The following is a 72089-nucleotide window of genomic DNA, read 5'->3' as shown; positions in this document are numbered from 1 at the left end:
TTTACTGCCTTTAGGTAGAACCAAAAGTGCCCTAAGTGATCCACTTCTGGCTTTGGATTTTGACTCCATACCTGGACTGCAAACTGTAAAGCACAGAAAGCCCCCACTTTTAGTCCTCAGTTTCCCCCACCTCCTCTGCCAGGCTCTTTCTCTGCAGCCCCCAAGCCACGCCGCATTACGGCCCCGCGTAATCCCGCCCCTTGGGTTCCACCTCCTGAGCGTCCTCCCCCAGAAGCCCTCATCCACGTCCATCTCCGTCAGTGCAGCCCACCAATCACGCCTGCTCGCCTGGAAGCCTCTTTCTGCAGGGGATCCAAATCCCCACCCCTCGAGCTCCGGGCCTCCCCTCCGCCCAACCGCCCCAGTGATTGACAGGCAGGCCGGGCGGAAGCTGTGGCGCAGGCGCCCTGGCTCCACAGAGCTCCCCTCTGGCTGGGTTGAGGAGTTCCCAGCAGACACCGCGCCGCGGCTGCGCAGTAGAAGGGAGGCTTTTAATTCCATTGTGGAGAGGACGGCGTTATTTTTATTAACTGGAGGCGACGGCGGCTGCGGCGGCGGCGGTACCCGTAAGTGTTGCCGGTGGGCCGGAGAGGGAGAGGGCGAGGCCTAGGGAAGAGTCACAGGACCATGCGTACCGGTGCCGGAGGCAGCCGGGCTGGGAATTAGTGCTGGGCGCGTTGCGGTCTGGGCGGCGGCGCGGCGGGGTCCTGGGCGCTGCGGTGGTCCCGGCCCGGGGCCCGGTTCCACCCCCTTTCCTCCCTCTTCCCTCTTCCTCCTCCTCTCCTCAGCCAGGCCTCCTCCGGGGTATGAAAATCGGCAGTGGGTTCCTGAGTGGCGGCGGTGGTACCGGCAGTAGCGGTGGTAGCGGCTCCGGCGGCGGCGGTAGTGGCGGCGGCGGCAGCGGCAGCAGCAGCAGGAGGGCAGAGATGGAACCCACCTTTCCCCAGGGTATGGTTATGTTCAACCACCGGCTTCCCCCGGTCACCAGCTTCACCCGGCCGGCGGGGTCGGCCGCCCCTCCCCCGCAGTGCGTGTTATCCTCCTCTACCTCCGCAGCCCCGGCCGCTGAGCCCCCCCCTCCGCCAGCCCCGGACATGACTTTCAAGAAGGAGCCGGCGGCGTCAGCCGCGGCCTTCCCCTCGCAGAGGACCTCCTGGGGATTCTTGCAGTCTTTGGTCAGCATCAAACAGGAGAAACCCGCAGATCCTGAGGAGCAGCAGTCCCACCACCACCATCACCACCACCACTATGGGGGGCTGTTCGCTGGGGCTGAAGAGAGATCTCCAGGCCTAGGAGGTGGGGATGGGGGGAGCCACGGCGTCATCCAGGACCTCAGTATTCTCCACCAGCATGCCCAGCAGCAACCAGCCCAGCACCACCGCGACGTATTGCTCAGCAGCAGTAGCAGGACTGATGACCACCATGGCAATGAGGAGCCAAAGCAGGACACTAATGTCAAAAAGGCAAAGAGGCCAAAGCCAGAATCTCAGGGAATCAAAGCCAAGAGGAAGCCAAGTGCATCTTCCAAACCTTCTTTGGTTGGAGATGGAGAAGGTGCCATCCTCTCCCCAAGTCAGAAACCTCATATCTGTGATCACTGTAGCGCTGCTTTCAGAAGCTCCTATCATTTGCGGAGACATGTCCTCATTCATACTGGAGAAAGACCTTTCCAGTGCAGCCAGTGTAGTATGGGTTTCATTCAGAAATACCTACTGCAGAGACATGAGAAAATTCATAGTAGAGAGAAGCCATTTGGATGTGATCAGTGCAGCATGAAGTTTATTCAGAAGTACCATATGGAGAGACACAAGAGGACGCATAGTGGAGAAAAGCCATATAAATGTGACACTTGCCAACAGTATTTTTCAAGGACTGATAGACTGTTGAAGCACAGGCGCACGTGTGGTGAAGCCATAGCTAAAGGAGCCGCTAGTGCAGAACCTGGGTCATCAACCCATAACAATATGGGTAATCTGGCTGTGTTGTCTCAGGGAAATACAAGTTCTTCAAGGAGAAAAACGAAGTCAAAAAGCATAGCTGTTGAAAATAAGGAACATAAAACTGGTAAAACAAATGAATCACAAATTTCAAATAATATAAACATGCAGAGTTACTCGGTAGAAATGCCTACTGTGTCTTCCAGTGGAGGCATAATTGGCACTGGTATTGATGAACTGCAGAAAAGGGTGCCAAAATTGATCTTTAAAAAAGGAAGCAGAAAGAATACAGATAAAAACTACCTTAATTTTGTGTCACCATTACCAGACATAGTTGGACAGAAGTCCTTGTCTGGGAAACCAAGTGGCTCACTTGGCATAGTATCGAATAATAGTGTGGAGACCATTAGTCTTCTCCAAAGTACGAGTGGCAAACAAGGTCAAATAAGTAGTAATTATGATGATGCCATGCAGTTTTCAAAGAAAAGAAGATATTTACCAACTGCCAGCAGCAACAGTGCCTTTTCTATAAACGTGGGACACATGGTCTCCCAACAGTCCGTCATTCAGTCTGCAGGTGTCAGTGTTTTGGACAATGAGACCCCATTGTCCCTTATTGACTCCTCAGCTCTTAATGCTGAAATTAAGTCTTGTCATGACAAGTCTGGAATTCCTGATGAGGTTTTACAAAGTATTTTGGATCAATACTCCAACAAATCAGAAAGCCAGAAAGAGGATCCTTTCAATATAACGGAACCGCGAGTGGATTTACACACCTCAGGAGAACACTCAGAATTGGTTCAAGAAGAAAATTTGAGCCCAGGCACCCAAACACCTTCGAATGATAAGGCAAGCATGTTGCAAGAATACTCCAAATACCTCCAACAGGCTTTTGAAAAATCCACTAATGCAGGTTTTACTCTTGGACACGGTTTCCAGTTTGTCAGTTTGTCTTCACCTCTCCACAACCACACTTTATTTCCAGAAAAACAGATATACACTACATCTCCTTTGGAGTGTGGTTTCGGCCAATCTGTTACCTCAGTGTTGCCATCTTCATTGCCAAAGCCTCCTTTTGGGATGTTGTTTGGATCTCAACCAGGTCTTTATTTATCTGCTTTGGATGCTACACATCAGCAGTTGACACCTTCCCAGGAGCTGGATGATCTGATAGATTCTCAGAAGAATTTAGACACTTCATCAGCCTTCCAGTCCTCATCTCAGAAATTGACTAGCCAGAAGGAACAACAGAAAAATTTAGAGTCCTCAACAAGCTTTCAGATTCCATCTCAGGAGTTAGCTAGCCAGATAGATCCTCAGAAAGACATAGAGCCTAGAACAACGTACCAGATTGAGAACTTTGCACAAGCGTTTGGTTCTCAGTTTAAGTCGGGCAGCAGGGTGCCAATGACCTTCATCACTAACTCTAATGGAGAAGTGGACCATAGAGTAAGGACTTCAGTGTCAGATTTCTCAGGGTATACAAATATGATGTCTGATGTAAGTGAGCCATGTAGTACAAGAGTAAAGACACCCACCAGCCAAAGTTACAGGTAAGGTCCCAAAAGTGACCAGGCTGGAGGTCTAATGTAATTTTGTTTTATTTTGAGAACACTGCCATTGGAATGTTTCTACACGATCCTATTAAGAATAATGTAATGCCCTTTCAATGCAACTTTTCATATTTAGTTTATTTTGTTAGCGTGATTTTAGCTCTGTTTGTATTATGATTTTTAATCAAAATCAATAGATTAAAAATAGTTTGACATTCAAAGTGACAATGTTTAGCAATCAAATTTACATGTATAGATCGTCAGGGAATAGCCCAAAAGTTTTAAATGCAAAAAAAAAAAAAAAAAAAAACAACAAAAAACAAAAAAACCCCAAAAAACAAAAAAACTTTACAAAAAAAAAACAAAACAAAAAATACACAAAAAAAACTTTGTTGCTAGGATTAAGGTTATTCTAATTGCTTTACTCTCAGGAAAGTGTAATAACGCATGGGAATTCTGTACGTTATCACTGTAATGGAATATCCAATTTACAGATAGTATGATATACATTTCATCATTTAAGTAAGGGATCGAAAACATTTCAAATTGCTCTATCTGGGCTGATAAACATTTCATCATTTTTAAGTAAGGGATCGAAAACATTTCAAATTGCTGTCTCCATCTAGGCTGATCCAAAATTCTGAGATGTTGGCTACCTATATTTTGTTGCAGCTTTTAAATGTACTCTGAACTTCCAAACCGTTCATTCCAGCCTGGTAGAACAAATATTCTTGGATCTTTGATCAAAGCCTGGAATGATAGCTTTAATAAAAGAAGAAAAAAAAAATAGCACCCTCTCATCCCAACTGTAACAAGGCTGTAGTTCCAGTAGAAGTTAATGATATCTGGCAGTGTTGATGACTGAGTGGTTCATTGGTACCAGTATTAGAACCCAAGTTGGAATTACATAATTCTTTGAAATTTGGGGTATGCGTTATTTATTATACATGGCTTAAAACATTGTTCTCTTGTCTGTGTTATTACATGTCACCCACACTTCTGTTTTTTGTTCTTGTTCTTGACCTACCCTCTTTCTTAGAGTTCTGAGCCTGCCTTGTTTCCTCTTCTATCTGGACAGTTTCAATTTTAGAATGATTTACATTCCATTAGGTAATTCATTAGGCATTTTATATGCCTTATGGCATTCAAATACTAAACACTGGGATAAATAACCCCCACGTACCTTTTTAAAAAAATAAAACGCATACAGATTTCCATGTATAATAAAGCCCCACATACTCTGAGCTATAGATATTACTAAGGTTGTAATTCCAACCGGTGACTTTTTTTCTAATGTGAGGGATAAGAGTGTCTGCATTTAGTAATGACATCAGAACCTCTTTGTGTAATTGCAGCCTTTAATGTACATTTTAAAAGGGTGCATTAGTCAGTATTGTACAGGGGTCTTGTAAAGTCATCAAAACTTGCTATGAACGCTAATTGCCATTTGAAGCTACTGATAAGACAGTAGCTCTGCTCTAAACCACTTTTTAGCAATTGTATTTTTTTCCTGATTATATTTTTTAATGTACTTTGATGTTTATGCTGATGAGTTTTTTATGTACTTTCGGTGATGTTTCAGTCTTATGTACTCTTCTGACGTCAGAAAAGTACCACTGGTTGTTTGCAGTCTTATTGTGTAATCAGCCTACCACAGGCTTCCATGTATAATAAAGTAATTAATATTGTGCAAGTGTAAAACACTTCTGTTATGAAAGCAGTGTTTGGAAAATAAGAAATTATTAAAAATGGTTACAAAATATTAGTTAATTTCCTTTCCCCACTTTCCTCCCTTAAGTCTGCTTACCAGCTAAAGGGTCACCTATTTGTCATTGCAAGTTTCTTAGAAAATGTGTTTAATCCTTTTAAATACACTCAATACTAAAAAGTCTGTATTTCTTATTTTGGTAAGTGCGGTAAGTTCTATTGGGTACAGAGTACAAGCTGTAATCAAAGGATGGAGAGGACCTTTACCACTGTATCTCTTAAGCTGTATGATTTTTCTCCAGTGTTTGTTTTATACAGGTTTTGAATTTCTTTAACTTTTATTGTGTGTACTGAATACTGCATATGTATTATTCTGATTGTTTGCTCTAGTTTACTACCAATAAAAGACCTGTTAATCACAAAATGAAGAAAGGAGATATCACTTAATATCCAGTAACATTTTTCAGGTTTTTTTTTTTTTATTAACTACATTTTCTAAAATAATTCACATTGGTGTTACGAAACTGAATTTTAGGGACTTGTATTTTTATTGTGGGGTGTTTTTCTTTTTTTTGAACTCAAGTATTTTCATATTTCTAGGTTTATTTTATGTGAAAACTGGGTGAGTATTTTCTGTGTTTGAGGTGCACTATATATATATGGAAGTGTAGAAATTGAATATTATGTAAATCAGAACATGTTTTGTTGAAATGGGTTTACCTATTCTAAATATTATACCAGAGAGAGTATTTATTGAGACCTCATTTAAAATCAGATTCCAGTATCTTTTGGTTCTAGATGGATCCTTTTTGTCTCAAGAAGGTTGTAATAAGATAACAGTATGACACAAAAAAATGGCCTTGAGCATTTTTAGTAGGAATTAAAAAGTATTAGTCATAGTTTAACCATGTTTTAAAAGGTTGAAAGTATAGATAGTGGAAGGAGAGAAGTAAGACATATAAATATTAGAGATGCAGAAGAGATGTTTGGAAGTGTCTTTTAATTGTAAGTGGCTATGTAAAATCAGAAAATTGTGCTTTGAAATTCAGTGGCTATAAATGTTGAATTAAGGAGTAAAAATATTAGTGGGTGGAATAGGTCTTTGAAACTTTGCTTTTTTTTTTTGGCATATGATACTATTGTAGGGAAATGGTAAATTATATTAAGCATAAACATGGATTTTTCTGTAGAGAAATATCTACTCCTGGGCCCACAGGATTATGAAAAGTAAATTAGTTCTTTCTTTGCCAAGGTCATTTCCTAGATTTGGTCATTTTCTTGAACAAGACTGCCAAGCAGAATCTCACTGAGTCTGCTTTCAAGTCCAAGTCTTGATTTCTCTGCACAGTTGACTTCTCCATTCTAGCTAACTTTTTTTTTTTTTTTTTACCCACCTACCCCCCCCCCCCTTAGTTTCTATCCATGGAATGTCCTTATCTGAATATGATCTTTGTTAAATTAAGGTTTTTACTTTTAAAATATTTGGGCATGAAACAGGAAACTATTGTGTTGTTGTACATTCAGGATGAAGTCTGCCATAATTTTAGTAGTTGCTAGTCTCTAATTTGTGTGGTAATTCAAAAATGAGAGCAGAAATACGTGGAAGAAAATCTGTACTTAAAACAATTTTTTTTTTTAGTAGGCTCTACACCTAACTTGGGGCTTGAACTCAATCCCTAGATCAAGTAGTCCGCCAAGCACTCCTGTATCTAAAATTTTTAATATTTTAAAATTGTGAACAATGATACAAATATTTCTACCTCACATTTAGTTTTATGTATTGCACTAATCAAGTAAGAAGGGCAAAACTTTGTTCCTTCCTGCTATGTGGAGTTTTGTAGTTTACTTGTAATTAGTAGCATTTAAACCTGAATTGGGTGAACTGGGTGACTTTGAGCAATATGACCTCATGAGGGCATATACAATCCTTAATTTCCAGATTCATAGGTCTTGTTAAACTGAAGAACTTCCGTTAGAAAAAAGGTTCTGAACTTGAGAGAGAGATTTTTAGAGTAAACTACATCTGAATATTATCATTTTTTGAGTTTTGTGGTATTCATGTTTTTCTAACCCATAATGACTAGATTTTGATTTTTAAAATGTGCTGCAAGATTGTTAGTGCTATGTGACCCATGCATGGTGTTGTGTGAGGCTGGCGCACTCTGTGGATATTCTTGTTATGGGATCCCTTACCACAGAAGAGGATCTGTGGTGGTTTGCTAATCTTCTTGTAGTTCCTCATGGGTTTTGAGGGAAAAAATTGTGTTATTTCTACTTGTTATGTTATTTACATTCTTAATAATTGATTACTTGAACATTAGCATGAAAACAGCACCGGGAATTCTGTTGTCTTACCTTTGATCAAAAAACTCTGAGATAAATCCTTTGAGATTACAGGGAGTTTAAAAAGAGATTAAGCTATAGAGGACATACACTTTTTAAATTATTTCCTTCTGTGTACCTGTTCTGCTTTTTGAAAAAAGTATTGACTGCTTGTGAATGACTAACTTGAGTAGATTCTATTTAAATTTTCGATAAGCCTTGGGCTCACTCTGGCGATAACGTTTTTAGGGTTACAGATTCCTTGGGGAGCAGATGACAGAATTGGTATCATCCCACTCCCATTCATTAGAAATACATTTGCATGTGAAAATATAGGCGCTTTTCTGTACGCTCACAAGGACCACACCCCTCCCAAAAGAAACCTCCCAATTAAAAATTCTTAACCTGTGTAACTTAGGTTAAGAATCCCTGCCTTGGGGCCCCTGGCCAGCTCAGCGGGAATAGCATGCAATTCTTAATCTCAGGATCATGAGTTTGAGCCCCATATTGGGTATGCAGAGATTACTAAAAAAAAATAAACTTAAAAAAAAAAAATCCCTGCCTTAGAATACTGCCTAAATACTGAAATTTTATTTTACAAATAGTGGATACCTAAACTAAAAAAGCATCAGATATTAAGAGTAGTTAAAAGTTTCTTTATATGCAGTTTAATTACTTAGAATTTATAGAACACATTTAGGTTACATAAGGCCGTAAAGTTTTATGGTAAGCTACTCAAATCATGAGTTGAGTCTAATTATGTGCAGTTTCTCATCTGATAATAAGTGCCATAGAGATGCTAGACCTGACAATAGTTCAGTATTTTCCATCAACAAAGAAATGTGTTAACAGTGTATCATACTACAGTCAACCACTGTGCTGCTTCAGCTGCACAGGAATGGCTTCCCACATAAGCATGAATATTGGCAAAAATGAAAGCCCACAACCAAGCCATACCTTTTTGCCTAGAAAGAAGAATAATTGAGTTCCTAATAACATGAAAACTCTGCTTCATATAGCCTGAGTGTGACTAGCTAGGTTGAAATACACTGTGCAAGATAAGCCTTGAAAAGTATGTTGTTACATGTTGAGATAGGTATCTCTTGGGAAATGTAGATAAACAGCTGGAGAAAAATGTAATGATTTGGATCTTACACTCCACGGGGAAAATTTTGTTTCCTGTGTTTGTAGGGAGTAAAAGAATAATGGGCAGACGTAGTGTGTTAAGGGAGGTAAGGACTATGTTAAAATAGGGGAAGGAAAGGAATAGGTTTGCAGGAAAATAGGGAATATAAATTTACTCCAACATTGACAGGGGTCCTGAAGAATTTAAGTAACTAGAAGGGTAAAGGAGAGCTTTGAAAAACTTCTCATTCTGTCATTCTTCCAGTTCAGACGTCTTTAGGTACTTTGGTTTGGTATGAACTTTAGTACTATTGTGGAACAATTAATAAATAACTTAACAGACCACTGTGGTGAACTTCTGTTTACATTCCCAATCTAGGAAAAAGATGGCTAATCTTTGTGTTTGTATATTAAATCTTTTCTTTAGTAACTCATAAAATCAGACAGCTTCCATTGGTTGGTGAGAATTGTAAATAACTTATCAAAGCAGTTGTAGTCAAAATTATTGTCATATGTGGTGAAGTGAATATGCACAGAATGTAGGAATCAAGACAAAATTAATTTAGGAATTAAGACAAAATCTCTGAATCTACATCCCCAACTCACCAAAGGAGAAGGAACAAGTACTCAGTATAAAGGCATATGGTGTTATGATAAAGGAAAAGTGTGAGTGATTGTAACAAGTTGGAAACTCCCTAATTAATTATTATTTCTTGGGTTTTGATTTTGAAAAGGGTTGTTTAATTTTAACTTGTGACTGGCTCATTTGTTCATTCTACTTTCTATAAGATCTTGTTTTTAAAAGCATTATTGGAAACATGAAAGGAGCTAAAGTTTTAATCTTGAGTTTTGAGATAGATACAGCTTTTTAAGTCTGAAAGTGACATTTTTAGATTAGTTTTTTAAGAGTGCATTGCAAAATTAAATGACAAGATCAGCAATGTAACTATTTTATGTTTGGTTGCACATAAACTAGGCTCTTCCTACAAGGAAGCCAAGTATAAACATTTGAAAGAGAGTTCCTTCTTTTTGGAAGATAATGAGAACTGTAAATGGGTATCATTGTGGGTCTCCATGAATAGACAACCCATGACCTTGATCAGTTTAGTAGTGGAACTGGAACTACTCTCCCAGGCTGCAGTTTGTTAGTGGCCCGGAATAACAAAAGTGCTAAGTAGAGATTAGAAAGCAGACTGAAGTGGGACCTGGAGTTTTCATCTTGCAAATGGATCAAGAAATGAAAGTTATTATGAAAATGTATTTAATAGACCCAGCATGTAAATTTTACTCAGTCATAACCACAACATTAGAAAACTGAGTAAGGTTCATGGCACTGCATATGTGCATTAAAATATTTTTAAAAATTGGTCTTCTATGATCCACTTTTGTTTAAGTAGCCTTTCAATGAACATCTTAAAGTTGTGTTAATAGTGTGAAAGGTTATGTTGTTTCTAAGGTAAGTTACTGTGGGGTTTCATTTTTTTGAATTTGGGAGACAGTGGTGCAGAAGTTCCAAACATTTAATTACTTTTAAGTGCAGTCCACTAATAGTGGACTAGTAGACTAGTGGACTACTATAGAAACATAGTATATATGTTTCTATACTCAATCACATTTGGAATGGTCAGCTATATATTTTTTTACGAGTGTTAATATTAGTGATTTGGCTATCTCTTAAAAGCTTGGCTAAGGGGACGCCTGGGTGGCTCAGCTGGTTAAGCGGCTGCCTTCGGCTCACGTCATGATCCCAGCGTCCTGAGATCGAGTCCCGCATCGGGCTCCTTGCTCGGCCAGGAGCCTGCTTCTCCCTCTGCCTCTGCCTACCACTCTGTCTGCTTGTGCTCACTCTCGCTCCTCTCTCTTTCTGACAAATAAATAAATAAAATCTTTAAAAAAAAAATAAAAGCTTGGCTAAGAAAATTTATAAAAGAGTAATCTGAAACCATTACAGTCTTTTTAATGGCCTCATTTTTAGTAAAGAAAAAATTTGTGATGAGACTTAACATAGTTCAGGATTTATTTGAATATAAAATATCTAAGAATGCTGGACATAGCATAAAAAGAAAGTATTCAAACTGTTGTGACAGACTTGTCTTTGAAGGGGAAGGAAGGACTGTTGTGTAAAGGAAAAGTGTAAAGGGATGTAAGATTAATATTAATGGACATGTTTACCACAGTCATATAGTAAAAGATCTTAAAGATTTGAATGAGCCATTTTAGAGACTGGTAGTAGTTGTAATCTGATATGGTTTACTGCTGGTGAATCATAGTAATGTATTATGGAGGGAAAATTAAAATGCAGTTTGGGGAGATTTCTAGAGAAGATTGGAGAAAATGAATAGAAAACTAGTGTTTCAGTTGTTTAATCTTTGATTTTATTAAACTTCTAAAGCAAATTGACATTTGACAAAGAAAAGGTATATTAATGAATGATACTATGTTATTTTTGCTGATAATGCTAGTATGTAGGACCTATGAAAAGAAAAGGTATTTAGGAAAAGATGGGAGAAAAGGGGGCATCTTGCATAATCATATATTTGTAATACTATTTAAAATCTCCTGTCTTGTAACTTAGATTTTGAATTACTATAATTTATTATGGTTGAACATCTCAATTTGTTAAAAAATGCTATCACAAACAACTAATAGGTTAATATAAGGTAAAGAACACTTTGATTCTTAGCTAAAAATTTAGTAGCAAAGAATTGTAAGAGGGAACTTTTTGCTTTTAAATCCTATTGATTTCATCAATGTATGTAATTGAAATCTTATATAATATGCAAGTAAAATTTTATAGGATTGGATACATAGTTACAAAGTAATTTCAAGGCTCTCCATGGCATTTGATGATAGAAATTATTTTTCTGATTTCCAAATCCAAAATAATATGCATTTTATAATTTAATAAGAAATCATTCTGGATTATACTCATTCACCCAACTAAACCAATACTCCATCTGGAGCTAAAATATAAAAACATTTTGAACGGACTGAAAGTACTGCTTGTTAAAATTGTTCATTACTGAAATATCAGTTGGAATTTTGGCAGCTGAATAGGAAAGCAGAAATTCAAAATATTTGTAGAATTGGCTTTCATAATTCAGTTAGTGATTTTGTTTATAAGCTATGTATAAATAATTATTTAGCTGATCAAGTTTATTCTCACTAATGCCCCCTTCTCATGTACTTACTTTAAAATAAAATACTCAGAACACAAATTACTGGGGCTGAATATGTTAAGAGAGAATTATATTTTCAGATGGAATACTAGCAGGAGCAGATGGTAGTAGGGGCATTGCTCGGCAATAAATAAGATTAATGTGTTTAGAGCTATTAAGAGTGTAAAGAGAAAGGAAAAAAGTTTAGCCTGTCAATAGGAAGCAAACCGCTGCCTAAACCAGACTTGACTTGGTTTGAAAAAGTTCATTTCTCATAAACAGTGGCTAGAGAATTGAGCTTCACAGAACAGATAATATTTTTGAAATCTTTGTTCATATACATCTTAAAGTAGATCCAGTGTCTTCAAATCTTTTTGGAAGTTTTCAAATGTTGGAGAGCAGCAGTTCTGGTTTATTATAAAATGTGAGTCAAAGATCTTTTTTTGAAGGAAGCTGAAATTTTTCACACAGTAAAATTAAGATGCACTTCCAGAAATGTCTGTTGAAAGGTAAAATGAAATACTTTAGTATTTACATTGTGAACATGCAAAATGAATTATTCTCTTAAAATGGTCACTACAGTGTTTTAAACAGACTAGAACAAAGAAATCATAAATTTAGTTTATATTTTGGAAATGGATGTCTTCAAAATTCTCTTACTCTTCTCTGGCATTTGTTCAATGAAACCTTTACGTTGGTTGAAGCCTATTAACTAATTTATAAATAAGTTTTAGACCTTTTTTTCCCCTCAAATACAGCATCATTGGATTTTAAATTAGGAGTTAGATAAAAAGAAATGTTATGATAATTTTACAGTTGTGCTTTGCTGATTTGATTTAAAACTGTCTTTGTAATAAAAATAAATTGAGCATTTTACTGTGACCAGAGGCTCTCATAAGTAAACATAATTTTTAAGTCGGAAACTGTGGTGCTGAGTGCTCTTCTTGATTTTGATCCCAATTATGTTGTTACCCAAATTGAAACCGGAGGGACAACTGCTTGGTCTTGAATTTGGAATGTATTCTGCTTCTCTATTTAGCTCATTTCTAATCTCATAATTTTTAATCACATAATCTCTCAACTGCTAATAACCTACCAACTACAAAATTCAGAGAGCATACTATGTGTTGGATTAAGCATTAAGTAATGTCGAAGCAAAATGTGGAGAAGAAGGCTTTTGCTAATCAGTGAAGTCAGATATATTAGTCATTAGGATTTTGCATTATATGTAATCAGAAATTAAGCTAAATATGTTTTTGAATATCATACATTTCAGCATATTGCATGTAGATATTCATTACATCATGAAAACGATGCCATAGAAATATGAGATTATTTGGTACTGAGATTTGCAGATTTTTCATTCCATAAAGTATTTGATGCATCTGTTTCATCCATCTTAGAAACTGAAAAGAAGGCAATACAGAGTAGTATGGCATGTACTTTTCGTTAGCAAATAACTCATCTGCTTAGTCTTCTACAGTCCTGATTCTTGTCTCAGTGAAGTTTTTTTTAGAATGTTTAAAACATTCATCAGTGGTCCAGCACCTTCTCTTCGGCTTTCCTTTCTCATCTCTAATCAAAGTCCATCATTTCCACAGGTCCTTAATTCCAGTTTTCTGGTTTCATTTTTGCATTATTTTGTTTACTTTTATTATTGCAGTTTTATTGAAATGTAACATTATATTAGTTTTAGGTGTACAACATGATGATTTGATACATGTGTGTATTGTGAAATGATTGCCACACTGAATTTACTTAACATCCATAACCACACATAGTTACCATCTTTGGTTTAGGGATTGTGTTTTTTTTAAGATTTTGTTTTATTTTATTTTGTTTTTAAGTTGTATTTATTCAGGTAATCTGTATACCCAACATGGAGCTCAAACTCACCACCTCACGATCAAGAATCACACGCTCCTCCAACTGAACCAGCTGGGCACCCCTAAAAGATTTATTTTTAAGTAATCTCTCCACCCAACATAGGGCTCGAATTTTTTTTTTTCAGTGTTCCAAGATTCATTGTTTATCTACCACACCCAGTGCTCCATGCTACATGTCCTCCTTAATACCCACCACCAGACTCACTCATCCCCCCATCCCATCTCCTCCAAACTCTCCCAGTTTGTTTCTCATAGTCCACAGTCTCTCATGCTTTGTCTCCCCAACCGAGTTACCCTTCACTTTTCCTTTCCTTCTCCTAATGTCCTCCACGTTATTCCTTAATGCTCCATAAGTAAGTGAAACCATATGATAATTGACTTTCTCTGCTTGACTTACTTTACTCAGCATAATCTCCTCCAGTCCTGTCCATGTTGATAGAAAAGTTGGGTATTCATCCTTTCTAATGGCTGCATAATATTCCATTGTATATATGGACCATATCTTCTTTATCTGTTCATCTGTTGAAGGGCATCTTGGTTCTTTCCACAGTGTGGCAACTGTGGCCACTGCTGCTATGAACATTGGGGTGCATGTGGCCCTTCTTTTCACTCCATCTGTATCTTTGGGGTAAATACCCAGTAGTGCAGTTACAGGGTCATAGGGAAGCTCTATTTTTAATTTCTTATGGAATCGCCACACTGTTTTTCAAAGTGCCTGCCCCAACTTGCATTCCCATCAACACTTTCTTCACATTCTCTCCAACACTTGTTATTCCCTGTCCTGTTGATTTTGGCCATTCTAACTGGCGTAAGGTGGTTTCTCAATGTGGTTTTGATTTGTATTTCCCTGGTGGCTAATGATAATGAATATTTTTTCATGTGTCTCTTAGCCATTTGTATGTCTTCTTTGGAGAAGTGACTGTTCATGTCTTCTGATAGGACTCAAATTTAACAACTCCAAGGTCAGGGATTACACACTCTGGCAGCAGAGCCAGCCAGGTACCCCACAATCTTTGGTTTTTAAAAATCCACTGAGCAAACAGCTGGGTGCCCACTACAAGCCAGGTACTATTCTAGGTGAGCAGAGGTGAAAAGAGAACAGTTAAGTGTCCTTAAAGTCTAGTGGAGGAGCTGGGTGAGCAAAAGCTTCCTGTGGGGTGGGGAGGGTAAGTGCTAGGAAGAAAAATAAAGGGACCAGAAAGTGAAAGTGAGTAGGGTGCTCTTCCAGATAGGGAAGTCCTGGAAGGGGTAACGTTGGAACAAAAACTCAAAGGAGGTGGGAATGTGAATCTGGGGAAGAGATTTTAGGGTGCTAATAGCCAATCATGAAGATAAAAAACAAATCATTGATAATTATGCTTGTATGCCATAGTCCATAGGGTACTTGTGTGTTATAGGTGGGAGTATTTCCCCCAACTTACTGCTTCTTAAAATCACTGATGGAGGGATGCCTGGGTGGTTCTTTCCGTGGAGCATCCAGCTCGGCTTCAGCTCAGGTCATGATATCAGGGCTGTGAGATTGAGCCCCGCCGCATCAGGTTCCATGGTTAATGGGGAGTCTGTTGGAAATTCTCTCCCTCTGCCTCCCGACCCCTCTAAAAATAAATAAACTTTAAAAAAAAAATCACTGATGAAATATTAGAGGCATCTGTATGCTTTACTCAAAGCTCTAATAATTCTTGTGTATTCTGGATAATTTCTGGGTCACTGTAATGGTAGATTTAGGATTATTACATGGAATTTAGAGTTTAAGATTAGCCTAATTTCTTTAATGAGAATAAATCTATTTGAACTTAACTAAAATGCCCTCTTTTTATATTTTCATATTTATATAAGTATGAAAATATAAAAAGAGGGCATTTTAGTTAAGTTCAAATAGATTTATTCTATCTAACATTTAAAAAATAAATTAGTCAGGGAAGAGATACCTAATCCTTCTTTCATTCCAGGACTCCTTTAAAAAGAAATCTCCTTAAAGACAGGTCTTATTCTCTATGCATGTTCTGAATACCTTTACGCAGCATGCAGCTGTGGCAGAGGGACGGAGTAGCAGTTAGTGCTTCAGATCAGTAGCCGCTAGGGCCACAGATGAAGGAAGGAGCAATGAAAAGTGGCTTATACATGACTTGAGACTCTAGTCCATCAGTTGGAATATCTGATTTGGGCGCTGAGTAAACCAAAAGAACCCCCTGACTGTTGTGTGCCCTGCCATACTGGAGTCGAGTGCACTAGTATACAGAGTATACATCCTGAAGAACCCAATGTTGCTCATGGAAGTTGGCACAGCCCGTTGTGGCTCTTGGGTATTCACGTTTGTTAACATCTACTTTATGGCTGGAGACCTTGCATACTTTACCTCATTTAGGTCTCCTGATGAGCCTGAAAGACAAGATACTATTCGTTCCATTTTACAGATGAACAAACTTGCGTCAGGACACTTCCAACAGAGAAACACTAGAAACAGTGGGGCAAGAATGCAAACGTAGACTTAGCTTAACATCCCTGACACTTTCCTATGTGCTCCCTGTCCAGCCTGGCACCAACTTTCCGTAGAAGTGGGTAGAGATCAAGCCTACAAGTCCAGAGGCTCGAGTTCTTGAAGCAAGTCCCAGCTCCAGAACTTTTAAGCTGTATGTTTCAGGGAAACTGCTAAACCTTTCTAGATTACTTCTTCCTGTAAATATAGAAATACTTGCCTGCCTGTTTCTCAGGACTGTGACTATCACAGCAGAGAACAGAGACTGTGCTGTGATAGTCACAGTCCTGAGAAACAGGAAATTACTCTGCAATTAGTAAGGCCTTAGGGCCCAAGGAATCCTACCCTGCCTGAGTTACATAAAAGAGGTTGATTGGCAGAACTGGGCTAACAATGTGTAGGAATGAAGGGTTTCTATTTTTATTCATTCTTTTTTACAGAATCTTTCCATGTCCTATTTGTGATTCCCCGGTTAGGCACTGTCTGTTCTATTGTGCTCGGCAGTTTGTTTGCAATTTTTAATGGGTGTAGTTGATAGGACTGATATTTGGAATTTGCACAGTGGGAAAGTCTTTTTGAGGGAAGCAAATTTTGTAACATGAAAAAGATTATTTTCGATCTCTATGATTTTCAGATTATTTTTATAGTTTCCACTGGAAAGATGAATATAAAGGAAATTTAGTATAAATATTAGCCACCTTCCTCATTTTGTTTCCCCAAAATGTAACACTTTATAAATACACTTGACTCTTCTTGTTAACCTGTCATAACATTCTTGCTTAATAAATATTAATAAGTAGATAAAAGGAAATATAATTTTCTCCCAAATAGAAATTATATAATGATGTCAGTGTTGTTTATATACTGTGTATATAAACATGTGATTTGTTTTCAGACTATCTACTTTAGAAGAAAAATAGAAAATAAGATGATATATTCAAGAGTAAAAACTAGTGTTATTTAACTGCATTTTGTGAATTATAGTCTACTGAGGAATTTTTGCTGAAGAAGTTTAATATAAGACTTGCTTAGAAAATGAACTGAGAAATTGAAGATAATTTGAGAAAATGTTAAAGTTTCTTAAATCAAAAGTGCCACGTGGTTTTCTACTGCTTGTGTTTATTATCTGATGATAGTTTTTTCTGAGAGTCTTTGTTGTTTAGCCAATTGGCCATTTAATTTTTTCCAGGAAAACAAAATTTGTTGCTGTATTTGGGATTTGACTTCAATATTCTAAGTACATGAATGTCAACCATAAAAGATATAATTTAGGAGAGCATAGGCACTTCTAAATGCAAACCAGTATTTTGTTATTGTCATCTCATTGAGATGCAACTCATACTTTTTCATTTTTAAGGATTTATCTTGACTAATAAACTTGGTGATTTTTAGCAAAAAAAATGTTTTAAAAGATACTTACGTTAAGATTAATAATATCATAATTATCTGTAACAGATTTTCTTCATTGTTGAGTTCTCACATTTGAACATGCTGACATACACTAACCAGTCTTTTCCAGTGGTTATATATTTAATTTTTATTTTTAAAAGATTTTATTTATTTATGTGACAGAGAGAATGAACACAAGCAGGGTGAGTGGGAGAGGGAGAAGCAGGCTACCCACTGAGCAGGAAGCTTGATGTGGGGCTCCATCCCAGGGCCCTGGGATCATGACCTTAGCCGAAGGCCAACGCTTAACCAACTGAGCCACCCAGGTGCCCCAATGACATAAAATTTTTAAAAGGTGATTTTCGGGGGCACCTGGCTGGCTCAGTTGGAAGAGCATGTAACACTTCATCTCTGGGTTGTGAGTTCGAGCCCCATGTTAGGTGTAGAGAGTACTTAAAAATAAAGTAACCAAAAATAAATAAAAGGTGACTTTCACTACTAGCTTTCTGCAACCAAAAATTGCCAAAAAGGAATAAATACATGAACATTTAAAATGGTCTGTGTTTCAGGGGGTGCCTAGTTGGCTCAGTCTGTTAAGCATCCACCTCTTGATTTCAGCATATGTCACGTGGTGGAACCCTGGATCAGGCTCTGTGCTTAGTGGGATACTGTCTTCCTTTCCTTCTCCCTCTGCCCCTCCCCCACCATGCTCACCCACCCTCCCTCTCTCTCTCTCTCTCTCAAATAATAAATAAATCTTAAAATGGTCCACGTTTCATATATCCCATGTCACTCAGTAGATCCCCAGGTAAGCCAGATAAGTTGCATCTTCATGTCATTGGTCACAAGGGAGATCAGAAGGGCTAATCAATGTAAAATCAATCCGTGCTGGTGGTAAGCCAATTTTATATCACTTTCCTAGTGGGACAGTCTTTACATGCAAAGAATAACAAACAAGGCAAGTTTGGTGAAAGATCTAATGTTATGGTTTCACTTTTCAACTAAAAAATTACTCTACTTTTAATGTTTCCGTTTTAAAATATGATATTACCCAATAACAGTATTAATTGCATGCCAAGCACGACGAGCTGCTGGCACTAAAGTTGAGAATCAGAGTTCTTCCTCTCGAGCTTAATTAAGGCCTAGTGAATTTTTTAAAAGGGGGAGGGCCGCCTGGGTGGCTCAGTGGGTTAAAGCCTCTGCCTTCTGCTCAGGTCATGATCTCAGAGTTCTAGGATCGAGCCCTGCATCGGGCTCTCTGCTCAGCAGGGAGCCTGCTTCCTCCACTCTCTCTGCCTGCCTCTCTGCCTACTTACGATCTCTGTCAAATAAATAAATAAAATCTTTAAAAAAAAAATGTGGGGGGAGAGCTGAAGCAGAATAGAATGAGAGAAAGAGGTGAGGAGCTATAGCTGTGGATAGTTGGGAATTTACCCTAGTTTAGGAATCATGGAGACGTCAAAGATGAGAAGGAGTTAGCCTAAGAGTAAGTGTAGAGAAAACAAGTGCCAAATTTCAGAAGGACCCTGACAGTACAGCACGTGGTAGCAGGTGGAACGGACAGGCCTAGATTTGCCAGGGCAACGACTGGAAATGGAGGTTTCGAATGGGGTAGAATCCAAGCTGGATAGAGGGGGACAGGGAGATGGGCAAAGGGAAGAGCCCTCAGAAGTTTAGAAAACAGCTGTGGTGGTATTAGATGAGGAAGACTGAAGGCGAAGAGGTCCCAGTCAGAGTGGGATGCCAGAATTTATTTCAGAGAGAGCAGGTCTGGACCCAACAAAGTCCCGGGTGCAACTGTGAGAGACGTGATTGAGTTGAGGGAGGCAGAATTATGATGGTGATAAGGGTGGTCGAGAACAAGAGGGGGACAGTAATGGATGGCTGGTTCCCTTGGATCTTGAAGATACTCCGAGAGAGGACTTGGGGAGGAGAGGGGCCCATTTCCAAAGAGACCCTCTAGGACAAGTCTAAGTAGTTAATAGATGTCCGCTAAGAGAGAGTGGACAGGGATATAGCCAAATGCCATGAGGTTCAAAGAACTAGCTTTGCAGACAAACAAAACTTTTAGAAAGTTTTTAGGAAGGAGGTGTGTGGGAAAGGAGGACACTGACCCCACCTACCCCCAAACCCTAGTCTTCCTTAATTCTCCCCATTTCAGTCTACTGGTATAGTCTACTGGTTGACCTCCAGAATGTGTTTTCAATCAGTTCTCTTTATTTCCATGTCACTCTTCAGGTTCAAGCCACCAGCATCTCTCATGCAAGTGGTTTCAACTGCCTACCTCTCCTCTCTATTCATTTTTGCCACCACACAATCCATTTCCTCTAGATCTACTCAGATCGTGCCATTCCCCCCACCCTAAATGCTTTAGTGGCTTCCTACAGCTCTTCAACTGCAATCCAGACTTTCTGCAGGGCCACTCTGCTGTTGGCTCTACTCTCCTGACACATGGGTTTCCTCTGTCCCTGCAGGAAGGCGAGCCCAGTGCCAACGACCCCATTCATGGTGCTGTGCACATTGTGACTCTTGGAACGTACTCGATATTTGTTAAACAGGTGAAAGAACAGTATCCTCTTCAGAGGACTGTGCGAGAGAGTGGTTTAGATGAATGCCAGGAGGTTAAGGCTGGAGAAGGGTTTCATTATGGAATGTGCTCCAGAGGAATCAAAGGAAGGCCTTAGTGACTAGTTAAGTGGAAGCACAGGGAATTTTGAGGTTTGTGGTACTAGCAGACTGTACAATTAGGGTATAACAGGTAAACTAAGTATTAAGAAATAGATCAGGATTTAAGGTGGCCAACCTGCCAACACTTTTCATATGGTTTGGGGCAACATAAAACTTCTGAAATTTTAAGATTTGGGTTAGGGCATAACTATAGAACCCTCTGTGTCAAGTAATTTTTTTCACACTTTCTAGGAATACTTGGGGATTTGATTTTTTTATTAGGGCGAGGAACAGTAGTTTGTGGATGATTTCATTGTTTCTCTATTACATTAGACTAGAAGCTCTCAAACTTTTTTTCATGGGAGCCTGGGTTGCTCAGTGGGTTAAGCCTCTGCCTTAGGCTCAGGTCATGACCTCAGGGTCCTGGGATTGAGGCCTGCATTGGGCTCTCTGCTCATCAGGGAGCTTGCTTCTCCCCGCCCCCCTGTCTGCCTGTCTCTATGCTTACTTGTGATCTCTCTCTGTCAAATAAATGAATACAATCTTAAAAAAAAAAAAAAAATCTTTTTTTTATGACCCCAGAGTCAAAAATACACCTGTTACACAGACCATATAAAAGATACAAGGTTTTTACACAAAATAATATCTTTCTTATTGTCCTCTCATAGATTTTTTTTTTTTAAAGATTTTATTTATTTATTTGACAGAGCGGTCACAAGTGGAGGGGGGGGAAGCAGGCTCCCCGCTGAGCAGAGAGCCCGATGCAGGGCTCGATCCTAGGACCCTGAGATCATGATCTGTGCCGAAGGGAGAGGCTTAACCCACTGAGCCACCGAGGCGCCCTGGTCCTCTCACAGATTTTATTCCATTTTATTCTTTTGCAGTTTCACTGAGACACAATTGACATATGTCACTGTGTCAGTGTAAAGTGTCCAGAGCGATGGTCCCATGCACATATACTGTGAAATGATGACTACAGTGTGTTCATCTAGCTCTTTTTTTTTTTTTTAAAGATTATTTATTTGAGGGAGAGAGAGTGCATGCGAGCAGGGGGAGAGGCAGAAAGAGAGGGAGACAAGCAGACTCCCAACTGAGCGTGGAGCTCCATGCGTGTCTCAATGCAGGGCTCAGTCTCAGCACCCTGAGATCATGACCTGATCCGAAATCAGGAACGGGCTGCTTCACTGATTGAGCCACTCAGATACCCCTATTTCATTTTTTTAAAAAGTGCTAGATGGGGCCCACTAAAAACTAATCTGTAACTTGAAAAACATTATTCTAGAAGATGAAGAGTATCATTACTCTGAACGATAGAGTGGCTTATACATCTGTTTTGATTTTGTCCCTTCTAGAGGGAGTGGGGAGAGATAGAAAGGGGAGAAAAAGGGCTTTTGGGGTGCCTGGCTGGCTCAGTGGGAAGAGCATGAAACTCTTGATCTCAGGGCTGTGAGTTCGAATCCCACATTGGGTGTAGAGATTTTTATATCAATAAAGATGACAGGTTCATAATATTTTTGGGCAAATAACAAATAATTCAAAAGGCCTCTGTCCCATTGTCTTTTTCTTGCTGTGTTTGCAAATGCCCCTTGCACAGGCCAGTGAAATGGGGAGTGAGTAACTAATTCTTTTCTTTAGGTCTACTTTCTGTCTCTCTTAATTGTTTTTATTAATGTGAAACTTCTTTTATTGCCACACATGTCATAGGTAGGCCTTGAACTGCAAAGTTACTGGGCTGTTAAAAGCTCATATAAATTATCCCAAAGAAAGTCAAATTTGAAACACTTTCACGAACTCTCTAGAAATTATATAACAGCATTTAGAAGCGAAAGTATTTTAAGTTATAGTCCTTTAAATGAACAGTGTCCATTAACTGTAAGCTAAAATGCCAAAGATAAAACCTCAGGACTCTCAGAGGACTTGTAGCATTATTACTGAAACAAATGAAGCTCGACGATGACATAGGTTTTACGATTCTTTTATTTTATTCTGATATCATGATGATGTTTATTTTACAAAGTTGGAGGATTAAAAAAAAGATGCTTAAGTGAACTTTTGTTATATTTTCTTCCAAGTTTTCCCTATGAAATGTAGTTTTTTTTTGTTGTTGTTGCTTTATTTTTAAGGAAACTCTATACCCAGCGAGGGACTTGAACCCACAACTCCAAGATCAAGAGTGGTATGCTCCACCAACTGAGCCAGCCAGGAGCCCCATGAAATGGAGCTTTTAAATCCTACTTGAGTTCATCAGTATCTAATTACTGGTCATTGGTGATTTTTCACTGTTATGATGAAATATATGATACTTGTATATATTTATTTATACCTGTCTCTGGATTATTTTGGTGTGATAAAGTCCATAAGTAGACTACACTAGGTTAAAGGGTTTGAAAATTCTTAAGGCTTTGATATTGCTAAATTGGGCTCCAAAAAGTTTGTGTCTATTTGCTTACTTACCGGCAGTGTGTGAAAGTGCCCATCTCATGCTCTTTTCCTCTTGCCAACTCTAGATATTTCTAAGAAATATTGCCATTTTCTTAGAGGAAAAATGTAATCATTTTAATTTGCATCTTTGTAATTATTTTGAAAGTTGTTTTCTTATGTTTATTGGCCATTTTTCTTTGTTCATTGATACTGCTTACATCTAAGACATTTAAGTTAAACACACTGTTAATATAACATCCCTTTAAAGTGACTAAACTTTCCATTTTGTAGTTTATATTAGGACTGCTTTCTTGGAGGTTAGTTTATATCAAAAGACTTAAAATATGGGGTGCCTGGGTGGCTCAGTGGGTTAAAGCCTCTGCCTTCAGCTCAGGTTGTGATCCAAGGGTCCTGGGATCGAGCCCCACATTGGGCTCTCTGCCCATCGGGGAGCCTGCTTCTCCCTCTCTCTCTGCCTGCCTCTCTGCCTACTTGTGATCTCTCTCTGTCAAGTAAATAAATAAATAAAATAAAATCTTTAAAAAAAAAAAAAGACTTAAAATATGCATAGAGCATTTGAGGCACCAATTACCATTCTAGGGACATTTTCTATGGGACTATTGTGGGATGTGTACCAAAGATGAGCAAAGATGTTCATTCCAGCACTGTTTATAGCAGTGAAAAATTGAAGCATTCTAAATGTCCAGGCAAGTTAACTAACTTATTATATTTCTATAGAGTGCAATCATTAAAAATGATTTTGTAAAACAAAAAAAAAGATTTTGTAAAAATGGAAAGATATTCAATATTTATTCAGTCTAAAAAAGAAGTTGTAAAAAAGAGGATGATAAGTTTTCTTCTCTTTGTAAGAATGTGTACATAAGAATCAGCCTAGAAGTATTAACAAAGTATTATGTCTGGGTGATGGGATTGTGGTTTTTTTGTTTTTCTTAAGTCTTTGCTTATTTGTATATCCTATTTGTCTACAGTGATACTTGTATGTGTACAAAGTAAAGCTCTAAAAAAATCAACATAAAAGAGGGACCTAAATTTCATAAAGTATCAATATCTTTGGAAGCAAAAAGCATACTTGATATGAAGTTGTAGACTGTATAAATACATGGTTATTTATTTGCAATATTATATTTTAAGGGAAGCTACAGTAAAGTATCTTTAAACTCATCATTTCATCAGAATATCATTTGCTCCACTTTAAGTTAATGTGAGATTTAAATTCACTTTTTTGATTATTGATAGATCCCTTTTTAATATGCTAATGTGAAAAGTTCTCACCCCAGCTTGACTCACAGGGCCAGACATCTGAGATCTTCCCTTCCTATGCAGAGAAGAAACATTAATGGGGATTATTAGAGTGTGGTCAGAGTTTTTCTGAACTCTTAGAATGGTTGCAGGATGGGTCCACGTTTGGTAACAAATCCCCTATCTTTTTTCTTTCTGACGGACAATTAATTTTTAAAAGGAGACTGAATTGGGTTGTCTCTTTAGTCACATGAATATTAAAAAATGTGATAGAAATTCATTTTAGTCATATATCACCTGTGTCCTTAATAGATTTGAGCACTGTTAACATTCTTTAAATGAGCTCTACCCCTTCACGATGATTGTTTCTTTGTAGCTACATCATTGTAGCTTTGAAGGACCAACATATCTGGAATTTTACTCTAGTTTTTGTCATTGTGGAAGCCACAGTATCACATTTATTTATTTTTGATGCAGTTATTTGCGTTCCTTAGTTACCAAAAGCCACACGTGAATGTTGCATACATAGAGAATGATGCGTGGCTCAAGAAAAGGCATCTGGGACTCGGTGACATGTGAGTGGGTAGACATCTCTATGAAACTGGGGAAAGTGTAAAGTTTGCTGAGATCTTTAAGAACTCTTTTGTTAGACATCTTTCTAGAAAGTCTCACTGCGCTTTCTAAGGATGGTTTATGTTGAGGAGAATGAGGATTTGAATGCAAGCTTGCCCGCAGGGGCTCACTAATGTACTTCTGTTACCTTCCTTCTGTGAAATGGGTTCTAACGAAGAGATTTGTAGATTGCAAAGTAAATTAAGATTTTATGAGTGGGGAGGGCGGGGAATGAAGCCCCAACTGATACCTACGTAGTGAGTTCATTTCATCTTCTTAGCATTCATTACATGGATTTATTCAATAAATAATACCTAATACAGTACCCCCACATACCACATGAACGTTTATTTTATGTCACTTCGCTTTTACAGGCTTCTCTGCCTACCTGTGATCTCTGTCAAATAAATAAAATCTTTTAAAAAAAAGAAAAGAAAAAGAAAAAAAGCATCTTAAAAAAAAAAAAAAGAATTTATTTCTTTGAGGGGCGCCTGGGTGGCTCAGTGAGTTAAAGCCTCTGCCTTGGGCTCAGGTCATGATCTCAGGGTCCTGGAATTGAGTCCCGCAATGGGCTTCTCTGCTCATCAGGGAACCTGCTTCCCTTCCTGCCTCTCTTGCCTACTTGTGATCTCTGTCTGTCAAATGAATAAATAAAATCTTAAAAAAAAAATTATTTCTTTGAGAGAGAGAGAGTTGAGTGCACAAGCAGGGGGAGAACAGCAGGCAGAGAGAGAAGCAGATTTTCCACTGAGCAGTGAGCCTGATGTGGACTGGATTCCCCAGCCCCGGGATCATAACCTGAGCCAAAGGGAGACACTTAACTGACTGAGCCGCCCAGGTGCCGTAGCTAGTATCTTTAAAGCTGTTTTCTGAGTAGGATGTGCATTTAAATAATTTCTGAGTAGGATGTGTATTTAAATGATTTAATTTAATTTAAATAAATTTCATGAACTCCAAAGTGGTGCTAAAGAAAATCAAGATGTTGTAGGGGCACATCTTGTAAACTGTCTCAGGGGACCACAACTTCCCATAAATTCCTGGGCTGGATGGACTAGTCATGGGATAGGACTTCTTTCCCACTTTTCCAGTGCTTCACTTGATATAAACAATTTAACAAAGCCCATCGTATTTTAACATTCATCATATACTTCATGAAACACCCATATTACTCATAATTCTGAGAATAAACTTTTAAATCTGGGTTGAAATGTAATCAAGACGTGAAAATGTTCATATTCTTTGACTTGGAAATCCCAACCCGCGAATTTGTTTTAGACTCTAATAAGATGTATCTGTAGTGTTGTTTTTGATGGTGTCCCCAAAACAAAGAGAAATGCCTAATATCCCACAGAAGGAGCATTAAAAAAAAAATCACAGAATTTTAAGAGGTGGTATATTTAACCACTGAAAATTATAAGTAAGAAGTGTCTGGCAACATGGAGATATATAAAGCAAAAAGGACAAAATTCTAACTAGCATGTGTACTATGAATGTAATTTAAAACCATGTTCATGTAGGGGCACCTGGTTGGCTCAGTGAGAGGAGGGTGTGACTCTTGATCTTGGGGTCATGAGTTTGAGTCCCCCATTGGGTGTAGAGATAACCTAAATAAAACTTAAAAGAATAAAGTTGTGTTCATGGATTGATAAGGAACGGAGTATTTGATGTGGTGCAATGGTGGTATTATGCCATGAATCCTTTTTTCCTTCGTACTGATTTCCGTTAATGCTGCTACAATATTTGTACAAATGTAAAACGGCTGAGTTAATAACATCCATGCTATACCTGGTCTGGGAATGATTACTGATGCAGGCAAAAACTGTGTTATATTGAACCCAATGTATGGGGAGGTGGTGAAAACAAGGAAAACCGCTGAAAGTCCATGCTTGCTTAATTTTTAGCTAGGCTTTGATTAGTAACTACCATGATGATGCCATGAAATACCAGTCTATCATGTCTCAAGAAGGTGAATCCTAGTGCCTGTTTGTCTAGGTTGTTAGAGTCGCGTATTCAACAAATGTGTGGATTGATAACAGTATAATCTTTTAACCCTAAGATTACTCAAAGTAGAGCTTGAACCATACACACGATGTACCCAAGGAACCAAACTATATTGTAAAACCATGGAATAATTCAGGGAATGCAAAATAAATGCACTGCAGTTAGTTAAACCAGAATTGAACCCCAGTAAAGTTAGAGAGGTCTAGATTCAATTTCATACTTACTGCTGATAAGAAAGGTCCCCTTAAGTAAAATATTTTCCTAAGAATCCAGATATAATGAAAACTAGAGTATCATAAAATTACAAGTTAAGGCCAAGTGAAGAAATTAAAATGTCTTTGATAGAGCATCTACAAATTCACTGTTGAATTAGTATATTGAGTATTTTTACTATACCACTGAAAATTAAGCATGGCAGGAAATTTCTAGTTGCTTGTTAAATTGAATGGGCTTGCGGTGTTGTAGCTGGAATCTTGTAGTTTTTAATACCTTGATTCTTAAAAAATTACTCTTGGGAATACAAGCCTCTCCTTAAATTTGGGAGTGGTTTGAACTTTGAACTGTCTAGATCTTTCTTAGAATCTGTCTGGAATGGGAAGACATAGATAATATGCCAATTACTCAGAAAGCCTTTTTACCAAATCTCACTTAAAAATAGAATTCCATGTTGTCACATAGCAGCCTAGCAGAGCGGGCTGAGAACACTCTTACATATGCCTCCCTGTAGCCAGTGATAAGCTGTTGACTTCACCCTTCAGTCTAGTATTCATCTCGTCACCCTTTCATTCATTCTGAAGAATTTGAGTATCTGCTAGGTACCAGGCACGGTGTCAGGTGCTGGAATACACTGATAAACTAAGAAAGCCAAGGGTCTCGCTCTCCTGGGAGTAGCATTCTACTGAAGTAGGCAGAGAATAGCAAACAAGATAAGTGGATTGTGATAAGTGCCACCAAGGAAGGACCCAGGACAGTGTGCTAGAGCAGAACACGGTGGGGTGCCCTCTAGACTGTATTCCTGGGAAGAGTTAAGATGAATCTTGGACTGTGTTTCATTTCCTAACACTCCTCGGAACAGCCTCTGAGCCCATTAAGTCAATTTGAAACTTCTGAAACTCCAAACTGATCAAGTCTACAGAGACCGTCTCTAGAATAGTTCCAGTGCAGTTCTATTAATTCTTACAGCCATGGTTTTACCTGTAGGATTATGTTTAAATTTTAACACCCAGTTTTTAAATATGGTATGTAGCACACACATTCACTTTTAAGCAGGATCCCTTTAATGACTTAAGGCAAGTATGCATGCCTCTATAATTTCACATTACAAATTATATTTTGATTTTGATGAGCTTTGTTCCTTTATTTGTGCACTCACTCAATTATGCATTCATTCATTTATGCAACTGGTACTGAGAACCTCCCAGGTCCTGGAGATGCTGGAGTAGACAACACGAGTAGTGATATCGGCTCTCATTTAGTTATGGGGTCTGGTTCTGCTGCTTGATTCCTTTTATTTTTCTTTCTGACTTTAATATACTGTTAATATCACATCTTCACATAAGACCACACTTGGAAGACAATCTTTATGTGATGTAAATAGATCTATTTCGTGTTCTGCTGTTCTTCACACTTAAATGTTATTATTATCAGTGATTTTTATTCTTTGGGATGTGGGTAATTTAACTTTTATTAAGGTAACTTTGCTATGTTAGATACTCAACTCTTTTGGCCATTAGAGTGCTTTTCTTTGTTTAGGAGCATATAACTACTTGTCCCTGACTGATTGTGCAGTCAGGACATAGCTAGAGCCGAGATCCAACTTTAAACACTGTGAGATAAATCATTTCCACATTCTTGCTTAAGTGGCCATTTTAGTGTAGAGAAGCACATTTTCTGTTGAAAGCCAACGCGAGTGTCTCCTTGACCCAAGGTCTCAACAATTTTTGAGCAACATAGGTATGATGGTTTAGAAAGAGCTTGATAGATAAAAACAAATCCTGTAAAATTTGAATTTTTCCCTTCAAAGAATTACTGATAGAAGCATTCATTCGAAACGGTATGTGTATATATATATATATATATATATATATATATTCTCAAAAATGAAAATGGGGTCTGTTTTCATTTCTTATTATTTACTGACATACCAAATTACTGTGTCTGATTTTATAAGCATTAGTTTAACAATAGCTATACTCCTCTAGACAGATTTCTGAGTTTGTATGAACATTTTGACTCAAGACAGTGAAAATCTGTAGAATTTAGTGGTTTTTTTTCCCTTTTTAATGCTTTACATAACAAGCAAAAACTCTGTCTTCTTTCCTGTGTGAACATTAATGACCAGTATCTGCGTGAATGCAGAGCTCAAGTGAGCAAAGTTAAGGCTCATTCCCCCCCATGACTTGCGGGGTGATGAACTCCTTTGTTAGCAGACCAGTAACAAGAGGAGAGCCCCCACCTCTCCATTTAACTGTGAAGAGCGGTAGGTATGTCCAGGTTTACTGGGTGTAAAAAATCTGATTTAGAGGAATAAACATGACAACAAAGTCCTCACAGCGGTGTGCTTTTCTACATTTGGGTCTAGGATCCAAAGTCCAGTCTAGAAAGGGTTTACTTGCCTCCCAGAGCACAGGGGTAGTTGCAAAGGGATGGACCTAGAGGTTTTCACAAACCGGGTCCTCTGTAGAAGAGGTGGGAGCTTGGGAAGCAGAACTCTACAACCGATTTCTTTGAGAGGGAGTTGCCCAGGGCTGGTCAGTTTGACTGTGTCCTGGACTCCGGTGAATCTGGGTTGACTTTGGAAAGTTTAGGGGGTTGAGAAAATTCTGATGTGAGGGTTCTGTTGGCTGTTCAATGTTGGACACGCACTCTGCCCCCAATTTTTAAAGGACAAATACTTGAAATGAGCTGTGTGTGTGTGTGTGTGTGTATTTAAGATTTTATTTATTTGACAGAGAGACACAGCAAGACAGGGAACGCAAGCAGGGGGAGTGGGAAAGGAAGAAGCAGGCTTCCCGCCGAGCAGGGAGTCCGATGCAGGGCTCAATCCAAGGACCCTAGGATCATGACCTGAGCTGAAAGCAGATGCCTAACGACTAAGCCACCCAGGTGCCCCTCTCTCTATATATTTTTTAAAGTATTTGCATGCTGATTTTTATTTATGTAAAGCAGACTGTGAAGCATTGTACCTAACCGTTTTTTCTTCTGAAATTTGTTAAAACGGTAAATCAACATTACCAAAAAGTTAGGGGGGAAAAGGGATAAAAAATAACACATAATTCTGCCTTCTGTTTTTCCTATGTGAAAATAGATTTGAACATGGTCTCAATCATAATGCACATATAATTTGTACTCTACTTTTTAACAATGTTCTCAGTGTTTTTCCAGATTGTGATGGCTTCAGAATTCATTTTTTTTTTAAAGATTTCATTTATTTATTTGACAGAGAGAGAGATCACAAGTAGGCAGAGCAGGAGGCAGAGAGAGAGGGGGAAGCAGGCTCCCTGCCAAGCACAGAGCCTGATGTGGGGCTCGATCCCAGGACCCTGAGATCATGACCTCCTGAGCTGAAGGCAGAGGCTTAACCCACTGAGCCACTCAGGCGCCCCAGAATTCATTTTTAATGACTATGTAATAGTTCATTAGGAAGATGTCCCATAATTATGATTTTCCTATTATTGGGTATTTAGGTTGATTCAGATTTTGTAGGGAACATCTTTTGGGGGTGGAAGACGTTTTTAATTTTTATTTATTTATTTTTTAAAGATTTTTATTTATTTATTTGACAGACAGAGATCACAAGTAGGCAGAGAGGCAGGCAGAGAGAGAAGGAGGGGAAGCAGGCTCCCCGCCAAGCAGAGAGCCCGATGCGAGGCTTGATCCCAGGACTCTGGGATCATGACCTAAGCAGAAGGCAGAGGCTTTAACCCTCTGAGCCACCCAGGCGCCCCTGGAAGACATTTTTTAAGATTAGTTCCTGCAATAAGATTACTGTGTCTAAGGGAATAGACATTTTTATGACTCCTGATACACATTGTTAAAGTGCTTTACAAAAGGTTTGACCTTCTTCTTTGCACAACTTCAAAGGTGAATCATCAGCCATGAACCAGTGCTTGCATTTTTGGACAGTTAATTATTATTTCCATATTAGGCAGAGAGAGTTCTGTGTACATCTGAACTTCTTCTAATTGCTTTCATTACATAGAGCTGACTTGCTGAGAAAAATGTCCCGGCCGTGAGACATTCCAGACAACAGAGCCATCACTTTGGAGAAGTTTGGAGCAATCTCAGTTTTGTCATCAGTTCCCAGGGTTGTTCGTATTTCTTTTGGCAGAGATGTCTGTCGCTGTGGTCAAGGGCGGCTGAATGGTTAAAGTCACGGTGTGAGCCAATCAAGGTGCCTATTTTAGGGTTTGTTTGGCAGTCGGTGACCAGGTGTCTGGGTATTTTGAGAGAAGTAATTTTGAAAAGTAATTTGCAATTCATAACCATGAATAGCCTCAGAAGAGTCATATGCAGGTCTTCTGTGGAAATTCTCCCCCTCCCCTTCCCTACACAGTGACTAGAGAATGATCACTGGGTTTTGGTGGGGACACATACACGCATGCTTTAGTCAGGTTTCGTTCCTGCCTCACACCTCATGGTGCCTGTGCTCTGTGAGGACTACTTGACCCGGGTTTCCCCCACTCTGACAAGCAAGAATGTTGGAAGCAGGAGTCCCAAAGTCCCTAAAATGTTTTAGGTTGTCTGTCAAGCGGATAACTCCTACTCTTTCTTCACTTTCGTGGCCAAAGATGTAATTTCCCTATTCACTGGTGCTTCTGTCAGACAACAATGGGAAAGAACAGGATGTGAAACACAAACCAATGTTGATATTTTGACATTTCCACTAAAAAGATTCCATGGCATATATAATCAGAACTAATGACTGTAACTATTTTAACTACCTCTGACTTGAAATGACTTAGACCATCCCTGTTCCTCATTAATATGTTAAACATAAAACCAGGAAAAAACAGTAACACTCCTGTCCGGCAGGTTAAGGGGAAGCTGGTCTTGAATCTACTGACCATTACTTTATTTGCTGACTGTAAAAACTCTAGCATAAGAAATAGCATTCTCAGCAGCAACATTTTCAAACACGAAGGCCAACAATATTTTATTTAGCATAGCATTTTTAGAATCTAAAGACAATTTGATAAGAAAACTTTGGCCCTTTGGGGAGGAATAAAGGATGTGGTCACTTTCCTGTTAGCTCCACTGAATTATTTTTTGTTTAGTCTCTTGTAATAGTTTATTATTCTCATTTTCTCCCAGGAAGGCACAGAGTCAGAAGAGAGATTTAATCATGAAGCTTGGTGATCACTTTAATGTAGCTGCTCTTAGAAGGCTTTTCCGTGGACTATGGAAACTCCATGATGAGAAGCAAGGTGAAGGTCACTCTCACTGAGCCTGAGCAGTTTACTTAACCTTTCTGTTTCTGTACTAGTAAAATAGCTGTTTGTAGATTCAAGCTAATATAGTAAAAGCACGGAGCTGTTCTCTTGCATGTGAGGATACTATATTTAGAGAGGAACCCAATTCTCAACTCCTCCCTGGGGGGGAAAAACTGCAGGAGAGCTCCGGATCTCAGGCTGAAGGGTTGCTACTGTTGGAAGTAGCTTTTAGCATCATAAAGCCATCCACATTCTTTCATCAAATTTCTGCATTTTTTTTTCAATGCCTTTTATGAACCAGGTACAGTTTCAAGTATTAGAGGTTCTGCTGTGAACAAAACAGAAAGAGGCCTTGCCCTGCTCGGGCAGACACACAATAAATAAGTAAACAAACAGGATTCATCAGATGGAGATAAAAGCTATTTAAAAAAAAAAAAAAAAGAAAGAGAAAAGCAGAGTTTGGAGATAAGATAGAGAGCGATAGGGTAGGAGAGATGCTGTTTTGGGTAGGGCTTTCAGGTCAAATAAGATCATCAGAAGACACTGGAGCACTGTTCTGAAAGAAAGAAGGGAGCTCTGAGCTTTTGATATGAATCCTGGTCTAAAGATGTCCCAGAGAGAACAGTCTGAGCAAAGGCCCTGAGGCAGCAGCATGCTTTGTATGTCCACTAAAGAGGCCAGTGTTGAGGGTAGAGTGGTGGGAACAGAGAAGAGAATGAGATTAGGAATTAAGAGCACAGAGCCGATAGGGTGGCCAGATCATATAAGGCCTTGTAAATTAAAATAAGGGCATTCTTTGGCTTTTATTTTGAGTAAAATGGGAAGACATAGAGATTTTTGAGCAGAGAAGTGACATCACCTGAGAGTTATTATAGTGTGATGCCGAGTCAGGAAACAGGACATAGTGTGGATGGGGACGGAGCACATAGAACTGTGCTGTCCAATACGTAGCCACTAGCCGCAGGTGGCTATTTTCATGTAAATCAGTTAAAATTCTTTTAAAAATACAAATTCACGTTCTTTTTTTTTTTTTTTTTTTTTTTTTTTTTTTTTTTTTTTTTTAAAGATTTTATTTATTTATTTGACAGACAGAGATCACGAGTAGGCAGAGAGGCAGGCAGAGATAGAGAGAGGAGGAAGCAGGCTCCCTGCTGAGCAGAGAGCCCGACGCGGGACTCGATCCCAGGACCCTGAGATCATGACCCGAGCCGAAGGCAGTGGCCTAACCCACTGAGCCACCCAGGCGCCCCAAATTCACGTTCTTAATCGCACCACCCACACTTCAGGTGCTCAATAGTCACCTGTAACGAGTGATTACTGTATTAGTGAGATAAAAATAATTTCCATCATCTCAGAAAGGTCTGTTGGAGAGTGTTAATGGAATCTTAGGCCTTTGTAGGGTCTTTGGCTTTGACTCTGGGTAAATGGAAAGCTATTGGAAGGTTTTAAGCAGAGGCGAATGTGCTCTGAGTTATGATTTCAAAAGATCACTAGGGTTGCTGTGTTGAGAATAGACTAAAGGGGCAGTGGTGAAAACTGGGAGACTATTACTTGCCTCGTTGAGAGATGATTGTGTCTCTGTTGAAGCGGTAGCAGTGGTGATTGTGAGAAGTGGCTGGATTTGGAATACAGCTTGAAGGCAGAATCAATAGACTTTTCCAAAGGAACTGATGTGGGATTTGAGAAGAAAGTGATGAAAGTGTGTGGGTGATGATGTTGGGAGTAGAAGGTAAGGCACAGGCGGAAAGACTGAACACATAGAGGAACAGTCCCACTCAGCACGAACCCGGGACGACGCAGGGCTGTGGCTGGAGGACAGAGGTCTAGAGAGCGCTCATCTTCATCTAGCAGAGGAAGAGGTCAAGGGGCAGACTGGTGTGCTGGGAGTGTAAGGATGGCGGAGAAGATTTCAAATAGTTGTTGGAAAGGGGCCATTTGAAGTCGGTGATCATGAAACCGTCTACCCCTTTGATTTCCTCCAGCAGCGTTTGCTCCCATGCAAGGAAAGGGAAAGAGGTGACTAGGACAACATCATTCGGGGCTGATGTTTTCCTGGATGGATTTACAGAGGGGAATATAGAGTATTTACAGAGTAGGAAATACAGAGGGGAAGGGAACATTGACTGGGGTGTTATAACATGGCATCTAAATTGATAAATAGGAACGGGAAAAAAGCAGAGGGCGGGAGAATTCGGAGGAAGAGGAGGAATCGATAAACTAGAGGCGCTAACACTTCTAAGAACGGCTGCAGGCACAGACCAAGCAAGCTGAAAGGAGAGATGCTTATCCCAGCAGTGGATGCTGGAGTCAGTAATTTTGCAGCTGGAGCTGTTTTGGGTGATGACATGGTCAGGCCTTTGGCATCTATGCAGCTGTATCTTCATTCTGGGCTGAGTTGCTAAGTCCCAGAATTTTATAAAAGATGATCTCACCGTGCATCCCATGTTAAGTAGGTTTGGTAACCAAAAAACCCAAGAGCTCGGGTTTGGTGCCTACTGCATGGTTCCAGGCCTGTCACAAACGGACTGTGTAACCGTGGACCTTGGGACATGAACTTCATGGTCCTTCCATCTCAAATCTGTGATTCTATGGCCTCATTATAATTACAGTCTTTTTCCAAACAACTGACTTTCAAGAGGAACCCTGGGGGATTTGCCTATTAAAAATATGCAACTTTACAAGTATTTATCTGTTTCTTGGAATATTAAAATGTCGGAAAGCTGCCTTCTGGATCACATGACAGAATCTCTGCCATGTGGTCCTCAGAGCCCGTGTGAGTGGAATTCTGTACCCACCACAGCTGGTGCTAGGTGTCCTTCTGGTCCTGCTCTCTGTGATGCTCTTTACCTAACAAGCATTCCCCCCACCCCCGCCTTTTAAAATTTATTTCAGATAAGCTGTATGTCCAATGTGGGGCTTGAACTCATCACCCTGAGATTGAGAGTCACATGTTCTACCAACTGAGCCAATCAGGCACCCCACACTTTTTCTCTTTTAACAGTGCCTTATAGGAGCACTCCTTCAGCAGAAAGGACAGAGGCCATTGCTCTTCGAATCGGACGTGATGTTGTGACCTGTAAATTCCTATGAACATTTGAACATTTTATTGATATTTATTCAGGAGAGATTCCAAAAGGCCCAACTGACCCCCTCTCTCCCCTCCTCCCCACCAATCACTCTTCCCTCTCCAGGGCTGAGAGAGTATGAAGACCAATTTAAGGTAAATTTTTAACAAGATGGTCTAGCTTGGGTTTTGGAGGCTTGACTAATGAAGTAAGTGGTAGTTTTTAGCTAAAATAACCTCATTGTTTGGACAAGTTTTCTCCTTTGAGTTTTCTAGGGTCATTAGAGCGGTGTAACTACCTTACCTGCTGTTTGAACTGGCTGAGCCTCCGGAGGGACAGAAAACAAAAGAAGGGTGTTGAAATGCAAATAGATAGCTCTAAATTCCAGTCCCGGGGCTGCCAAAATAAAACCAAAGCTGACAAGGAGGGTCTCCACAAAGGTCTGTGGAAAGGCTCTAGAAAAATCTCACGAGATGAATTTCTTTTCGTGGACTAGAGTCCTCTGGTAGGTAAGAAAAACAAAAACAAAATAAAAACAAACAAAGGATTTCATACTCGGAATTTGCTCACTGCCAGTTGAATGGCTAATTGTTTCTTGTCTGCCCCCCCCCCACACACACTTTTTTCTGCCTGAATAGATAATCCTTACAAAACATCCATTCATTCTACAAGTGAAAATTTCTGGAATACTCGCCACTGGCCTTGGCAAGTCTAACGGACCCAGAGTGAGTGATGGATTTGTGTGTGCTGCCGGTCACCGGCGTATTGGTGTTTTGTATGCTAGTTTAAGAATATTTTAGCATTAGAAGATTTATGACATTTTAATTAATGAATACGATGAAGGCTTAAACTTGCAGACAAAATTATAAGGTACAACGTTACTTTTGTAGCTTGATTCTGAGCACAAACCTGTTTGTTTTTGTTGCTTTGAGAAAGGACCCGCTGATAATTAATGTTCGCTTTCTTTTCAGTGTGACCACTTTAACTGACATGCAAACAATTACTTTTTAAGGGAAATAAAATAAGGAGGCAATACAGCCTACCAAAAAGGATGCACAATATCAGATTCTTAATTGCTAAATTTAATTAGGTCTGTTGCTTGATTTCTGCCCTGAACTGGCTGCATGACTTTGAATAAGTTATTAAGTTCCCCTTTGAAAAAAAAAATAAAATTGGAATGAGAAATATGTGATAGTGAAAAAATATTTGTGAAAACGTTTTAAAGTCCCGTGAGAAAAGCACAATCAGAAACCACAGTTGGGTTGAGCTATTTCACTGGAAGTATCTGATCTTGTCCGTAAACCTAAATTTTAGTATATGAGATAATATTTTTTTTAACTCATTTAATGTCAGATGCTTAGGAACTCATCAATTTGTTAATGGAAAGAAACACCATATACGCTGGATGGCTACATAGCAACTTTATTCTGGTAAAATAATCTCTTAAGTCCTTGTATACACAGTCACTAACTGTGTTGGCTTTATAAGGTCAGCGCGAGCATACCAGCCCCGTGGCTGTTAGGAAACCCGCGCGTCCAAGATAGCAAGCACTAACTTGAACAAACACACAAAACAGCAAATAGTTTAAACAGTGTCAGTTGATTTGTATGTAACCCAGTCCCAACAGAGTTTCAAAAAAATCACCAGCAAAGTTACATTAGTTATGGAGAATGTTAGGGTGTATCAGTGGAGGTGTATCAGTGCATTATTAAAAAGCAAAGGTTAGAAAGTGGAATCTTGAATTCAGATACCCTTAAACTATGAAGGACTACAACTGGCAGGCCAGCTTTTATTTCAGACTGCTGCTACTTTTGAAGGAGAAAGCTTTGGAAACCAGGTTCTCCAAGAACCAACCACAGTCAAGTGAAGAAGTGAATTCTGCTGAGGTTAGCAGAAGCCCCGTGGTTTTAGGAACTAGGGATGCCAGGCTCCCAGGTTCTGAGGTCCAATATTGAATCTGTCCCTGAGTCACCCTGACCAGTCACCCTGTGTCTTGTGTTTCCCTCTTTAGAGAAGAGATAAGACTATTGACTTTTTTTTTTTTAAGAATTTTTTTTTTTTTTAAGATTTTATTTATTTGGGGCACCTGGGTGGCTCAGTGGGTTAAAGCCTCTGCCTTCAGCTCAGGTCATGATCTCAGAATCCTGGGATCCAGCCCAGCATTGGGCTCTCTGCTCCGCAGGGAGCCTGCTTCCCCCGCCCTCTGCCTACCTCTCTGACTACCTCTCTGACTACTTGTGATCTCTATCTGTCAAATAAATAAATAAAATCTTAAAAAAAAAAAGATTTTATTTATTTATTTGACAAAGAGAGACACAGCGAGAGAGGGAACACAAGCAGGGGGAGCAGCTTCCCGCCGAGCAGGAACACAAGCAGGGTTCCCACCGAGCAGGGAGCCCTATGCAGGGCTAGATCCCAGGACCCTGGGACCACGACCTGAGCCAAAGGCAGACGCTTAAGAACTGAGCCACCCAGGTGCCCCTAAGATTTTATTTTAACCTAACCACCTAACGTGGCTTGAACTCATAACCCTGAGATCAAGAGCCACACACTCCCCTGACCGCGCCAGCCAGGCGCCCCAGACTGTACTGACTTTTTCAGAGGTTGCAAAACACGTTATAAAAGGATAAGAAGCAGTAAACAAACATGTAACCATAAAATATTAGAGGGGGTGCATTTTAATAAAGGTAAGTGCATTCTTTTTTTAGGATTTTATTTATTGAAAGAGAGAGAAAAAGAGCACGAGCAGGGGGAGGGGCAGCGGGAGAGGAAGAAGCAGACTCCCTGCTGAGCAGGGAGCCCAAGGAGGGGCTTTATCCTAGGAACTGAAGATCCCAGGACCAAGATCTGACCAGAAGAGAGACACTTAATCAACTGAGCCACCGAGGTGTGCCCCCGACCCCCACCTCACCCCCGCCACTTTTCTTTTTCTTTTTTTTTTTTTTAAGATTATATTTTATTTTAAAATTGTATTTAAAAAGAAAGACCGAGAGCATGAGCTGCGGGGAGAGACAAAGGGAGAAGCAAGCAGACTCCCTGCTGAGCCAGGAGCCTGACGATTGTGGGGCTCGATCCCAGGACCTGGGGATCACGACCTGAGCTGAAGGCAGCTGCTTAGCCATCTGAGCCACCCAGGTGCCCCTTTACAATTTTATTTTTAAGTAATCGCTATCCACGGTGGGGCCTGAACGCACAAACCTGAGATCAACAGCCACAAGCACCGCGGACTGAACCGGCCAGGCGCCCCTTCAAAGGTAAGTGCATTCTTTTGATAATTGGAAGTTGATAATATTTATGTAAGAATAGAGAGTTTGATTTTAAAACAGACTTTTATGTTTGAAATCTTTTATTGGAACCTTGGGAATTTGGGTCCTTGTTGGTTCTGTTCACCTATGTTGCTTATTGAAAGGGAACTGTTAACAAGTAGTCTTCTTGGAATGGTTAATTGCTTATCAGAGATCAGCCCCCCAGGCTTTCTAGAAATGTATATTTAAATTTAGTAACCTGCCTCTCAAAATTGTCAAGTACAGGGTGCTGTGCATAGATTTCTATACATGTTGTAAATATAAATACATAAATATATAAATATGTAATACATAAATCTGCATGTAAAAATATATACATACAGAGTGAATTCTCTAGATATCTTTAAAAAGTTGTTTGATTTGAAGGAAATTGATTGAAGCACCCATTTTATTCCTTGCTTTCCCAGGACAGCTGTTCCGCCGCACCTTGGGTTTTGAATTCTGTCTTCTTGTTGGACATCACTTAGATGCCTCACCAACACAGCAAATCTTTCAGAGATGGAACTCAGTGTTTGTTAGTTTTCTTAATGGCACCTCTCATCATTTAAAAAAAGTGTATAGTTTTTAACTTCATCCTTTCAACCTTCTTTACACTTTCTACCAATCTAGCCAGTCCTGAATTCCTTTCAATTTTTCTATCTGTGTCTAGCATCATTCTTCTAATACCCAGTAATGAACAGTTATTATTATTTTTGTCCTGTTTCCGTTTTTTTAATGACATAAAACATTGGCGAGAAAGTCAAGTTTCCTTCGAATACTAATCCCAGTTCCATTTCCGCCTCCTCTTTAAATTTTTTTACTTTTTTTGGAAAGATTTTATTTATTTTTTTGACAGACAGAGATCACAAGTAGGCAGAGAGGCAGACAGAGAGAGACGGAGAAGCAGGCTCCTGGGAGCAGAGAGCCCGATGTAGGGCTCCATCCCAGCACCCTGAGATCATGACCTGAGCCGAAGGCAGAGGCTTAACCCACTGAACCACCCAGGTGCCCCGCATTGCCTCCTTCTGTCCTCACCTCACAGAGCCCCTGTTCAGTCTGATACATGCTTTAAAAATATTTTATATATATTTAACATGTACATGTTAATAGGTAGTATTGTTTTATGAGTTTAAATATCTATAAATGGTTCCATGTATACCTATTGTTCTATGATTTGCTTACTTTCCTGGACAGTCTTTTGACAGCGATCCATGTCTATATATATACACACACACACATATATGTGTATATGTATAGACGAGATATATATACATCTTCACTATTTTTAATTTCCTGGTATTTCATGGCATAAATAATACCACATTTTATTAATCAGTCCGTTAGTGGATATGGATTGTTTTCAGATTTTCACTAACATAAACAACGCTTACATTATTTTTACCTATGTCAGATATAGGTATTAGTTTCTTAGGCTAGATCCAGGATGCTGAATTCTACATTTAAATATGCCCAATTTCACTTTTTTTTTTTTTTTTTGAAGATTTTATTTATTTATTTATTTGACAGAGAAAGACACAGTGAGAGAGAGAACACAAGCAGAGAGAGAGGAAAAGCAGGCTTCCCGCTGAGCAGAGAACCTGATGCTGTGTTTGATCAGGACCCTGTGCTCAGGGACCCCAGAGGAAGGCGAGGCTTAACTCACTGAGCCACCCAGGCGTACCCTCTCCATTTCGCTTTTAGGAGATATCACCAAATTGATTTGCAGCTGTTTGAAAACTGTTCCCCAAATACTCTCAACACTTTCTAGGCTTTTTTTTTTTAAACAAACCAATTAACCAACCCATGACCTCCATATTAAGACCTGAGCTAAGCTGAGGTCCAGAGTTGGACCCTCAACTAACAGAGCCACTGAGGTGCCCCCAGACTTATTTTTTTTTAATTTATTTAAAACAATTTTTTTCTTGTGATAAGAATTCTTAAGATCCTTAAAACAACTTTCAAATAAGCAATACCGTATCGTTCACTGTTGTCACTGTGCTGTACCTCCCTATCAGGCTTCTTAATTTTTGCCAATTTTAGTGGTAACAAATGGTTTTCCCTTGGGTTTTCTAGCTTCATTTCAGTTCCTTATATTCACAGTCCTTCCCGAAGGACAGCTCTTTTCCGAGTGCTCTCCAGGTCAAACACTTCAGAGGCTCTCCTCTCTCTGCTCACTCCAAACTGTCTGGCCTTACGGAGCCAGGTCCTCTGCACCAGCCCGCCTAGCCCCATCTCCATGTGTCTGGCTGCGCCAAAATGAGCTACTCTCACCATTTTTTCAAATTCGGCTTTTATTTTCTGCCTCAGCAACTCGATCATGCTCTTCTACATTACTTTATTGATTCAATAAATATTTAGTGAGTTCTTTACTCCCAGCCAGGTGCTGAGAATGTAAGAGTGAGTGAGAAAGACAGTATCAAGCACGCAAGCAGCTTACCATCTTAAGCAGAGGGTGTGGAAGGGGCAGAAAAAAAAACCCAGTAAAATGATAAATAAGCTACTTTTTCATAGTTATAAGTTCTATAAAGAAAGTAAAGTGGCGCCTGGGTGGCTCAGTCAGTTAAGCATCTGCCTTCAGCTCAGGTCATGATCGCAGGGCCCTGGGATCCAGTCCAGAGCTGGGCTTCCTGCTCCCCCAGGGTGGCGGGGTGGGGGTGGGGGGCTGCTGCTCCCTCTTCCTCTGCCCCTCCTCCTGTTTGTGCTCCCCATCCCAAATAAATAAATAAAATATTAAAAAAAAAAAAAAAAGTAAAATGGACTGTTAATTTGACTTCTTACGGTGGTGCGTGTATTGGTGGGGGAGGGGTCCAGAGGACGTGGGCGTATCCAGGCAGGAGCCTTAGAATGGCAGGTGCCCAGGGAAGGCTTTGCAGAGGAGATTATATTCCTGCTGAGACCAGCGATCCAAAGCTCATTCACAGCCCAGGAGTGTTGCTAAGCTGGAGCAAAGGTAGTGGCCTCTGTGCAGGGAAGGCCTGGGTGTCCTGAAGAACAGAGCTGCCCTTGAGGCTGGGCGGTCAAGGCTAAGAGAGGGGTAAATGCCGTAGGAGACACAGACAGGCAGAGCTAAGCTTCGCAGAGCCTTGCTGGTGCTCTCTGCAACTGTACTTTGTTATTTATGTATTTATTCATTTAGTAAACTCTACGCCTGCCCCACGTGGGGCTCAGACTCATGACCCGGAGATCGAGAGTCACTAGGCTACCAACCTAGCCAGGCTGTGCCCATGTAGTTTGCACTTTAAAGCCATGATCAAATCCTCTTTTTATAACCATCCTGAGCTGCCAGCTGAGCCAGATGTTTCTGGTCCACCATGGCAAGGGGTGCTGCCTCTGACGACACTGTCCATGGCCCTTTGGGATCTTGGTATCTGTTCTTCCCAGGAGCTGACTTGCTTTCATTTGTCATTTTGTTTCTACCTTGTAAGGGACAATATTTTATTTTATTTAAAGATTTTATTATTATTATTTTTTTTTAAGTATCTCTACACCCATTGTGGGGATCGAACTTAAAACCCCGAGATCAAGAGTCTCAGGTTCTACTGACTGAGCCAGCCATCGCACCCAGTAGTACTCTATTTGAAAACGAAGAAAGTCGAAGGAGAAAAGGCACCATGCAGAAGAAGCCTGTCGCTTCTGACTGAGTCACCTTGGAATGAACTGAGTTTCAGTGAAATAAACTTTCTTTTAGTCTATCTAAGCTAATTTTCACAGTGGCAAATAAAATTAATTTTCTTTAATAATTGGTAGGACCAGTTTGTAGTTCCCAAAGTGATCTTTTTTTTACCCCACCCAGGTATTTTCTTAGAATAACAGTTATTGCTATTAACACTTAATAGTCATTAACAATCTTGGTTTTTAAATTTTTTTAAAAAAGTCATCTTTGCACCCAACATGGGACTCAAACTCATGACCCCAAGATTAAGAGTTGCGTGCTGTACCGACTGAGCCAGCCAGGTACCCACCCAGCAGTCTTGTTTTTGATGCCCCGCCCACTCTGAGCTTTAGCTTTTTACGAAGAAGTGATGGTGTGTTTTGGGCAATGGGGACCTTTCTCTAGCTCCGCCAGCTGCTGAGGGTAACGAGTGCTAACGACTGTGATATGTGTTTTCATGTGGTTATATCCCTTTATCTTCAGTATAATCTTTGAGTTGTGTGTTAGATTTATTTTCTAGGTGAAAAAAACCAGGTTTGTAGAGGTCATTTTTGGTCCCCAGCTTATAGGATTAGCAAATAGCGAGCTGACATTTAAATTTGGGGCTTCTGACCACTTCTCTGTGGAGCTACCATGCTTTAAATAATAATACAGCAAACACCAACCACTTGCTATTTCCAGACACAACCTTAACCGCTGTGCTCTTAACCACCGTGATGTGCTGTTCATCTCTTCTTCCTTCTTGAACTCTCATTTTCTGCGAGCCTGAATCAGACAGTGAGAGGCAATTTGTGCCGTAGGTAAAAGATGGGCTCTGTCTGAAGCTAGATTGCCTGGGTCAAGGGCTTTTCTACCAGCTTACTGGCTATTTGGGCAAATTACTTTACATCTCTGTGGTTTGCTTTCCTTATTTTTAAGGGGAGGATAATAACCATATTACCTTATGGGGTTATTGTAAAGATTCACGGGATCATGTACATAAAGGGTTTAGAAGGAGCCTGCTGATCCTGCTTACTTCCCTCTGCAAGGTCTTCCCGCATCAGATGCACCGCTTTATTTCCCCGAGGGCGATGCAAGCTCTTGGTGGGTGGTCTGCTCCTTCAAATCTTCAGCTCCAGGGCTGTGCCTTACCCGTAGCTGGCTCTCGGTGTGTATTTGTTAAATGGCCCCGTGTTTCTGATAAACCTGAACTCCCGGCTTCCGTGTTGAACAGAATAATTGCCACTCTGGTTTCTTGTCAGTGTGCCCTGTGAATTAGTGTTCCCTAAAACTCCATTTCCAGGGCTTCAGATATCTCAGATGACTCATGAATCTGTTCTTCTAGTTCTGACCATTTTTAAAATCTGTTATCTCCAGCTAACTACTAATAAAAGAAAATCCTGTATGCATCCCCAACTCAGCATGTTCAAGACCAAACTCGCTGCTTTTTCTTGCAAGCACAGCTCCTCTTCTGGGTCCCCTGGCCGGGCTGATGATGTGCGAGCTCCCCCCTCGGCCCCGCCCACTTAGAGACCTTGGAGAACTCCTGTACTCTCCCCACTTTACTCTCTTCCCCTCAGTGTTCCCCTTCCCTGCCCAAACTAGCCCAGGAGTCACTGCCAGAGGTTTGGGACCAGTATTCAGCCTCCTGACTCCACAGCTGGCACCATGAACCTGAGGACTTGATCCAGTGAGGTCCCTCCTTTGACCTCAGGATCCCGACTCTGGTTTGCACTGAATCTGTTCCTGCGTGTTCCTGCGTGAACCTGTGTTCACATTCAGCTCCTTCTCCATTTGAATACACATTCAGCCCTGCGACTTTGCTGCATTGAAACCACTGGTCAGGGGCGCCTGGGTGGCTCAGTCAGTTAGGTGTCTCACCCTTGGTTTTGGCTCAGGTCATGATCTTAGGGTCCTGGGATCGAGCCCTGTATTGTCGGGCTCCCTCGCTCAGTGGGGAGTCTGCTGGTCTCCCTTTCTCTCAAATTAATTAATTAATTAATTAATTAAAAAAAAAACCAACCTCAAAACACTAGCGGTTCCTTTTTGCATGTTTTAAAGTCTAAACTCCTCATATAGCATAAAATCTCCTTCCTGGTCTTTCCCTAGCTTCCCTCCCCCTCTCTGTTGCCTCTACCCTCAGCTGCACCTTAGCCGCAAGGTCTCCTGCTAGACCAGGCAGGTTCTGCACACGCTGCTCTGGGCCTAGAAAACCCTGTCTCCCCTTTGCTTCGTGAAGTCTTTTTTATCCTTCATCATCTAGCTCATAAGCCACATCCTCTGTGAAGGCTTTCAAAGAGAGCCCCAAGACAGCCCCTCCCCCTCAGTGTACCCACCCAGAGCCTTCCTAGCCCACAACTTGGGTGAACACATTTTCTGAATCAAAAGTGCAGATGGGACAGTTCACAGAGCAAAGCCTGTGCTCCTGGAGACACAGGGACACCTAATCCGGCAAAATCCAGAAGAACCTCATGGAGATCATTCCTTTTTTTTCTCTCCATTCCTCAGTGAGAGGGCCGGGGAGAAAACCCTTCCCTGGCAGGGAGCTGTTCACATCTCCTCGTATCCGCCCGCTGCCTGGCACGATGCCCGATCCAATCAGCGTTGGCTGCCTGTACCAAGATTATACCAGCCTGAGATTCTTTAAGATTTGAACAGATCCAAATCTCATGCTTATATTCCCCTTATAACCAACAATCCAAACCAAACCCATAAAAGCCATCCTTTATATCTTGGCTTGATCGCTAGAACAGTTGACTTCTGGCCTCCACATCCTCATCTGTGAATTAGGGATAGTAGCAGCTACTTCTAGGGGTTGCTGGAAGGTTCTGTGTGCGAATTTAAGGAAATTAGAAAGCGTGGGGTCTGGCCAGGGCGTCTTTGTTTCAGGCGCAAAGATCCGGGTAGCTCATCACTATAAACAGGAACTGGAAGGCAAGGTCATATCCTAAAATAACTTTTTAAAGTTAAGATTTCATGGGGAATTTTAAAAGGTAAGACAATTTAGAATATTACTAATATTCTCTAGCAGCTTTAGCCTGCGAAGATGCATCCTCCTAAATTTCAAGTTACCCTTCGACTTCTCACCCTCACAATTTACAATTGGGCTGGGGGTGTGGTGGGGAGGGATGATTCACCATTTGTCGTGCTCCCCCTTTGTTAATCTGCTTGGTCTGACCCCAAACCTAGCCATGCAAAGGAATCGCTTGGGTGAGTATTGTCACGGATTCCTGGGCCGCACCCCACACACCTACTGAATCATAATTGGGGGCAGGAAGGGGACTGCAAATCTCCATTTATAAAAACCTCCCCCTGTGGTTTGCTAATCTGCAAGTTTTGGGAACTATTTATATATATATATCCATATATATATGTATGTGTGTGTGTGTATATATATATATATATCCCCCACTAGAAGAGCATAGCGCTCAAAATTCTCAATTTCTCAGCTTTATCATCTTTATAATTACAAAAATGTGTAAACTATTAGCTTTCGCAATGCCTCTTTCCCTTTCACTGTGGTTGGTTCATCCTGCTGGTGGAAAAACTGGCTCCCCCATTAAACAATAGGAGAAAAAAGGTGCAAACTTTACCAGCTTCCCACCTTCTTAGCATTGGTGAGGTACTTCCCCCGTGTCCTACTGGGGCAATTTAAATGCTAATGTGTTAAGTACAACAATCTCTTTAGCAATCAGAATTGTTTTCTGCCCATCTTATTTCTCTTCATTTTATAGTTGTTGGCTCATTCATTCGTTCTTTCATTCCTTTGCTAGAGAAGCACGGGTTTGGGATCTTCTACCTTTCAAAACCTTAAAAAAAGAAAAGAAAAGAAAATTCCACCCAGGTATCTTTTCTGCAGCACTTGTAAGAGGAGAGGAACGCATCCACCCTCCAAGCCTGAGATCTGCATTTTGAATGTGATGAGTCACCTAGTCTTTGCAGGGTCAAACGTTTTGCACCTAGGAAAAGTACTGCAGAAAAATCAAACTGTAAGCAGCTAGCTGGTATGTTGTTATTTAAATAGGAATAAGGAGACTGGAAAGGAGAAAATGCATAGCTGTGCTGTAACTTATTATTAACTTTTAAACTTGTTTTCAGAGATTTCCAATAGTCAGATAAATCCTCTTTCTGTTTGATCATTTGTTGGTGAAATGCTTTAAATATTTCTTCCTGTTCCTAGAAAGTGAAAATGAATGTAAATGGTAAAGCCATTGTCTTACGAAGTTTAGGAAAAGGGGGAGAAAATGGTCTTTGCCTTTATTCTGAAGTTTTGCATAATTAAGCTTCTTCAGTTAACTTTCCTTTGAAGAATTAATAATAAAAACCTACCCTCAATGAACTAGATATTGAGAGCTAATGTCTAACTTCAGTTGAACTTTTAGGAAGTCTGTTTTCCTATTTGATCATGCATTTGAATAGACAGTGAGGAGATGTACTTATTAATAGGGGAAGTGGCAGGAAGCTACAGAGTTTCCTTAGAACCAGAAAGAAAGTTTATAGAACTCTTGCTGGGACTTTGGATTATAGATAAAGATAAAACTTGGAATAATTTATATTTAGAATTACTCTTTTATTTTTGTAATATAAAAGTGGTTCCCGGGGCGCCTGGGTGGCTCAGTGGGTTAAAGCCTCTGCCTTCGGCTCAGGTCATGATCCCAGGGTCGTGGGATCGAGCCCCGCATCGGGCTGTCCGCTCCTCGGAGAGGCTGCTTCCTCCTCTCTCTCTCTCTGCCTACTTCTGATCTCTGTCTGTCAAATAAATAAATAAAATCTTAAAAAAAAAAAAAAAAGTGGTTCCCTTTAAAGTAAGTATTTGGGACTAAAGAGAATGCAAGCATTCCTTCAACAAATATGTCAGACATTTCTGTTTACTGGTATTAACAAAGATCCTAAGGTCATTTCACCCAATGGACACGGACTATAGAACCAGTGAAGACGACTGGGGTCCAGAGCGTTCTGACGCGTGAGTAGGGCGCAGCACCTTGATCCCTTTGTGGCTGGAGCAGTGGAGACCAGTGTACCCAAACCAGCACCTGCAGAGTAACAAGATACTGACCTCTGAGCGGCCACTTCCTCTGTGCTAAGTGCTCAGTTGAACTCCCTCTCTCCATCCTTACAGTCACCTAGAAAGGAGGAACTTTTATTTTTAATCGCTTAAAGCGGAGTCTACTAAAACTTAGAGACTGAATCCTTCCCATTGCCCTCCTTGTGGGTGGCAGAGTCAGAATTTGAGCCCAGGAGAACGACTCTAATGTCCAGGTGTCGCTGGTTTGCTAATCTGCTAAGAGTGCCTCTTAGCTCATAAAAATGACTACTCACCAGCAAGGAATGTTAAATATGGGAAGAACATCATCAGTTGGTTGAAGTTCTTGTTTTCTCTAAGAGAACAATTAAGTGTGGGGGGGGGGGCATGGGGGAAAGAGAAGAAAGGGCAGAAAGACCGCAAATAGCCAGCCAGGAGCCCAGGGGGCTCAGAGCAAGATTTGAACTTAGTTTACCTTCCTGCTCAAAGCTGTCTGTCACTAGCACCTACAGATGGAAATGTGGAATGTATTACATATCTGTAATGTTTGTTTACGGCTTCGATTGGTAGATATAATACAGTGACTTGGCATTAAAGGAACAAACAAACAAACAAACAAACAAAAACCCTAACTAAGCTGACTGCCTCTCATTTGGCTCTCCGGAACCGGAAGTAGGCTGACATTCCGCAGGTGGGCTAAGGGTCTGTGTGGGGGCGGGGCAAGGACAGCAGCATCTGGCGTTCAGCCAGGTGGTCAGGTGATCGGTGGTCGGAAGAATGGGTACAGCGAGGCAACAGGCAGACACGGCCCTAGCCTGGTGATCTGGAGCCAGTGACTGGGTCCCTGTGAAATCAGGATGGCTCCTTTTCTTCGCAGAACCTAGCGTGGGACCAGGAGAGAGACTCAGGAGAGTGAATTGTTTTATTTTCACTTCCTCAGAGGCCCAGGTATAGTCAGTTCTGAGATAGAGGATCCCGGGAGGGCACGCCTATCCCAGACATTAGAGAGGCTCTGGGATCAGGCCGCGGCTGTGTCTGAGCTCCCGCTCCGGGCCAGGCAGCTCTCACGGAGAAGGTAAGATAGGAGCGAAGGTTGGAAGCTGCTGAGCGAGTTAAGCCCTGTGGGGATCTTGGTGGAGGAGGTTTATAGGCAGAGAAAACAGCTAAGGTAAACAGAAAATTGCCTCCTGGCAAGATTGAGGAATACAGAGGAATAGGGTAGCTGGAATGGGGTATGTATGGGGACGTAATAGAAGGTGCAGTCAGAGGGGGCCCTGGGTGGGTCAGTATGTTGAGCGTCTGCCTCTTGGTCCCCGGCGTCTTGGTCCTGATCTCATGAGTCCTGGGACTGAGGGGCTCTGCGCTCAGCGGAGGTTGGCTCAGATATTCTGTCCCTCTGCCCCTTCCCCCACTCGTGCTTTCTCTCAAGTAAATAAATAACTTCTTAATTTTTACTTATTTTTAAAAAAATATTTATCTGAGGGAGAGAGAGACAGAGAGGGAGAATAAGCAAGAGAGCAGAAGGAGAAGCAGAGGCAGAGGGAGAAGCAGGCTCCCCTCTGAGCAGGAACCCCATGCGGTCTGGATCCTAGGACCCGGGGATCATGACCTGAGTGGAAGGAAGGCAGTTACTTACTGGATTGAGCCACCCAGGTGCCTCCCTTTTTTTTTTTTCTCCCTCCCAAAGGTGAGGTCAGAGAAGGAAGGGAGTCTGACTGTTTGGTATGATCTTAAGGACTTTTGAGTTTTACTTTGCGGGAAATATGGAGCCATTGCTAGGTTTTGAACGGAGAAGGACATGATGTGACTGAGGTTTCTAAAAGATCATTCAGATTGCTCTACTGAGAATAGACGTGTAGGGGCAAGTTTGAAGCAGGGAAACCAGTTAGCAGCCATTGCAGTAATCCAGGCAGGGGGGATAAGGCTCTGACCAAGGCGCATGACAGTAGAGGGGGTAAGAAGTGATCAGATTCTGGATGTATTTTTATGAGAACCAGTGGCGTTGGGGAGGATATGCAGATGGAACAGATTTGTGGGGGGAGACTAGGACTTTCGTATTTGTCCATGTTGAGATGTCCACCTCCAAGTAGAGGTCAGTAAGTAGAAAGAGAGGTTATGACCTGGTGACACGTATTTGGAAGTGATCAGCATATACAGAATGAGAGCCTGATGACTTGGGGAAATCCTGAATGGAGCATTGATAGAGAAGGGAAGGGGCCCAGGGACTGAGTTTTGGGGCGCTCCAACATTGAGAGTTCTTTATATATTTATTTATTTTTTCAACGTTGAGAGTTCTGGAAGAAGAGGAAGCATCAGCCATGGAGACTCGAGACAAGGCAACCAGGGAGGCCCTTTGGCACGTGGCATTTAGGAGGCAGATGGAAAGGAAAGAATTCTAGCAGAGGGAAAGGGTGAGAGCAAAGACCCAGGGCTGTGAAGACCTGATTAGAGATGGAGGGGAGGAGGCAAGCGGTGTGGCATGGGGGGGACTTGTTGGGGAGGAGTTTGGGAGAGACTACAGGTGAGGTTGGAAAATGGGCTTCCCCAGCTTGTAATGGACGTGGACCCTCAACTTCAGAATTTAGTGGTTTATTTTGTGATGGTGGCGGTGAGGATTCCTCGGGGTCTTACTCTGCTTTGGCTTGTGTCAGGCACTGCGCTAGGCACATGACACACATCTCATCATTTCATCGTTATCCCCACCCTTAAAGAAAGACAAGTATTACTGTCGTGTGTAGATGAAGAAGCTGGCTCAGGGAGGTCAAAGTACTCACCCCCAGGGTTATCCCTGGAGTGAGGGCCTTTAACCCAGGCAGACCCAGAGGACTTTCACCCTTTCAGCTGCTAATCCGCCCTGTCTCCTGGAGGCCTGGCTCTCCTTCACTGGGTGTTAGAAGGTCAGAGGTTTGAGAGCTTGCATCATGTCTTTGGAGAAGGTCTGGCTTCACTTTGTGGCTTGGAGGAGAGCCTTTACATGCAAAAGTTCAAGATAGGTCTGGGGCATCCGTGAAGGATTTCAAATAGGGCAACAACTTGATCGTGGCATGGTAGCATCTTTTGTAACATCCCAATCTAGGGGCAGTGCAGTAGGTCGAGTGGATGAGGCTGCCTGGGAATAGGGACAGGGAGATCGATTTGGAGATCAGTGGTCTGGGGGACTCTTGAGGGACCTGAGGGCTGGCCAAGTAGTGCACTGCAGACTGAGGGTCTGGGGCTCTGTGGAGGCTGAGCTGGAGATGGGGAGTTGAGAGCCAAAGCAGTTGAAGGAAATGAAATCACAGTCTGGGTGAGGGAAGCAATTTTCAGGTGTTCATTGTTCATATATAAACCCTTTTCTGAAATGGATCCCCTGCGAGCGAGTCAGCCTCCCACTTTATAGGGAAAAGGCACATGTCTTGCCTTTTCAGCATCTTGCTAGGAGGTGTTTGGGGAGTGTATAAAAACCTGGGCTCCAAACAAAGGGGCTATTCTCAGCACCAATGCAGGTGTGAGAAAGTGAGTGACTCTGTGGCCGCAGTGTGGGGGCAACACTCCTTTTACAAATCAGGTGGCTTGAGTGCTTGCTTTCAACATTTTTGGACGGAGACCTAAACATAATTTTTGATGATAGATTACAAAGTAATTGTGGGGCTCTAGCTTGCCTGGATGTCAGAGATTTGAGCGGCGCTACTGTAAGTAGAGTACTTTCATCCCCCTACTTGTGTATTTTCTGTGATTGCCTCAGTAAAAGGACAGGTAGGAAGATGTGATTATAACAAACTGTTACATTGTAATAAAAAGGCATCCACAGACCCATGAACTAATTACTGGAAAATAAACCCAGTTCATCTCTCGTGAGGGATATATTTCCAATAAAAGTTTACTTTTTATGTTTAAGAATTGTCAAATTTTGTAATATACGTCTGGTGCTCTGATTACTTTTGTAATCAGATAATGGGAATTTATTACTACTCTGGACTAAAGTCCAGAGTTTTTGTGTATTTGGTGAGTTATGGTCACAGAAACTTTATTTTCATTTTTATTTCTGATTTTTAATTTAATTTTTAAATTGTGTTTATAGGGGCACCTGGGTGGCTCAGTGGGTTAAAGCCTCTGCCTTTTGCTCAGGTTGTGATTCCAGGGTCCTGGGATGGAGCCCCAAGTCAGGCTCTCTGCTCAGCAGGGAGCTTGTGAGCAGGGAACAAGTAGAGTGGGGAACTCTACTTGTGGTCTCTGTCAAATAAATAAATAAATAAATAAATAAATAAAATATTTTTAAAAAATTTGTGTTTATAGTTTGTGGATGAGATACACGAAAAGCTTATTGATGAAAACCTTTGAAACACAGAAATAGGGGCAGCTGGGTGGCTCAGTCGGTTGGGCTTCTGACGCTTGGTTTCAGCTCAGGCCAGGATCTCACGGATCATGGGATCGAGCCCCGTGCAGACTTCACACTCAGCCAGAGTCGGCTTGGGTATTGTCCCAAAATTTGTCCCTCTCTGCTGCTGCCCTCACTCTCTGGCATGCTCTCTCTCTCCCTGAAATAAATAAATAAATCTTTAAAAAAAAAGAAACATTAAAAAATCGGGTTTAAAATCCATGGGTAACACAAGCATTTGTACATGAATGTTGATAGCAGTGTTGTTCATCACAACCCAGAAGAGAAAACACCCAACTGTCCAGCATTTGATGAAGAAAAAAAATATGGCATAGCCAGAGAACGGAGTATTACCGGATGATAAAAAGGAATGAGGACCGACACACGCTACAACCCTGAAGATGTTATGCTAAGTGAAGGAAGCCAGTCACAAAAGACCACAGGCTGTAGGATTCCATTTGTGTGAAATGCCCGGAACAAGCAAACCTATAGGCAGAAAGTAGAGTAGCGGTTGCTTAGGGCTGTGGTGGGGCAGCGGGGAGTGGGGAGTGATTGCTAATCGGTATGAGGTTTGTTTTCGGGGTGATGAAAGTGTTTTAAAATGGATTGTGATGATTGCACAACTCTGTGACTATGCCAAAAACCATTAAATTGTACACTTTAAGTGGGTGAATTTATATGATATGACTGATATTCAATAAAGCTAATAAAAAAATCTGTGGGGCAAATGGAATGGAACTAGGACTTAAAACAGAAAAAAGAATGGTGTGCCGTTTCTGACTACTAAAGAGTTGTACATGCATGAAAACACCATAAACCAGAGTCTTTGCAACCATTCGAACTTGGGTTAAAATATGACCTTCAGCTTAGACATAGTAGAGGGGCACGTAGATTTTATTTTAGGGGATTCATGAGCTAAAAAGTTGCAAGCCCAATCAACGAGATCTGCTAAGGCGAATGGTTAGATTAAGACAACGGGACTATAGGAGGGAAATTAGGAACACCAACCTTTAAGGAAAGATGGAGGCAAAACTAAGGTGGGCGGAGAACAGGGAGTACTGTTTCCAGGTGGAAGGGGGGTCTGACCTCGCCTGGGTTGGGCCAGTGAAGGACTCAGCCCTCCACTGCATCCGCCTGGCAATTATGAGGTCATTGAGGTTGGCACCCTGCTTTTCATTTATTTATTCATATTTATTTATTTATTTATTTAAGATTTTATTTATTTATTTGACAGACAGAGATCACAAGTAGGCATAGAGGCAGGCAGAGAGAGAGAGAGGAGGAAGCAGGCTCCCCGCCGAGCAGAGAGCCTGATGCGGGACTCGATCCCAGAACCCTGAGATCATGACCTGAGCCGAAGGCAGCGGCTTAACCCACTGAGCCACCCAGGTGCCCCTCTTTATTCATTTTTAAAGATTTTATTTATTTATTTGACAGAGAGAGAGAGAGAGAGAGAGAGCCTTGGAGCAAAAGCAGGAGGAGTGGCAGGCAGAAGGAGAGGGAGAAGCAGGCTCCCTGCAGAGCCGAGGAAGCCCCATATGGGACTCGATTCCAGGACTCCGGGATCAAGACCTGAGTCAGGAAGACAGTGGCTTAACCAAATGAGCCCCCCCAGGCACCCTAGCACCCTCCTTTTAATAAACTAACTGCAGTGCAGCGCAGAGGCTGGTGGCTGGAAACAGTTGAGAGAGGTTAGAAGAGAGAGCGAGGGGGAGGAAGTGAGCACACGGCTGCGGACTGCTCTCAAGTTAGAACACACAGATAATGGGGCGGCAGTTTGCTAACTCCGGGGAGAAGTGGTGTAAAGGTAGTTGTTACCGCTCTGAAGTGTAATCAGTTGGAGCATGTTTGGGGACAAAAGGTAAGAAGCTGGTGAGCGAGAGAGTGAAGACAGGAGAGAGGGAGTGTCCTAAGCAGCAGGCCTCTTTGGCTGAGGCCCTGGGGAGGCCGGGGCATCTGCTGGCTTCCTCCAGCGTCCTGCCGCCCTCCTCCAGCAAGCGAGGCATGTCACTCGGTGCTTCTGCGGGACCTCATGAGGTCCTCCCTCAGGCCTGGAGCCCCTCTCTTCAGATACCTGGTGTCCTAAAGGGCTTCTCTTTTTTAATGTTGCAGATGTTTAGGGCTCCACGGGGTAGGGTGTGGGAGTGGATCCACAGGCTTCCTCAATATTCGTTGAGAATTTGACCGATTTCAAGCAGCCGAAATAGCTCAGTTGGGAGAGCGTTAGACTGAAGAATTTGACCGATTTCGGCTAAGAGTGCCTTCCGAATTTCTTGGGTGGGAGTGAAAAAAAAGAGGTTTTAAGGTAAAAAATTTTTAATTCACCTTAATTCATGTAAACTCTGCTGGAAGTTAAGAAACCAGCCCTCCTTGGGGCACCTGGGTGGCTCAGTGGCTTAAAACCTCTGCCTTCAACTCAGGTTATGACCTCAGGATCCTCGGATTGAGCCCCACATCAGGCTCTCTGCTCATCAGGGAGCCTGCTTCCCTCTCTCTCTCTGCCTACTTGTGATCTCTGTCTGTCAAATAAATAAATAAAATCTTTGGGAGAAAAAACAAAGAAAAGAAACCAGCCCTCCACCAGTGCTTGGGGAAATGGGTGCCAGGGCCGGAGGTGGAGGAAATGCCTTTTCCTTCTACGCATGGCTTAAGCCGCTGCACACCAGCTGGGCCCCAGAGTGCATGGTTGAATATGCAGCATCAGACCAGAGAGGGTCATGTGAAAATTTCACAGTGAACAGGGTTTTTCCCCACTGGGTGCTTCATTGTCACTCCAGTTCCCTTGAACCTGTTTCATTATTTTTATACCCTTTCGAAATGCTCTAGGCCAGAACTGCAACAGCAAAGAGAGAAGAAAGGAAGTATTTAGTAATATTAAGAGAGAGGCATGGTGGTGGGGACAGTGCGTCTTGCATTATTCGCTGCTGCAACAGGAAGAAAAAGACTGAACCAAGGGAATTTCCTACATGCCTCCTGTATCTAGAGCTACACCGTCTCTTGTGAAGGTCACAGCGGAGGGACACTGTCAAGGTCATGGTGGGGTGGGGACTGACGTTCTCCTCTGAACCACCTCAATCTTTAGATAGTCTTTTTAGATGGCTCAATATTAATGCTTGGAGAACTGAGAACTATGTTAGAAGGTGGCCGAAGGACCATGTGGTTCCAGATGCATGAACCTGAAATTCCCTGGTACTCCGTGAACAGTTTTCCTGGATACAGTTCGGTGGAAGCACACGAGGCTTAATGGCAGCTCGAAGTAGCGGGAGAAATTATCTATCTCTGTTCCTGAATTCATACTTAATATCCCCATTTGTTACCATTACAGTGTTTTGTGGCTCTTACCCCAGCCGCCCACCCCCGTGTGCTAAGAGCAGTGAAAACACAGAGGGCGGTGCTCATCCAGGTGTCCACAGATCCGTGTCCTTGGGTGGAATTCCGAGGCTTTGGGAATTTGAATGGAGAAAAGATCCCATTTTCGGTAACCTCTAACTGCGGCACAGTATTTCCTTCAGAGAGAAATGGTGATGGAGAAACCACAGCAGTATTAGCCGTACCTGTGACTGTCACGAGGAAGCACACTATATTCATATTCTATATCTGATCACAGCTGTTCGCTGCTCTCTTAAAATACTGCATCTGCATATCAGGACTTTGAAATAATGGCGGGTTTCTGGTCTACCGCGGGATAGCGTCATTTCATGCACCAGAAAAAAGGCACATGTGTTCTTTTATCAGATACAGGTTTTGCTAGTTGGACACCGTATTTCATAATATCGTTGACCGCATATGCCTGTGTATGTTGCCTTATTCTGAGGCTGCCACAGGTGACGGAGGCACCAAAAATCATTGCGAACCCCTTTAACTGTATAGGTTTCGGGGGGAGCTTAGAAGCCTAAGCAGATAAAAATCAGTACGAAGTGGCGAGTGGCAGCTAGAGATATACCCAGGAGCTATAGGAACCCAAGGAAGGGATTGACTGAGCCAGGGTGATTCCTGGGTGGCTTCTGGAGCGAAGCCTGAAGAGGAGGAGAAAGAAGCAGGAGGTCACTTGGCGGGGAGGGAACGGAATGAGCGCGGGGCTTGAAGCCGCCAGGCCTCTGTGGAAGTGAGGAGTACTGAGTGTGAAACGCTTGCGTGCTGGGTCCTGGGGGTTCCAGAATGAATCAGAGACAGTCTACATGGTTGGTAAGCTCACCTTTTAGAGCAATTTTTATGGGGACAGGGTGGACAAGGTTCTGTTTCCTTCAGAAGAATTCAGTGGTATAGTACAAAAATCAGAATTTATTTTTTTTTAAAGATTTTATTTATTTATTTGATAGACAGAGATCACAAGTGGGCAGAGAGGCAGGCAGAGAGGAGGAAGCAGGCTCCCCACTGAGCAGAGAGCCCAATGTTGGGCTCCATCCCAGGACCCCAATATCATGACCTGAGTCGAAGGCAGAGGCTGAACCCACTGAGCCACCCAGCCATCCCCCAAATCAGAATTTATTGACGTATACTTCACACACAATAAATGCAGGTACATGCTAAGTTTTTAAAAATATATATTTTTTCATTTATTTATTTAACAGACAGAGATCACAAGTAGGCAGAGAGGCAGGCAGAGAGAGAGGAGGAAGCAGGCTCCCCGCTGAGCAGAGAGCCCAATGTTGGGCTCGATCCCAGGACCCCGATATCATGACCTGAGCCGAAGGCAGAGGCTTAACCCACTGAGCCACCCAGGCGCCCCTCGGAGTAGTATTTATCATACAAGTGTGTACTTTGAAAAGGGGCAGGAAAAGTCAACCCTTGTTTTCAGAATACAAAGTTTAAAGAGGGAGCGGGATTTCTAATGCTTATCAAATGGGAATATGGGTTAAAAATTGAGAAACGCTGCTCTGGAGTGTGGTCAGAGCACATTCCAGCCCAAGATTTTTCTTACCGTCCATGTTAAACTTGAGCACATTTGGAAATATTTTAGACCTGAAAGAAAACATCGGGACATCAAAACAATCACTACAGCTGGGCAGGGCCTCTGCAGCCACAGGCTTGCTGATGAAAAGATTTGTGGAGACTGCCTAATGAAGTGTTCAGAAAGCGTTCTGTGTGTCATCTGTTTTCCTGACGACCTCCTCATTGGGTAGATAAGGGGCAAGAGCTATTTTCCCGTGTTGCATAAATAGGAAATGAGGTAGAGTGAGTTTGAGAGAATTATGACTCAAAATAGAAGTGAGTCAGGGGCAGACTGAAGACTGCACACGACCTCGCCTGATCCCCTAATTCCAGCCTTGGCGGCAGGCTGGGCCCTAGGTTTTAAAGAAAATACAATGATTTCACTTTCACTTTTGTTCTTTTGTAGGGTTGTGCTAGAATCTTTCCATTGGAGAAGGAAAGGGGTGTGTGTGTGGGGAGGGTATGTTTTTTCTTCTTTCTTTTAAAAACTCTCCCCTTTCCCTTTGGTAGATGCCAACATCTGTATTGACTCCATTCAGTTGAATTCAACAACCCGGTGCCTGTTTTGTGCAAGGCTCTTTCCCAGGCACCGAGCAGGTTCTGGAAGGTTCTTCCAGCCGGTAGGACAAAAGGACCAAATGAGAATTGAATGGTATTTCTTACCATCTTTTGGTTCATGGAAAGTTTGAGAATCTGGTGAAAGTTGTGAGTCCTCTCTCTTTCTCTCTCTCTCAAAAAAAAAAAAAAAAAAAAAGCACATATGTGCACACACACAGTTTTGCAATGATTCTAAAGTGTTGGAGATCTCTCCCCACCCCCACCAAGCTCGTGCATAGAATGACCTTAGGGTGAGTATTTTGGGCATGAAATGAAATAGTAATGCCTTGAAGGAAGCACAAAGCCATAGTCACTGACTAGAAAGAGAGATTAGAGATAAGATCCAGGTGGGTCAGAGGGGCCGGTCGGGCTGGTGGGATAGGTATGTTTTGATAGGCCTGGTTAGTTAGAGGTCAGGTTATTAGTCTCTGGGAGGCAGCATTCCAGCAGAGGGACAAGTCTGAGAAAGGGAAGGAGGCTGGGAGGTAGGAAAACTAAAACAATCGGAGGAGCTGAGTTGGGCAGGAGGAACGTTACATGCTGAGGAATCCTCAGAATCATCACAGTCATGGAAAGGTAGAGGTCATATTTTGAGTGACATTGGAGGCAAGGTGAATATTCTCCTGCCCCTCCTTCCCCCGGTAAAGTATCTGTAATTCCTTTTATTTACTTATTTTTTAGGTAGGGGTTTTGGGGTATGAATAATACATACTCACTGTCATGAAGGAAGGAATAACAAAAATCAGAAATTCTCATATCCTATAATCTGATCTCTCTTCATAGTTGGTATGTTCTGTTCTAGTTTATGAACAACCTCATTCGTCATCACTTGTCCCAACTTGGACCCACCACCGCTCTTGTTATAAAATAAGTCCTGTAAATTCACCGCAGTTTTTATAACTCTTCTCTGTGTTTATGTTGATTTAAAGCACAGTAAACATTTTATACAAATATTGTTCTTAATATTTTAAAGAGTTTATTTATTTATTTGAGAGAAAGAGAAAGAGAGCTGGAGAGAGAGCGGGAGTGGAGGGTCAGAGGGAGAAGGAGAAGAAGATGCCCCACGGAGCGGAGAGCCCTATGTGGGGTTTGATCCTAGGACCTCAGCATCATGACCTGAACTGAAGGCAGACACTTAACCGAGTGAGCCACCCAGGTGCCCCATATTGTTCTTAATTTTTATTTTTTTAAAGATTTTTATTTATTGATTTGACAGAGAGAGACACAGGAGAGAGTGAACACAAGCAGGGGGAGTGGGAGAGGGAGAAGCAGGTCCCCCCACTGAGCAGGGAGCCCAATGCGGGGGCTCGATCCCAGAACCCTGGGATCATGACCTGAACCAAAGGCAGACGCTTAATGCCTGAGCCACCCAGGCGCCCCTGTTCTTAATGTAAAAAAAAAAAAAAAAAAAAAAAGTTATTTCCTCAGGATAGTTACGCAGAGGAGGAATTATTGGTCAATGTGTATGACCTTCTGTGGAAGATAGAAGGATTATATGAATAAGCAGCTCTCTGAACGGTTATCTTATTTTCTTTCATTGCTTTTTCTTTTTCTTTCAGTATCTTTTGCTCCTTATCCTGTTTCTTAAATACTGGCGCTTTCCAGATCTCTGCCCTTCCTGGGCCTTTTCTCACGGAATACATTCCCTTCTTGATTCTCACTCACAATAAGCATGTGTTGATTGCGTGTCATGTACCAGATATTGTGTTTTAAGTTATGCCATGTAGTTTTCACCACAACCTTGTCACATAATGATTAGTATCTTCATTTTACAGACATGGAAACCAGAGAGGAAAGTTATTTTCCCAAGGGCATAGCCCCAAGGGTTCTTGGGGAATGTCTGTATGTCCATCACCTGAAATCTGTACCTTCAGCTTCCATGCCTCTACTGAGCTCCCAAGCAGCACATTCCTATGTATGTTTCCATTTGGGGTTCCCATGGATGCCCCGGACTCAGTGTGTCAAAACTCAGCCTTCAGGGCACATGGGTGGCTCAGTCAGTTGAGTGTCTGGCTCTTAGTTTTGGCTCAGGTCATGATCTCTTGGGTCATGGGCGTCAATTGTCCCGTGGGGCTCTGTGCTCAGCAGGGAATCTGCTGGAAGCTTCTCTCCTCCTCTGCCCCTCCCCCCACTGGCACATATGCAAGCACATGTTTTCTCTCTCAAATAAAAAACCTTTTAAAAAAAAAAAAAAAAGCTCCGCTTCCAGCTTGTGTCTTCAAACCAGCTCCTCCATTGCATTTGTAAGTCCCTAATCTGCCCTTGACAATTATCTTCTCTTACCTATCCTTAATCACCCCACCCCGATTTGATGTACCAATTCAACACTGATCACTATAGCCTCCCAACCACACAGAGATCACGATTTAGTGCAGTTGACTCCTTGGTCTCCCTGCCTCCGGTTGACTTCCCTCCCACCATTCTCACTCCTGGCAAGTTGAGCAAACTTAGGTCATCTCCCAACCTTAAAAACTTCCAGGGGCTCTGTTTTACCTTCAAAATAGAACTCCGATTTCTCAGCATGACCTCTCACTGCGTGGGTTACCGTCTCCCCTTCCCTCTTTTAGCTCCGCTCTTGTCTGAGGCTTTCCCGTTTGTGTGCTCTGGGATCCAGTCCCAGGGAACAACCTGAAGTTTTAATGAAGGGGATCCTGGCTCCCTCCTGTTTCCTTGACCCCTCTCGTCCCATCCCCTGCTTCTCCTGGGTGACTCCTTGTATTTCTCAAGATTTGGCTTTGGTGGTCGACGAGAAGGCCTTCAATCTCTTCTCTTGACTTACCCTCCCTGCCGTCTCCTCCATGCCTGACTCCTCCACAGACATTATCAGATTTTATTCTAATCCTTTGATTACTATTGTGTTTTTCCAATTCCTTGACTAAGAATTTTGGGAGTGGACCCTGAGTTGTTTAATCATCTCTGTATTCCCGTAGATTCCATGGACAGTCAGTAAATGTTTGCTGAATAAACCGTGGTGCTGTCCCCAAGCCTCAGTGCACTCCCTGGGCTTCCGATCGCTGTTCGGTCATCACACAGGGGAAATAGAACTGAGACTTTGCAGATCTGACTTTATAAGAATGTCCCACAAAAGCCCCTGAATAAGAATTTGTGAAACTGTGGTGTTCTGAACTATAAAACTATTGCCTGTTTTAGCCAGATAGCTTTTGCTAGTAAAGCTTCCCCACCCCCAATTTAGTGGCTTAAAACAACGTGTGTTTAGTTTGTGATTCTGTGGTCAGGCGATTCTGGTCTGGGCAACTCAGCTGATCTCTTCTGGGCTCACTGCATGTCTCGAGTCAGCCGATGGGTGAGATGGTGGTGGAATAACCAGGAAGGCCTTGCTGCTAAGTCTGGCAATTGGCCAGAGAGCCTGGGTGTGTCTCCATGTTTCTCCTCTGGCAGACTAGCCTGGGCTCATCCACAGGATGGTGGTGTGAGGGCCCCAGATCCAGCAGGAGAGCAGACCCTCACAGCAGAATCAAAGACGCTGCTTCTGTCACTTTTTTTTCCCCCCACAAGTCACAGGACAAACTCTGATGCAAGGGCTGGGGAAATAGATTTTACCTTCTGATGGGAAGTGTGATATCACACTACAAGGATGTGGACGTGGGGAGGGGAATTTGTGGTCATTTTTCCAAACAGCTTCCTGGTCCCTGAATATATAAATTCCACAGTATCTGATAGCTACTCAGTGCTTGATTAAATTAAATTAGTGGCCACATTGATACACATATATATGCACCATACTTATTCCGCAAATACGATCGAAGTATGCCTAGGAAAAATTGAATTCCACTTCATTTTATTTGTGGATCCTTGATATTAATGTTATACAGAGTGCAGATATGGCAGAGCTATTAATAAAATGTTAACATCAATACCTCAAATGCATTTTTGGAAAAGGGAGTTATTGAAGAATATTGAATTCAATGTAGAATTGAATTAATTAAAGCTGATGGCCAAAAGCCTGATATTTTTGGACCAGTGCCTGGTATGGATAGAAAGCTACAGAAAAGTTTGGTTTGCATTTTAAAAATACCTTGCACACGAAGCCACTCCATATCTTTATGCCTCATTGTCATTTCCAGGCAGAAAATCTACCTACTAGAATTATTTCATATTTCTAGTTGTTTTCTTTTTCGGTCAGGTTACAATTCTAGCTGACTAACATGATTAGCGGCGTACTGTATTTTATCGTACTTTGCTTGGTTGTGTTTTGCAGCTATTGTGTCTTTTTATAAATTGGAGTTGCAAGACTTCAGTGCGAGAAGTAACTGCAGATGTGAAAATTAACAAGAGAATTGGAATTAGAAGTGGAGCAGGAAGGTATGACTGAATCGAGGCGATGTCCTGTTAAAACGCGAACGGATGCGAAGTTGTTTCTTAAGAATGAGCAGGGAAAGGAGTTTTTTGAGATGGAATCTACTCCTGGTGAGGATGCTCGGAAGATCGTTGAAATGACAACGAAGGATTTAGGATGTACATGAACTTAGTTGATAAAGCAGCAACAGGGTTTGAGAGGATGGACCCCAATTTTGAAAGAAGCTTTCCTGGGGGTGAAAGGCAATCCAGAGAAATCATTCATGAACAGAGGAGTCAGTCCATGTGGCAAACTTTATTGTCTTATTTTTAAAAATTGCCCCACACATGGGGCGCCTGGGTGGCTCAGTGGGTTAAGCCGCTGCCTTCAGCTCAGGTCATGATCTCGGGGTCCTGGGATCGAGTCCTGTGTCGGGCTCTCTGCTCAGCAGGGAGTCTGCTTCTCTCTCTCTCTCTCTCTCTGCCTGCCTCTCTGTCTACTTGTGATCTCTCTGTCCAATAAATAAATAAATAAATCTTTAAAAAAAAAAAATTGCCCCACACAGCCACCCCCCCCCCCATTCAGCAACTCCCACCCCGATCGGTCAGCAGCCATCCACTCTGAGGCAAGACCCTCCACCAGCCAAAAGATTATGACCCTCCAAAGCTCAGATGGTAGTTAGCATTTTTTAGGGAAGTGTTTTTTTAATTAAGGGTGTATGTTTTTGTAGACATAATGTTGCTGCATACTCAAGAGACCACCATATAGTGTACCCCTACCTTTTATATGCATGGGGAAACAAAAGTATATATTTGACTCACTTCATTTGTAATATTTGCTTTATTGCAGTGCTCTAGAACTGAAGTGCAGGATCTCTGAGGTATGCCTGTGTTTTTGAGATAAGCAAGCTAGATTTGGGCTACAAAACAGTGGCAGAAATAAGGAATAAGGGGAATGGTCTTTATTTCTTTTCTTTTCTTTTATTAAGATTGTATTTATTCATTTGACAGACAGAGATCACAAGTAGGCAGAGCAGAGAAGCAGGCAGAGAGAGAGAGGAAGAAGCAGGCTCCCCACCGAGCAGAGAGCCCAATGTGGGGCTTGATCTCAGGACCCTGAGATCATGACCTGAGCTGAAGGCAGAGGCTTTAACCCACTGAGCCACCCAGACGCCCCTGGTCTTTATTTCTTGCAGGCAAGTGCCCACCCATCCCACTAACCCTGATGAAGTACCACTTACCCACTTTGCAACAGGAAGAAGAATCAAACAAAATTCCCTGCCTTCCAAAGTTCAAGGTTGATGTTGGGGAGAGAGATACGTAAGTACAGTTTCAGAGACAGACGCTAATAAAATCTATTTAAATAATAAATAAATAAATAAAAGCTATTATGCCATGGAGTGTATTTATTTATTTATTTATGGTCTCAGGAGTAGCATTTAGTGGTTCATCACTTATATATAACACCTAAAACATTGGTTCTTAATATAGGAATGCCAAAGCCAGCAAGCAACCCCACAATTTTTAAGCAGTTCAATAGTATCTGTTGTATATACTTTAAATCACATTATTTCACTAATATCCCATTTTTGGTGCTGGAGATTGGGAGATGAGTAAGACCGGATATTGTCCCTGAGGAATCATCCAAGTATTACTCCTGGAGATATTTTTTAAAGATTTTATTTATGTATTTATTTATTTATTTGAGAGAGAGAGAGAGAGAGAGAGAGAGAGAGAGAGAGAGTGCAAGCTGGGGAAGGAGCAGAGGGAGAGGGACAAGCAGACTTCATGCTGAGCTTGGAGCCTGACATGGGACTTGATCCCACGACCCTGAGAGCATGACCTGAGCCAAAATCAAGAGTTGTGCGGTTAACCGCTGAGTCAACCAGACACCCTTGCTCCTAGAGATGGTTATTAGTTAGGTCTTAGTGGGACCGTAGTGTGTACATTTTGAAAATACACAGGTAGTCTGGTTGGGGGGACTCATACTTAAGAAAACTTGTTTTATAAAATGTTCATGTACACTTTAGGTTTGAGAATGTGTTTTAATTAAGCTTGGAGGGGAAGAATGCCCCTTACGCTTCTTAGAAGAGACCAGGGGGCACCTGGGTGGCTCAGTGGGTTAAGCCTCTGCCTTTGGCTCAGGTCATGATCCAGGGTCCTGGGATCGAGCCCTGCATCGGGCTCTCTGCTCAGTGGGGAGCCTGCTTCCTCCTCTCTCTCTGCCTGCCTCTCTGCCTACTTGTGTTCTCTCTCTCTCTGTCCAATAAAAATAAATAAAATCTTAAAAAAAAAAAAAAAGAAGAGACCAGTGTCATCAATGAGTGGACATCATTATTACAAGGCAATGATGTACTCTAAAAATGTGTAAAATGTATAATTGTACAAAAAGAAAAAAATATAGCAATAACCCTCCCATCCAGGGACGGCCACTATTAACATTTTCAAGAACGTTCTTTCACGTGTTTCCTGGAAACATACTACAAATGATCATATCTTTAAGAACTACTTTTTTTCTAAAAAATTTATTTATTAAATAATCTCTACAGCCAGCATGGGTTTACGAACCCAAGATCAAGAGTCACGTGCTCTTCTGACAGAGCCAGCCAGGTGTCCCTGCTTTTCTCATTTAATATATTGTGATTATGTTTTCAAGTTGTTAACTTATTTTTTATGGTATTTTAAGCAGTTCAATAGTATCTGTTGTACTTCTTTAAATTACATTATTTCACTAATATCCCATTCTTGGTGCTCGAGATTGGGAGATGAGTAAGACTGGATATTGTCCCTGAGGAGTTTACAGTCTAGGAGAATCAGTTTATCTTGGTGAATCCAGATCTGCAGAACCCAGAATCTGCAGAATGTTCCTTGATGGGAAGAATCCAGATCTGCAAAATGTCCCTTGATTTGCCTTTGTTTTCTCACGAGTAGATTAGCTCCTGCATTTCTGTTGAGAAACTATGCAGGTGAGGTTGGTTCTCTCGCTCCCAACAACTTCACAGAACGTCGGGACAAGGCCTGATCACTTGGTTCAGAAGCATTTCATTGAGTTTCTTTATGGCAAAGGTACCTGTCCCCTTTGTCATGGATAAGTAATTTGTTGGAAGAAACACAAGAGTCTGTGGAAATGTCCTTTCTTCCAGTGGCCTTTCACCTGATGGTTTAAGCCTGAGTCCATTGTTTCAGTGGTGGCTGCCGAGTGGTGCTTCTCCAAGTAGATCATTATGTCTACATTTGTTTGTTGGAAGGCTGCGACTTCATACAGCCAAGCAAAGATAATTCAGGAATTATCTGAACCTGTAAAGTGGTACCTGATTTGGGCAAAGGGTCTTTGATGACACAATTAAGTTAAAGATCTTGAGATTATTCAGGTGGGTCCTAAATTCAATGACAAGCACCTCTGGCAGAGAGAGACTTGAGACAGGAGAACACACAGATGAGGCAGTGTGTCCACTGAGGCAGAGATTGGACCGAGGCAGTCACTAGGCAAGAAATGCCAAGGAATGCTGGCAGCCCCCAGAGCTGAAAGAGGCAAAGAACAGATTCTCCCCTGAAGCTTCCGTGGAAAGTACTGCCTGCTGGTACCTTGATTTTGGACTTCTGGCCTCCAGAGCGATGAAAGAACAAATGTCTTTCTTGAAGCCTCTTGATGCTTGCCATTGTGTTACGGCAACTACAGGAAACTAATGCAAAGATGACAAGGATTGTTTTTGCCTCCCTGGCATGGTCAGTTTCATTACTCTGTTCATTTCCTCTAGACCAAGAACTCAACCAGAAATGATCTTGTTTATTATTCGGATCTCTTGCTTACTTGTTCTTGATTTTGCTTGTTTCCCTTCCCTGTTGTCTCCTCGGCAGCCCTTGGCATAGTCTCTGGCAAATACTAGATACTCAAGACATATTTTGTTGGCTCTCTACATCCTCATCTACTTGTCTCTTAACATTCCCTAAAGCCCGAGGTGTCAGACTAGCCCAATGGTCAAATCCAGCCATCGCCTGTTTTTAGAGGATTTGTGAACCAAGGATGGCGTGGATATTTTTGAATGGTTGAAAAAAATCAAAGGAAAACTTGGACATGCAAATTATACGTTTCAGATTTCCGTGTATGAATATAAAGTGTTACTGGAACAAGGTCACATCCACTCATTGACATATTATCTATGGCTGCTTCCGAACTACACTGCAGAGCTGAGTGGTTGCCACAGAATTCATGTAGACTGCTCAGCCTAACGTGTTTACTATCTGGCTCTTTACTATCTTGCCCAATCGTGTCCTAAAGGATGAACAGAAATCACTAGGATACTGATAGCCTCTCTACCGATTTACCGTGTTATTCATGGGCATGTTTAACTCTCAAGTCGGCATATGGCGAGATAGCAGGGTGGACAGAAAATGTGGGTGCCTGCCCTTTTTTCTCCAGGCCTTTTTTGGTAACTCCCTCAGGTCAAACCATGCACCCTGCCTCTCAGACTGATCGTTTTCTACCAAAGGGACACAAGAATCCTAACAGACCAGAAGCTGGATGAAGGACAAAAAGACTTTTATAGTGCTTTTTGTGGGTGTGGGGATAACATTACTTTGCAAAAGTCAAACGTCTCAATAAACCAGGCTGTTTCTTGACTCAAACCAGGATTGTCCAGAATATCAAGGGCCATAGATATAGGAGAACTCACCAGATCGGCGAGGCCTGAGGTGTCTGAGGAATGTGAATCACGTTACTAGGAAAAAGGAGTGGTCAAATAAGGGCGGGGAATGTCGAGTTAAACAAAGTGGAGCAAGATTCTTGACAGTAGACTTCTGTGATTCTCCAGCCGGGGACAGTGTGCAAAACAATGACTAGACTTGGGCCACATGCCAATGGTCACCTCATCGGACAGGGGTTCTGGGGAACTTGACTGGGTAACGATGCCTTAGGCCTTGCCTTTTCTCTTTCCAGTTTAGTTTAAACAACCCCAATACTTCAGTGACTACAGAAAAGTCTGTATCTTGCGTTCTTTGTTTTTTTTTTTTTTTTTGAAGATCTTATTTATTTATTTGACAGAGAGATCACAAGCAGACAGAGAGGCAGGCAGAGAGAGAGGGAGAAGCAGGCTCCTTGCTAAGCAGAGAGCCCGATGCGGGGCTCGATCCCCAGGACCCTGAGATCATGACCCAAGCTAAAGGCAGAGGCTTTAACCCACTGAGCCACCCAGGTGCCCTTCTTATGTTCTTTTACTGCTGCTTCTAAGCTAGGAAGAAAAAAAGGATAGCACTGTGTATCCAGATGTTAGAAAAACTCTTGTCAGAAGGGATGTTGAAATTAATAATGCAAAATTAGATTAAATGGTTTTTGAGAGCCTTTCAGTTATTCAACAGCAATGTCTCGGTTAAGATCAAAAGGAAATCTGAACTTTCTCAAGTGTTAATATTTTTTACATATTTTTGTTTGCCCCAACCTTTATATACTTCTTAAACACTGAGCGAGACCTCGGAATGTAAAGCATGCTTAGTTTCAAATGACATATGCAATACACATTTGTGTGACTAAGATGTAGGAATTGTAGCCTTTGAGCTCTGGTAAAGTCAACATGGAAATATGTGGAATTTTCTCTTAGTTTTCAGGAAATAAGGTGTCATTGTTAGGATGGTTTCCTGTCATAAAAAATTCTGTAATTCGGTTTTAAAATAGCAGCCTTAGATGTTGTTTTTGACTCAGAAATCTATAGGAAATCTAAAATTGAATGTCTGTGTGTATGTGTGTGTGTCAAAGAATTTTCCATATTTTCCACAGACAAGAAACAAGATGTTTCTATTCCTGGTCATGCACAATTGTTATGACGTAAGTATTTACAGCCCACACATGTGAAGGCGACCTGACATTGAAAGTAGGGAAGCTCTGTATTGATTTTGGCGATGGGCTACACGTACGGGGAACCACCCGTCTCCTACAACCATTCCCACACCTCTCAGTCCAGTGACCTGGTCACCACAGGAGCTTTTTTTTTTTTTAAAGATTTTATTTATTTTATTTGACAGACAGAGATCACAAGTAGGCAGAGAGGCAGGCAGAGAGAAAGAGGAAGCAGACTCCCGGCTGAGCAGAGAGCCCGATGCGGGGCTCGATCCCCAGGACCCTGGGATCATGACCCGAGCTGAAGGCAGAGGCTTTAACCCACTGAGCCACCCAGGCGCCCCACCACAGGGGCTTTTGGTAATCACCGGTGGCCGTCAAACGTTTTTTTTACCTGAAGCTTTTTTGTCTTGGACCTTGTTACAAGCTTCCACTTATAAAACAGAGCTAAAACATTTCTGCTTGGATGGAACAATGACTTATTTTTATGAGCAAAGAGTAGTTTGTCTTCCGTTCCTTCACATAAAGTATCAGGAGAAGAGTCTTTTCATTGTGATGAAAGCAGTTAAATATTGAAGACCAAAAACGTCATTAGAGAGTTCTCGGGGAAAAAAAAAAAAGAGAGAGAGAGAGAAAGAGAGAGAAAGCCAGCTGGGGAGGAAGTGCTGCTGCCCGTGGGAAGAAGAGCCAGAGGCGGGTGCGTTAGGAAGGGGGGCGCTGGTGCTGGTGCTCCCCGAGAGCGGCCGCCTCATGAACTGACGTTCTCGGGATCTCACAGCCCAGTCAGCTTCTCTTCTCTCGTCCTTTTAAAAATTGTGGCACAAAGTCAATGAAAAAACTCATCCGTGTAGCCATTTTATTTTTTTAAATTATTTTTTAAATTGTTCTCTACACCAGCGTGGGATAGGGATTAACAACCCTGAGATCAAGAATCACATACTTCTGTGACCAAGCTAGCTGGGCACCCCTCAATTCAACCGTACTAATTAAAAAAAAAAAAGTATTAAAAAAATAATAATATTTATAAAAATAAATTTAGAATAAAATTTAAAATAAAATTTTTAAGTTAAATTTTTAAAAAATACGATTTTATTTTATTGTTTTAAAAGATTTATTTATTTGAGAGAGAGCGTGTGCATGCACAAGCACTGAACTGGGAGCCCGAGTCAGGGCTCGATCTCACGACCCTGAGATCGTGACCTGAACTGAAATCAAAAGAGTCCAACGTTCAACCCACGGAGCCACCCAGGTGCCCCTCAATTTAACCATTTTCAAGTGTACAATTCAGGGGCATTTAGTACATTCGGCATGGCGCGCGACCACTGCCATGCTCTCATTCCAGAGCATTTTCATCACCCCCGCAGGTCCTCTGTCTCTCCACATTCTCTCCTTCCTGCAGCCCCTGCTTCCTGTCTCCACAGATTTGCCTCTTCTGGGCATTTCATACAAAGGAAATCACACAATATGTAGCCTTCGGTGTCTGGCCCCCTTCGCTGGGCATCACGTTTTCAAGGTTCATCCATGTTGATTCCCAGGAGGCAACGCTTCCTTCCTTTTTATGGCTGGATAATATTCCCCTGCACGAAAATGCCACATCTCAGTTATCCATTCATCCATGAATGGGCTTTTCAATTGTTTCCACCGTTGGGCTGGAGCACGTCACGCCACTGTGAATGTTCACGTACAAGTTACTAATTAAAAACCTGTTTTCCAAAAAAAAAAAAAAAAAAACCAAACCTGTTTTTCCTTCTTCTGGGGTATACACCTGGGAGTGAAATTGCTGGGTCACGTGGCCATTCTATGTGTCACTCATTGAGAAACTGCCAGACTCTTTTTCTCTTGCCTTCCAAATGCTTTTCTAAAAATAAAAATTCACCACAAAATTGATATTCCAAACTCAATTATTGTACAGTTCAAAGCATGCCTGTATTTCTAGGATAAATACTAAAAGTCTAAGAATTTCCTTTGTGGACAAAATTGCTTCAGAATGCTTTGCTAAGTGAGCAGGCAAGCCCAAGCCACTTCTGTTTATTTACTCCCAGCCACAGTTGGCTTTTTCCTAAAACATTCGACCTTTTACAAAATTCAGTATCTCTTAAGAGGATGGTTATAAATAGATTATACTGTCACTGTTCATGTTGGCTTTATATTTTTTTTATTTCTGGGTCAAATGGGAGCTCTCTAATCTCTTTTGTGATTTGGTTAAATGTAGTAATCCAAGGGCAAATCCGAGTTAGCTACTCTACTTTTTTTTTTTTTTTAAATGTTTACTTTTGCTTAAATTTCATGGGTGCCCAGAACAGAGTTAAAAAAAAAAAAAAAAAGAAGTAATACGGTTACAGATAATGTTGATAATTTCCCAATATCAGATTGGCTGGTGACTGTCATTGTCCCAACACAAAGTGAACCTGATGAAGAATGGAGCGCTTGCCTGCCACAGACATCATTAGCTCGACAAAGTGTTCTAGCCCATTCCTGGATAGGCAACTCCCCAGCCCTCAGATCTCCGCTGGTGGCCCAGCCTCCCAGAAATATTTAACAATCAGTTAAATGGCACAGTTATCAGCCACTCTGCACAGAGGATATGGACCATTATATGATGCGGGACGTTCTGGAAGCCCCATGTGGGTTAAGCTTAATGCTGTGGTTGCTCAGGGCCCCTGGGTGGCGAAGATGGTTGAGCATCTGTGTTGGTCTCAGGTCACAGTCTCCAGGTCCTGGGATCAAGCCCTATGTTGGGCTCCCAGCTCGGCAAGGAATCTGCTTCTCCCTCTCCCTCAGCCTCTCCCCCTGCTTTTGCATTCTCTCTCTCTCAGCTGAATAAATAAAATCTTAACAACAAAAAAAATGCTGTGGTTGCTGGAACTTGAGACCGTCTCAGTGTAGTGGTGTTGGGGTTTGGAGGCCATGGCCCCGGGAGAGAATTAGGGTAGGAGCTATTTACCAACTGATATAGAAGAGTATTTTAGTTATTTCATTTATTTATTTATTTAGACTCTGTTTATTTGAGAGAGAGAGAGAGAGAGAGTGAGAGAGAGTGAGAGAAGCAGGCAGAGGGAAAGGGAGAAGCAGGCTCTCCCCTGAGCAGGGAGTCCAAGGTGGGACTCGATCCCAGGACTCTGGGATCATGACCTGAGCTGAAGGCAGACACTTAATCGACTGAGCCACCAGCCGCCCCATATTTTAGTATTTTAATAACCAAGAAGGCTGTACTGCTAATCAAGAATTTGTTTACTAGAAGCTATGATTATATTCCTTCCTCCCCACCATTGCTCACCAGAAATCTCTGTCTTACCCTACTGTCTTTCTACAAAAAATGGTGACCACTTTTCCTACTAGAGAAGGCATTATTCTGTCTACTCACCTCAACTTCTGACGATGAAGAGAGAACCATTCTAACCGAATGGGTCTAGGAAGGTTACTGCCCCGACCAGCAATTCCTCAACTTTGAGGAATTCCCTCCTTGGTCTGTTTTACGTGGTATGACCACAGTCTTTTTTTCCTAAACTCTCAGTTTTGCTGGATATTTGTCTTGTTCAATAACCATCGATGTTTTCTCGATACCAGAAATAACCCCCGCACACGCCCATGCCCAGCCTCACCAAGAAAAAGCCACACACCCAACCTTAGAATGGTGTTCTAGGCCCCAATCTCATTTCCAATTTCTTTTTCAATCACAGTATCTTTTACGTACCCTTCTTCCCATCTATAGACACCCGTTTTCTCCCCCAGATAAACCTGTTCACCACCGTCTCCATCTCCGGACTGCCTCCATGTCATCCTTTACTAAAATCCTCTCTTACTTGCTGATTATTCAGGCAGGGTCATAGCCTTTCCTTTTTTGGAAACTAGAGCAGGGGTATGAGACGGAATCTGGGCAGCCAGCCTTTTCTCAGGCAGAGAGACTCTGACCGTCCTCTCCAAGGCTGCCTGAACCTGGAGCTTTGGTGGCCGTGGAAACACTGAGAACAAATTCGACAGGGGAGGAGGGCCCCGAGCTCCAGGGATGGGAGAATGTGCCCTGGGCACATCCGCGGAGCCCTGGGCTCACTTCTGGGGCTTCTCAGCTGATGGGGACAACAAATTACCTTTTTTGCATAATTTGTCACTTAGAAGAGTGAGGTGGCTTGTCTTCCAAGGCACGGGTCATATGCCAACTCCTCTGTGCTCTTCCTCTGCTCAGATAATCTCCTCATGTCCCCTGCCTCCTCTACTCTGGCTCTTTATTGTGTGGCTTGACACCGGCTTGGGGGGTACTGTGGGTGTACATGCTTCTCCTGCTAGAAAGTTCGGGCCTTCAGGAGGACAGACCCCTGGAGGTTCAAGACCAGACTATGGGGCATGATTAGGGGGAGGGGGTGGTGAGACACTGAGTACGGGTGGCTTTTTTGTGAGATTAGGCAGGGAGAGGGAGGAAAGACTGGTGGGATAGGGGTTGGCTCTGGAGGCCTCAAGAAAGCTCAGGGAAGCTCAAGAAGAAAAAAAAATTCCGCCCAGGGTATGAGCATTCATGGTTATAAAAGCAAGGAGCCGGGAAGAGGGAGGAGGAAGGTCTGAAAGCAAGAGGGCTCGTGGCCAGAAGACAGATACAGGATCCGCGCGGGGTGGGGGGTTGGGGGGTGGGGGGCTGGGATGAAGAATGAGAAGGACGGGGATTGATTCAGAGACATAAGCGGGAGAAAACAGACTATGTTCAGATAGGGTGACATTTTAACACGGAGAGGAGTTGAAGGTGTGCATACTTGGTGATTTTAATCTCAGTAAAGCAGCAAATCACCAGTTTATGGGACGTATTGTTTAAATGCTTTGAGTTCAGATGACTTTCCTTAAACCCGCCTTGAGGATGAAACAGTCGCGTCTTTGTAACAGTCGCGTCTTTGTTTTCCCTCTAAGGGAGGCTCACCTCTCCCTCCCTTCCGAAAGGGTGTCCTTGTCCACACTCTTTTTCCACACCAATCTGCACTCTCTCCAGTGGCCAGGACCCAAACTGTCAATCCTGTCTCATCACTTCAGATCTCGAAACAGTGCAAATGCTTCCCAGAAGTTCTGGAACGAACTTGAGAGGCTTCAGCTTAACACAGAAGACCTTATATTCTGTCGGAGCCTAGCACCTGGAGGGGATGTATGT

At 41.8% G+C, this 72089-nt stretch overlaps 1 protein-coding gene and 1 long non-coding RNA gene across 3 annotated transcripts; both read left to right on the top strand.

Annotated features, from left to right (window-relative positions):
* Window positions 1–286: 286 nt before the first annotated feature.
* Window positions 287–5621, top strand: ZNF281 (zinc finger protein 281). 2 transcript variants are annotated; one of them, XM_082702993.1, is made up of 2 exons: window positions 287–566; window positions 793–5621. In XM_082702993.1, exon 2 carries the CDS (start codon window positions 807–809, stop codon window positions 3492–3494), a length of 2688 nt encoding a protein of 895 aa, XP_082559119.1. In that variant the 5' UTR covers window positions 287–566; window positions 793–806; the 3' UTR covers window positions 3495–5621. The 2 variants fall into 2 exon arrangements, with proteins under 2 accessions (XP_082559119.1, XP_082559118.1); XM_082702992.1 differs by having other exon boundaries at window positions 399–566; window positions 789–5621.
* A 31692-nt stretch (window positions 5622–37313) lies between these two features.
* On the top strand, window positions 37314–40995 carry LOC309849425. Its single transcript, XR_014303697.1, has 3 exons — window positions 37314–37698; window positions 37960–38265; window positions 38724–40995. It is a non-coding gene; the product is annotated as an uncharacterized lncRNA (long non-coding RNA).
* Window positions 40996–72089: the final 31094 nt, after the last annotated feature.

The sequence above is a fragment of the Mustela nivalis genome, assembly GCF_964662115.1.
Source record: "Mustela nivalis genome assembly, chromosome: 16".
NCBI classification, from domain to species: domain Eukaryota; kingdom Metazoa; phylum Chordata; class Mammalia; order Carnivora; family Mustelidae; genus Mustela; species Mustela nivalis.
The sequence above is the reverse complement of the archived record's forward strand: the minus strand, read 5'-3'. Positions and strand labels throughout refer to the sequence as shown.

Coding starts and splice junctions, on each gene's coding strand:
- ZNF281 (XM_082702993.1), top strand. CDS start 807: ATGAAAATCGGCAGTGGGTTCCTGAGTGGCGGCGGTGGTACCGGCAGT.